At 44.9% G+C, this 72,089-nt stretch overlaps 1 long non-coding RNA gene across 2 annotated transcripts; it reads left to right on the top strand.

Annotated features, from left to right (window-relative positions):
* The first annotated feature begins 31,866 nt into the window (after window positions 1-31,866).
* Window positions 31,867-69,937, top strand: LOC122546882 (uncharacterized). Of its 2 annotated transcripts, none has more exons than XR_015753781.1 (4): window positions 31,867-31,979; window positions 42,953-43,092; window positions 65,491-65,609; window positions 69,617-69,937. It is a non-coding gene; the product is annotated as an uncharacterized LOC122546882 (long non-coding RNA). The 2 variants fall into 2 exon arrangements; XR_015753782.1 differs by lacking the exons at window positions 31,867-31,979; window positions 42,953-43,092 and adding exons at window positions 48,983-49,158; window positions 51,187-51,322.
* Window positions 69,938-72,089: the final 2,152 nt, after the last annotated feature.

Here is a 72,089-nt window from a genome sequence, read left to right as displayed (position 1 = left end):
TGGAAAAGCGCAGCAGGTCAGCCAGCATCCAATGAGCAGGAGAATCGACGTTTCGGGCATGAGCCCTTCTTCAGGAATTCCTGAAGAAGGGCTCATGCCCGAAACGTCGATTCTCCTGCTCCTTGGATGCTGCCTGACCTGCTGTGCTTTTCCAGCAACACATTTTCAGCTCTGATCTCCAGCATCTGCAGTCCTCACTTTCTCCCATTCTAGGTTAAACCCTTCCCTTGTAGCAGGAGCGAGCCTCCCTGTGAGGATATTGGTTCGTCTCTAGTTCAGGTTACCCCTGCTCCAGAAGAGGTCCCAATGATTCAAGATCCTGAATCTCTCCCCCTGTACCAGCTCTTCAGCCATGCATTCATCTATGCTATCTTTCAATTCCTTGTCTCACAAACACATGGTACTAGTGGTAATGCAGCGATTACTACCCTCAAGGTCCTACCTTTCAGTCGTTCTCTACTTCCTTTGCTTACTCCTCAGGAGCTCATCCCTCTTTCTACACGTGTCGTAGGTAGCAATGTGCACCATGACCTCTGGCCTCCCATTCTCCCAATTCAGAATTTCCTGCAAATACTCAGAGATATCCTTGACTCAGGTATCAGGGAGACGACACCCCATCCTGGAGCCTTGCACGCAGCCACAGTAACACCTGGCTAAGCCCCCAACTAGTGGGTCTCTTCCTATTTTCGCTCCCTTGGAGTATGTCCAACCTTATTCTACAGCAGAATCAGTTATAGAGTCCTCCAGCACGGAGACAGGCCCTAGGGGCCAGACTGATCCCTGGCAACCATAATGTCCATCCATGGCAACCCCATTTCCCACCCAGTGCCCCATATCCTTCTAATCCTTTCCTATCCATGTATTTGTCCAAATGCTTTTTAAATGTTGTTAATGTACCTGCCTCAGCCAATTCCACTGACAGCTCATTCCGTATGAGAATCAGCATCCGTGTAAAAAAGTTGCTGTTAACGTTGCCTTTTATTCTTTCCCCTTTAACCTTAAACTGATGCCCTCTAGTCCTCGATTCTTCAACCCTGGGAAAAAGACTGAATGCAATCACCCTATCCATGCCTCTCATGATCATATACATTTCTATAAGATCTCCCTTATGCCTCCTATGCTCTGAAGAAAAAATGTTCCAGCTTATCCAACCTCTCCCGATAACTCAGGCCATTGCGTTGTGGTGCTATAGACCTGGCTACCGCTGTGCTACTGCCCTGAGAAGCTATCCCCAACAATGCACCAGCTCTCTCTCCTTAAACATCCCGCAACCAACCCCATCTTTGTCCCCTGTATGCTCCTCAGTGGGTCCTGCTGTTACTCCAACCCAACCACGCGGACACACCTACCTGATGGAACCTGGATGTTTGGACAGGACAAGATCATGGGTGTAATTAAACGCAATGAATGAAAATCTGAAATTACATTTGGACTGAATGTAATGTAGAGCAGTGTGAAATGGAGGTGGATGACTTACGTGACTTGCTGTAAAGGTACTGACAGTAGAAACTGAGGTGATCATGAGTATATGGAGGTACAATGTGGGAGACAAGCTGGGACTGTGTTGGAGTAGCCATGATGAGAGGGAACAAATGCTGGATGGGGAGTTTCAGCAGCTGACGGACTAACACTGAGGTGAGCCATCAGAAACTGAGCAAGTAACCATCATCGAATAGGACAGAGAAACTGATCCATCAGCCTGAAACTGACTGACCACGTGGCTGTCTGTGACTCCAACACAAGTGAATGGAAACATTGCTCAGAGCCTGTTTCTGTAACATTCAACACAACCAGGAAATGGAAAGTGAATAATTAGCTGAAAACAAGGCTCTATTAGAGTCAAAATCATTCAATGTTCAGTCACTGAATATTATAACCTGCAGAAAGGAATCTCCCAGAATCACAGCAGAAGGAGAAAACAAGCTTGGTAGAGACAAAATGAAACTACCGCCTGCATCAAAACAGCTCAGAACAAAGAGGCTGAATTCTCAACCAACTGACAAACAATACAGATACTTTGAGAGTTACAGATCGAGTTCAGAATTATTCAGGAAACAGACTTACCAGATACACTGGTCGGTGGTGTGTGCCAAAAATCCATGAAATAGCTTTGTGATGTGCCGTTTTGTTCGTTGAGAAATTATTTTTTGTTTTCGCCAAGAAGAGCACATGTGTAGTTCACTGATCACGAGATTTACAGACAAAGGAAACCTGATCAAGGACTCACAGGTCAATTACACTGTTAGTGACAGCCCATCGCACACAACAATAGCCTGCTACACAGAGAACAGAACAGATTCTAGTTTAACAGAGACACTCTCACAATGAATATCTGCTGCTTTAATAAAAATGTTACCTGTTTGAAGAAAAGGAACATATTACCAATACAGCGATACTTTTATACTGCCCAATATAACTGTGGAGTTTTTAACCAATTCAGTGATCACTGTTTCTATGTATTTTGAAGCTATTTTGAGCAGTGTATGTATCGTGGGTCGGTGTGGACTTGCTGGGTCAGGGGCCTGTTTCCACACTGGAGGGATTCTATTCAATACAATTGTCAACCTGTCCCACAGCAGGATGGTTAAGGCCTGAGGGGAGTCTGTACCGCGAGGGGCAGTGTCCCACAGCAGGATGGGTAAGGCCCGAGGGGAGTCTGTACCAGGCAGGGTCTGTGTCCCACAGCAGGATGGGTAAGGCCCGAGGGGACTCTGTACCGGGCAGGGACTGTGTGCCACACCAAGATGGTTAAGGCCCGAGGGGAGTCTGTACCTCGAGGATCTGTGTCCCACAGCAGGATGGGTAAGACCCAAGGGGAGTCTGTACTGGGGAGGGGTTGTGTCCCACTGCAGGGTGGGGAAGGCCTGAGGGGAGTCTATACCAGGGAGTGGCTGCATCCCACAGCAGGATGGATAAGGCCCGAGGGGGGTATGTACCGGGAAATGGTCGTGTCACACAGCAGGATGGGCAAGACCTTGGACAAGTCTGGACCCGGGATTGACCCGGGATGGATAACGTCTGAGGGAAATCTGTACAGGTGAGGCGTTGTGTCCCACATTAGGGTGGGTGAGGCCGAACGGAAATCTGTACGGGGAGAATGTGTGTCCCACAGAATGATGGGTAAGGATCGAGGGGAGTCTGTACTGGGGAGGTGTTGTGTCCCACAGCAGGATAGGTAAATCCCCAGGGGAGATTGCACCAGGAAGGGGTTGCATCCCACAGCAGGATGAGTAAGACCCGAGGGAACTCTGTACCCATGTGGTTGCGTCTCTCAGCAGGATGGGTAAGGCCCGAAGGTCTTCTGTACCGGGGAAGGTCTGTGTCCCACAGCAGGATGGGGAAGGCCTGAGGTGAGTCTGTACAGGAGAGGGGTTGTGTCCCACAGCAGGACAGGTAAGGGCAGAGGAGAGTTGTATCGTGGAGGGGTTGTGTACCAAGCAGGATGGTTAAGGCCCGAGGGCAGACTGCACCAGGGAGGGGTTGTGTCCCACAGCAGGATGGTTAAGGCCAGTCGAGAGTCTGTACCAGGGAGGATTTGTGCCACACAGCAGGAAGGGCGAGGCCCGAGGGTACTCTGTACCGGGGAGGGGTTGTGCCTCATAGCAGGAAGGGTGAGGCCCGAGAGTACTCTGTACCGGGGAGGGTATGCGACCCAAAGCAGGACACGTAAGGCTCAAGGGTAGACTGTACCGGGGCGGGGTTGTGTCCCACAGCCAGATGGTTAAGGCCCAAGGGAGTCTGTACCGCGGAGGGGATGTGTCCCACAGCAGGATGGGTAAGGCCCGAGGGGAGTCTGTACCAGGGAGGGGTTGGGTCCCACAGCAGAATGAGTAAGGCCCAAGGGGAGTCTGCAACGGGGTGGGGTTGTGTCCCACAGCAGGATCGGTAAGGCCCAAGGGGAGTCTGTTCCTGGGGGGGTTGTGTCCGACAGCAGGATTGGGAAGGCCCGAGGGGAGACTGTATCGGGGATGGGTCGTGTCCCACTGCAGGATGGTTAAGCACAGATGGTAATCTGTACAGGGGCGGGTATGCGCCCAAAAGCAAGATGGGTAAGGCCTGAGGACAGTCTGGGTATGGACTGTGTCCCACAGCAGGTTGGGTAAGGCCAGAGGGAAAACTGTATCCAAGTGGGGTTATGTCCAACAGCAGGGTGGGTAAGGCTCAAGCTTAGACTTTACCGGGGAGGAGTTCAGTCCCACAGCAGGATGGGAAAAGCCTAAGGGGAGTCTTTATCAGGGAAGGGGTGTGTCCTACAGCAGATTGGGTAAGGCCCAAGGAAAGTTCGGGGAAGGGGTGGTGTCCCCCAGCAGGATGGGTAAGGCCTGAGTGGAGTCTGTACCAGGGAGGGATTGTGTCCCAGAGCAGGATGGGTGAGGCCGGAAGGGAGACTGTATCTGTGAGGGGTTGTGTCCCACAGCAGGATGGGTAAGGCCCGAGGGGAGATTATACTGGAGAGGCATTGTGTCCCACAGCAGGATGGGGAAGGCCGGAGGGAGTCTGTAACCTGGTGGTTGTGTCCCACAGCAGGATGGGTAAGGCCTGAAGGTCTTCTGTACCGGGGAAAGTCTGTGTCCCACAGCAGATGGTTACGGCCTGAGGGGAGTCTGTACATGAGAGTGTTTGTGTCCCACAGTAGATGGTTACGGCCTGAGGGGAGTCTGTACATGAGAGTGTTTGTGTCCCACAGTAGGATGGTAAGGCCTAAGGGGAGTCTGTATCTGCGGAGGGAATGTCTCCCACAGCAGGATGGGTAAGGCAAGAGGGGCGTCTGTATCTGTGAGGGGTTGTGTCCCACAGCATGATGGGTAAGGCCAGAGGGGAGACTGTACGGGGAGGGGTAGTGTCCCACAGCATGATGGGTAAGGCCAGAGGGGAATCTGTACCCATATGGTTGTGTCTCACAGCAGGATGGGTAAGGCCCGAAGGTCTTCTGTACCGGGGAGGGTCTGCGTCCCACAGCAGATGGTTATAGCCTGAGGGGAGTCTGTATCTGCGAGGGGTTGTGTCCCACAGCAGGATGGGTAAGGCCTGAGGGGAGTCTGTACCACGGAGGGTTGCGTCCCTCAGCAGGATGGGTAAGACCCGAAGGGAAACTGTACCGGGGAGAAGTTCAGTCCCACAGCAGGATGGGTAAAGCCTAAGGGGAGTCTGTATCAGGAAGGGGTTGTGTCCCACAGCATGATGGGAAAGGCCAGAGGGGAATCTGTACCCATATGGTTGTGTCTCACAGCAGGATGGGTAAGGTCCGAAGATCTTCTCTACCGGGGAGGGTCTACGTCCCACTGCAGGATGAGTAAGGCCTGAGGGGGGTTTGTACATGGGGAGGGGTTGTGTCCCAAGCAGGATGGGTAAGGTACCGAGGGGAGCCTGTATTGGGGATGGGCTATGTCCCACTGCAGGAAGGTTAAGGCCAGATGGTAGTCTGTACCGGGGGAGGTATGCGTCCCAAAGCAAGATGGTTAAGGCCCGAGGACAGTCTGTACTGGGGATGGAATGTATCCCACAGCAGGTTGGGTAAGGCCAGAGGGAAATCTGCACCCAAGTGGGGTTGTGTCCAACAGCAGGGTGGGTCAGGCTCAAGATAAGACTTTACCGGGGAGGAGTTCAGTCCCACAGCAGGATGGATAAAGCCTAAGGGAGGTCTGTATCAGGGAGGGGTTGTGTCCCATGGCAGAATGGGTAAGGCCCGAGGGGACGCTGTACCGGGGAATGGTTGTGTCCCAAAGCAGGATGGGTAAGGCTGGAGTGGAATGTGTACCGGCGAGGGGTTGTGTCCCACAGCATGTTTGGTATGACCTGAGGAGAGTCTGTGCCAGAGAGGGTCTGTGTCCCAAAACACGATGGTAAGGCCCCAGGGGAGCCTTACCGGGGAGGGATTCGGTCCCACAGCAGGATGGGAAAGGCCCGTCAAGAGTCTGTACCAAAGTGGGGTTCTGTCTCACAGCAGGATGGGTAAGGCCCAAGAGGAGTCTGTATCGGGTAGGGGCTGTGTCCAACAGGAGGATGGGTTGGACAGAGGGGAGTCTATACCCAAGTCGGGTTTTATCTCTCAGCAGGATGTGTGAGGCCCGAGGGTAGTCTGTACTGGAGAAGGGATGTGTCCCACAGCAGGATGGGTAAGGCTCAAGGGTAGACTTGTATCGGAGAGGCGTTCGGTCCTACAGCAAGACGGGTAAGGCCCTGAGGACTGTCTGTATCGGGGAGAGGTTGTGTCCCAAGCAGGATGGGTAAGGCCCGAGGGGAGATTGCACCAGGGAGAGGTTGGGTCCCACAGCAGGATGGGTAAGGCCCGTTGAGTGTCTGTACCGGGGAGGGGTTGTGTCCCACAACAGGATGGGTAGAGCACGAGGAGAGCCCAACCCGTGGAGGAGTTGTGTCCCACAGCAGGATGTGTCAGGCCCGAGGAGAGTCTGTACTGGGGAGGGATTGTGTCCCACAGCAGGATGTTTAGAAAAAATCACCGGGTGCATTCATGTCTTTAGTGAAGTAATCTAAGGTGGGTCTATCCTCCGATTGTCCGAGATCCCGATAGCCCCGCCCTCCTGCACATTGACCTTCTCAAGATGGCGGCCCTGAGGCCCGCGCTCCCTCTTCCCTCAAACAAATGGCGGCCGTGACCCTGAGCCGCTTTCCCGACAGAGACCACCATCTCCTTATCAGGGCCTGGAGGGTCTTTTTCGGGTTTTTTCACCTGTATCGGCGTCTTGTGAATTCTCTCCGCTCCTTTCTCCCAGTGAGTCTCCCACACGCCGCTCTCTGAAGCCGATCGTAGCCGCACCCGGAGAAAGCTGCTCCACGTCTCGCCCTGTCTTGGTTAATGTGACTCTGCGCATGCCCTTCATAGAAACCAAACTGCGCGTGCGTCGGATGTTATCAGTGAGTTTATAGAGAATATTCATACCTGCATAGAATCACGGGAGAAATATTAGACATTAGCAATTGCTCTGTCGAGTTACAGGCATTGAGATGGTTCATATACAAATAGATTTCTCGGTCCATCTTAACCATACCGGCCAGGTAAGTAAATTACCAATCGTTCTGAGAGTTTGAAAAGAAGTTTGTTACTCGAGTTGTGTAAATCGATTGGAAATATGTACATTGTCAGATTTACATCTTAACTATGTTGTCAGATTTACATCTTAACGATTTCTTTAAAACCTCACATTGTTTTATGAGAGGAGTTTAATGATCCACTATGTCGTGAGAATGATCAATCCTGCAAAACAGTTTACTTTCTGACCAATCCTGAAGCGTTCACTCCCGAGAATGCATTGGTCCCGCTCCTCACTCACTCTGGTTGGAGGACCGGATGCTGCTCTGTCCTCCATTTCCGCCGCTTCCTCCCAATTGCAGTGTTGATTGAGGCGCGACTCAGCAGCTAAGCAACAGAAACATTAAGGGAGAAGGGAAATTGGAGTCGATGCCTTGTGATGCGGTGAAAATATCCCCAATCTTGGATCGAGAGGCCTGGTTTCAATTCACAGATGGTGCAGGTGTGTGTAAAAACAACTTTGAACAGGTTCATGAGGGAAAACAAGGGAAGTCAGGAACCGAGTAAAAACAATAGAAACGCACACAATGTGGTGGGGCTCTCAATGCTCAGATGATTTTGGTCTTTACCAAGTGTTTCAGGGACCCAATACAGTCTGTTCCACTTTTCCTTGTGTACAGCCATATACCACGATTGTAAGATAAAATGTTGCGGTGGGATATAAAGGTGCTTTTCTGGAACTCCCTCAGTTTTGGAGGTGAAAATAGGTGAGAAGGAGTAGGGTTTTGTATGGAGCTACCTGTTCCCCTCTTATTGCAGCATCTTATTATTGCCCTGACTCTACCTCGTACATGTTTGGTAGAGATCAGTGACATTTCATAAGCCCACAATACAAGATCCGTAACTCTGTTTAAGACAGCAGAAATCTCTTTTAGCACTATAGTCATGACATGCATGGATCTGTTGCAGTGCTTTAAAGTCCATGAGGCAGCCATACTCTTTATGATAGACAAACTGAGTTTGGAGCCTCCTCTGTCCTTAAGACTTTATGCACTGCTTGCGCTCTTCCATTTCCCCTTTGCACGTTCCCTTTCCAACCCACCCCTCCTGCATCACTCCACAGTTGGAGCTGTCAAGAGCAGAAGTCTGTGGAATAGCCTCCCTAAACTTCTCTATCCTCCTTTTAAGATGTATTTTAAAATCATTCTCTTTAATCAACATTTTGATCATCCATGAAGCACTTTAGGAGATTGCCATTGTGAAAGTTCCATACAATGCAAGTAGTTGTTGTTATTGCCGTACAGGAATGATGCAGTCGAAATTCTAACAAGAAAGTCACTGATAGGCGTAGTGTATAGGCCACCAAATAGGCATAGGTAATAAACAAATTCATAACTAATGCCTGTACAAATGGTACAGCTATTTGGGTGATTTTAATCTACATGTAGATTGGTCAAACCAGGTCAAACCTGACCTGCTGCGCTTTTCGAGCAACACATTTTCAGCTCTGATCTCCAGCATCTGCAATCCTCACTTTTTCCTTGGATGCTGCCTGACCTGCTGCGCTTTTACAGCAACACATTTTCAGCTCAAACCAAATCAGTCAAGGTTGCCTTGAGGAGTTCATTAAGTGTATTCATGATAGTTTTCTTGAACAGTATGAAATGGAACTGACAAGGGAGCAAGCTATCCAAGACCTGGCCCTGAACAATGAGGCAGGAATAATCAATGACTTCAGAATTAGGGATCCCCTGGGAAGAAGCGACCACCGTATGGTTGAATTAGAATACATATGGAGAGTGTGAAGATAAAATCTAATAACTGGGTCCTGTGCTTGAACACTGGGAACTACAATAGAATGAGAGAGAATCTGGATAAAGTAGACTGGAAACAAAAATTCTATGGTGGGAAGTTGATGAGCAGTGGAAGATTTTCAAAGACATTTTACAAAAGTCTATTCCAGTGAAAAGGAAGAACTGTATGAAAAGGCATACTCGGCAATTGGTATCTGAGGAAAGTGATCAAATTAAACCATAAGACCATAAGACATAGGAGTGGAAGTAAGGCCATTCGGCCCATAGAGTCCACTCCGCCATTTAATCATGGCTGATGGGCATTTCAACTCCACTTACCCGCATTCTCCCCGTCGCCCTTAATTCCTTGTGACATCAAGAATTTATCAATCTCTGCCTTGAAGACATTTAGTGTCCCAGCCTCCACTGCACTCCGTGGCAATTAATTCCACAGGCCCACCACTCTCTGGCTGAAGAAATGTTTCTGCATTTCTGTTCTGAATTGATCCATTCTAATTCCAAGGCTGTGCCCACCTGTCCTAGTCTCCTCGCCTAACGGAAACAATTTCCTAGAGTCCACCTTTTCCAAGCCATGTATTATCTTGTAAGTTTCTGTTAGATCTCCTCTTAACCTTCTAAACGCCAATGAATACAATCCCAGGATCCTCAGCCATTCCTCGTATGTTAGACCTACTATTCCAGAGATCATCCGTGGGAATATCCGCTGGACACGCTCCAGTGTAGGCATGGGGGCCAAAACTGGACACAGTATTCCAAATGGGCCTAATCAGAGCTTTTTAAAGTCTCAGTAGCACATCGCTGCTTTTATATTCCAACCTTCTTGAGATAAATGACAACATCGCATTTGCTTTCTTAATCACGGTTTCAACCTGCATGTTTACCTTCAGAGAATCCTCGACTAGCACTCCTAGATCCCTTTGTATTTTGGTTTTATTAATTTTCTCACTGTTGAGAAAGTAGTCCATGCTTGTATTCTTTTTTCCAAAGTGCAAGACCTCGCGTTTGCACACATTGAGTTCCATCAGCCATTTCCTGGACCCCTCTCCCAAACTGTCTAGATCCTTCTGCAGCCTTCCCACTTCCTCAGTACTACCTGCCTGTCCACCTAACTTCGTATCATCAGCAAACTTCGTTAGAATGCCCCCAGTCCCTTCATCAAGATCATTCGTATATAATGTGACTATGCAGGTAACCATGCCTGGGATCCAATCAACAACAAGTCCAGCAGTAACTTTAGTGCAATTGCTGAATGGGCAGACTGTTTAAGTCCAAGGAGTTATCCAAGCAGCTCAGTCCTCAGTCATACAGTCCCCTCAATTTCAGACTGTTCAGATTTCTACTATACTTGAAAATGAGGACTCCTAGGAATCTGTGGATAGCATGACTGACTCTCAGAAATGTAGAGAAATTCTACCGAGACGGCCTTCATACAGGAAAATCCTGAATGAACTTTCTGCAGATCCCCCCAGTGTGCCAAGAAATCGATGAGGAGAAATCAGAAGAAGAATCTGTCTCAACCATTACTACAATGACAATGTAGACACCCATCTATCAGACGAGCAGCGGACAATACATTGCTATTACACAGGGGGGAGCAATTCAGTTGGCCAACAATGGTACGGATGGAGTGCAAGGACTCCAGACACGAACAATGACCAACGCAGCTACAGCCAAGGTGGTAGCAGCCATTATACAGTATGCACAGAGCCCTGATGGACAGCAAATCTTCGTGCCGGGCAGAATTTGGATAGAAATTGTCCCATTGTACAGACACAGCATGGGTTCATGAAGGGCAGGTCATGCTTGACCAATCTTTTGGAATTCTAGAAAACATTTCAAGCAAGGTGAACAACGAGGAGCCAGTGGATGTGGTGTAGCTGGATTTCAAAAAAAAAACATCATCAAGGTGCTGTGCAAGAGGCTGTTGCATAATATAAGGGTGCATGGTGTAAGGGGTAGAAGATTGGTTGACTAATAGAAAGCAAAGTGTGGGGATAAATAAGTATTATTCTGGCTGGCAATCATTAACAAGTAGTGTGCCTCAGGGATCGGTGTTGGGACTGCAATTATTTACAATTGATACAGATGATTTGGAGTTGGAACCAAATGTAGGGTGTCAAAGTTTGCATGTGACACTAAGATAATTAGCGGAACAAAATGAGTGAAGGACTGTGAAACTTTCCAGTGGAACATAGATACATTGAGTGAGTGGGTAATGGTCTGTCAAATGAAATAGAATGTTTGTAAATATAAAGTTTATACTCTTTGGTTGTAGTAACATTTTAAAAAAATACTTGAATGTTATAAAGTTGCATCATTTGCTCTTCAGAGGGACCTGAGCATCCTTCTGCATGAAGGTTGGTCACCAGGTACAACAATCAATTCAGAAAACAAAAGGAATTTTGTCCTTCATTCCTGAAGGGATTGTGTTTAAAAGCAGAGGTTATTTTCCAGCTGTATTTGGGTGCTGGTGAGGGCACACCTGGAGGACTGCATGTAGTTTTTATCTCCTTCGTTGAGAAAGGATGTACTGGCACGAAAGGGGGGTGCCGAGGATGTTAACTAGGTTGACTTCGGAGTTGAGGGGGTTGGCTTAAGAGAGACTGATTAGATTGGGATTATAATCATTGGAATTCAGAAGAATGGAAACATAAAAAATAATGAATGGAATGGATAAAATAGAAGTAGAGAGATGTTTCCATGAGCAGGTGAAGATAGGACAAGAGGGCATCACCGCAAGACTAGAGGCAGCACATTTAAGACGGAATTGAGAAGGAACTTCTTGACCTCTATGGAATTCATTGCCCAGGGAAGTAGTTGATACTAGTTCAGTAAACGTTTTTAAAGCTAGGTTAGATTTTTAAAACAAGTAATTAATTAATAGACATGGTGAGAACGTGGGTAAATGGTTCTGTGTCCACGAAATGATCAGCCATGATCTTACTGAATGGCAGAGCATGCTCGAAGGGCAGGACGGCCTTCTCCTGTTCCTAGTTCTTCTTCTGTTATACATCCCTCCCTCATTCGTGACTTGGAGGTGTTGATGTTGGATTGGGATGGATAAAATTAAAATTCACACAACACTAGGCTATTGGTCAACAGGATTATTTGGAAGCACTAGGTTTGCTGCTACTTCATCAGGTGGTTTTGAGATGCTGTTGTGTCATTTTTAACTCTTGTAACTCATGAACAGCAACAAAAGCCACGAAACAATCCGCATGCTCCAGCCAACAATGGGCTCGGGGTGATTGATGTCAGCGGCGGACCAATGGAAAGGCAGGGACAGAGCTGGAGGACCTGGCGTGGCAGTTGGTCCTCCGACCACTCAGGGTGACTAGACTATACCACGTGATCATCCTCGTGGTCGTTTCGGGAAGTGTGGACGGAGAGCTGTTGGTAAAGATAGAAATAAACAGCAGGAAGCGGGAGGGAAATGCTGTCGGTATGGGTTGAGAAGGTTTATAGACATTTAGTGCACATCGGAAAATACAAATTTGAAACTTTTTTGCAGTAAACGGGAAAATGCCTCATCCAGCGATTGACTCGAGTAAGCACCACCATCTTTATTCGGGGAAACAATTCACTGGACACGTGCAGCCGCCAGCTTTGTAGGGGGCAAAGTTCAGCGGGACGCATGTGCAGCCTTCTCTGGTAGAGAGTCATAGGGCAGGATTTACACAGAGCATATTCACACCAAGAGAAAAGGATTTTTTTTCTGGATTTGTTTTGTCATTCATTTAAATGATTTGGATGTGAATAGTTGCGGTACAGTTAGTAAGTTTGCAGGTGACACCAAAATTGGAGGTATTGTGGACAGTGACAAAGGTTGTCTCAGAGTACAATGGGATATTGATCGGATGGAACAATGGGCTGGGGAGTGGCAGATAGGGTTTAACTTAGATAAATGTGAGGTGCTGCATTTTAGAAAAGCAAATCAGAGCAGGACTCACACACTGAATTGTAAGATCTTGGAAAATCTTGCTGAACAAAGAGACCTTGGAATGTAGGTTCATATTTCCTTGAAAATAGAGTCGCTGGTAGATACGACAGTGAAGAAGGCATTTGGTATGCTTCCCTTTATTGGTCAGAACATTGAATAAAGGAGCTGGACAGGACATTGGTTAGGTCACTTTTGGAATATTGTGTGCAGTTCTGGTCTCCCTCCTATCAGAAGGAGGCACTGAAACTTGAAAGGTTTGAGAATTGATTTTCAAGGATGTGACCAGGGTTGGAGGATTTGAGTTGCAGGGAGAGGCATAATAGGCCGGGGTCATTTTCCCTGGAGTGTCATAGGCTGAGGTGTGATGTTATAGAGGTTTATAAAATTGTGAGGGACATGGATAGCGTAAGTAGACAAGGGTTGGTGGAGCCCAGAACTAGAAGATATAGGTTTAGAGTTGGAGTGGGGGAATTCAAAAGGAGCCTAAAGGACAACTAAAATTGTAACATTTCAAAGGCATTTGAATAGGAAGGGTTCAGAGTGATGTTGGCCAAGTGCTGGCAAATGGGAATAGATTAGGTTAGAATATCTGGTTGGCATAGATGGGTTGGACCGAAGAGTCTGTTTCTATGCTAGACATCTCTGATTGTGGGATCATAAAAGTGAATATTGCTCTGATTCATCTCTGGGCTCCTTGATGTCCACTTGTTTGTTGTCTAGCTTTCTCGGTCTATCGTGTATATTTTTGCTATGTGTAGTATTTTACTATTACGTTCACAGACCTTTTTGTAAATGAATTTTCCACTGCTGCCTGACTCCTGACCGTATGCTGCTCCATTATCAGGTTATTTTTTCCACAATATCTTTGACAGTCAAGAGTTCTTTTTTCCAATAAGTGAGTGGATTTTCCTTCCATTTCTGACAGTCAAATTCTGCACCATTTTCATTCCCTATAAATCATATTGCACTCCCTGAAACATGATGTGTACTTCTCCTTCCACAGACACCAGTGATCAAGGCCAAAGCTCTGTTGCCTGTTGAGAAGGTGATGTTTGACTTCCTTGTACTGCTGCAGTTGTATGGTGAAGGTGCTCCCACAACGTGGTTGGGTAGGAGACAATACAGATTATTCACTCAGCGATAGTGAAGAGTAGAAGATATCTGTACAATTCAACACATTTTTAATGTCACAAAAATATTGAGAACTTTTGACGTAAGGCCACAGCTGGAGAATATTATGCCCGGTGACCAAACCTTTGCGAAATAAGCAATTTTTCAGGAATGACTTAAAGGAAGAAAGCAGATATTAGAGGGTTGGAATTCCAGACCCTGTTGCCTTGGAATCTGTAGAAACAGTCACACTGCTGAACTCAAAAATAAACATATCATTGGGAGTCTAAACTAAAATGAGTCTAAACTAAAATGAGTTATTGTGATGTGAAAGGGTGTCTGGTGCATGGAGATAGGAATGATTACAGCCAGGAATTAAGTCAAGGGTGTGAAAGTAAATTGCTGTTGCTTATAAATGGGAGCCTTTTGATGGATCAGCAAGCTCTAGTACAAGTGAGCACTTGGGCGGTACAGTTTTCAATATTCTGGATATTATAGGGAGGGTGATTGTGGGATGTTGGCCAGGAGTGGGTTTAGATAATGAAATCTAGAGTTAACAAAATGAATGAATGAATGAGAGTTTCAGTAAATGAGCTGAGACTGTGGTGAGGTCAGGTGATATCACTGAAGTCGAAATAATGGTCTTGGAGTGGGATTGGGCTATCACCCTCACCTCACCTCTGGAATTCAGCTGTTTGTCAGTTTGTGAATCAAGTCTGTAACAAGATCAGGAGCTGAGTGGCCCTGGCAGAACCCAAACTGGGTATCACAGAAGGTTATTGCTGAGCAGCTGCGTGACAACACTGTTGGTGACACCTTCCATCACTTCACTGCTGAGCGAGTGTCGACTGATGGAGGGAAATTGGATGGGTTGGCTCTGTCCTGAGTTTTTGTGTTGAACATCCCTGGGAAATGTTCCACAATGTCAGTAGGTGCCAGTGCTGGAGCAGTACTTGTCTTGGTGGGCAGCAATTTCTGGAGCAGAGCCATCAGTATTATTGCCACAATGTTGGTAGGGCTGACAGCCTTTACACGACTTCTCCATTTCTTGATCTGATTTGAAATACGTTTTGAACCAATTTGATTCACATCTGTGATGTCAGGGACCAATGTAGAAGGCTCATCCACGTGGCACTGCTGGCAGAAGATTGCTGCAAATGCTGTTGTCTTGTCTGTTAGCATGGACGTGTGAGACCCCTCCTTCAGTAAGGGTGGGGATATCTGTGATGCTTCCTGCAGTGAGTTGTTGAATTGCCCATCACCATTCCTAACTAGGTGTGGCAGAACTGCAGAGCTCCGATCTGATCCATTGGTTGTTGGATCACATAGTTCTATTTGGTGTTGCTTGCACTGTTTGGCGTGCAGGTTGGCTAGCTTCACCAGGTTAGCACCACATTTTTATGTATGCTTGGTATTGCTCCTGGCATGCCCTGTGGAACTCTCCATTGAACTAGGGTTGATCCCCTGGCTTGATGTTAATGGTTGAGTGGGGGTTATACCAGGCCATGAGATTTCAGATTGGGCTGGAGTACAGTTCTGCTGCTGTTGTTGGCCCACAGTGAGGCGGAAGTTGCAGGGTCAAGAGGGCTGATTGTGTTGTATTTTCCAGTGCATTGGTAGATGTAATGTGGTCCATCAAGTTTCATTCCTTTGTTGAGACTGTGCAGTGATTAATACAATGAGTGATTTGGTGGGAGTGTTGAGTGTTGTCAGGAATGCAACTTTTAAAATAAGGTTTTGTGATTTACACATGAAAGAAATGAAACTATCATGGTATTCAAACAGATGAAAGACTCAACAGACAATCAAGGTATTTTTCAATGGAAATTTTCAGTTACATCACACTATAAATTTTTGCTATACATTCTGTGCCTTAGAACTGTGCTCTCCACAATCACCTGATGAAGGAGCGGGGCTTCGATAGCTAGTGTACTTCCAATTACACCTGGTGGACTATAACCTGGTGTTGTGTGATTCTTAGAACATTACAGCACTACTAACAGGGCTGCATGTAAACAGGTTCAGTCCAGTTAATCAATACATTCGGAAGGATTTCCTCCAAGTTTGATGACACAATATTAGTCAAAACCGTCAACTTCAACCTGCAATGTTGTTATTAACAAAAACTTCAGGCTGACACAAAGCTCCCCACCCCACTGCAATGTGGTAACTGGGCCCGGCCCAGGAATTGGAACTGGGACATTTGTGGACTGTGATCTCAAAGGAAGCGAGCAAACACAATTCTGACAGATTAGTCCTCAAAGATGAGTAGCAGGTTTGAGACCAGGCAGGTGGTATGCCATCTTGCACTTAGCTTAATTGCATTTCTTATTTACAGTCGTGTTTTGCAAAGTATAAAGAACTGTGTTTTTTTCATGGTTGGGGAGTTTTATCCTCGTTGATCACAGTTGCTGCCTCTCGCTCCTCAAGTCAAATCATAGGATGTATAATAAAACAATAAACTGCAGGTGCTGGAGATCTAAACCCCAGAAACAAAGTGCTGGAGAAACTTAGCAGTTCTGAGGGCATCGGTGAAGAGAAAAAATGTTACATTTCAACTTCACTGACTCTTCATCTGAAAGGACAAAAGGTCATGATACTTTGAACTTACAATGTTTTATTCCCCTCAGAGATGCTGCTGGACCTGCGGTTCTCCAACATTGTGCTTTTTATATTGAACTTTATTTACAAAACAGATTGGAAAATACTAATCTGCAAAAGTGACAAGTTCATTGTAAACCTGAGCATAGTGTCTACACTTGAGTTACAGAAGCATGCCTCAGTTTAAAAACAAGATTTAGCTCAAAATAACATTCCATCTGAAAATTAACCGAGTTACACCAGTAATAAAGCTCATCCACCCAATGAGGCACTTCAGAACAACATCCTGCAGTGTTGCACATAGCCACCTTTATCAAAGAATGATCACGTCACAAAATTGAAGGCCAAGAGCATGTCTCTTTAAAGGAGCTGAAGTCAAACTCAATTTTTGGAAGGATTTTTATTAAACCTGATTGAACATTTAAATCTCAGAGCATAATCTTTGCTTTTTTTAAACAAAGTTTGTGGGAAAGATCCAAATGTCAAACAAACATCACACTTTCCATTCACTTCTACAAATTGTTTGTAAAATCATGTCACGTTAAAGAACTGGACAATAAATGTCATTGTATGCAATAAGAGTGAAGCCTGTGACAGCAGATTTAGCTTTGGAGGGCAGTGTGTGCGCTTCTAAATTCTGGGAGCACTTTGGGAGACTGCTCCCAGATGGTGATAGTGAGCATATCTGGAATGCACCGTTTAGATTTAGGAATCCTTGGGAGACAATCTGTGGTTTCAGTAGTACTTGGCTTGTGTTGGTGTACAGTAAGCAATTTAAAAAGTTACTTATGCATTGTTACTGACTACCCGAATGGTATTTAAATCTGCCAGGTTGCCTTCAATAGTGTGAATGCATCTATTGTAAATATTTGGAATATTCCAGAACTGCCCAGTGCTTGGCAAATTCAGGGGGGACAAAAAAATCACATTTGAGTAATTTGAAATTAAGAATCCAAGTGGACTTAACCACTGAAGTATTCAATTCAAATAGTTAAATGGAGTGCTCACATTTAAAATACCTGTTATCCATAGGAATGGATGGACTGACAGAATTGGGACCAAATTCCTAGCTGGGGCATGTGAAATGTGCTTTGATAAAGTCACCTGCATTTACCAACAATAATTTGGCAAGCTCGGAAATTTAAAAAACAATACGAGCTTCATTGCTGCTCCAGTCGGGTCCCAAGCTCTGTGAAAAAAATAACAATGTTCAGGTTTATTGCATACACTCTGAAACACATGTTCCTTCTCCAGATCCTGCAAGTTTCCCCAATGAGCATAGTCCATCCAAATGATGTTGCTAACTTTGGCCAACTCATTTCTTTCCGAGCCTCCATAACCTGAAGAGTGACCAGAAGCAATTACTCCACATATGTGGTAACATTACCGACGAGAATTTTTTCCTTCAGAATTGACTTCCATATATTCAGTGCCCAGAACAGATAAAAAGCTTGTTACCTTTTATAGAGCAATGATTCAATGGAAGTAAAACGCTAACCTTTTCTTGCTTAATAATCAAGCTGCCTAAATTGTAAAAATGAACACTTCTTAATAGTTCACTAGATCATAACGAAATATTTTGTGCAAAACAAATCACATGAGACATAGTTATTCAGATAACAAAATAAGTTTGTTCATTGAAGAACCCAGAGGAAAGGTCATGAAACAATGTGAGTTTGATATACCTCAATCATCATTTCAAGTGCATTCTCTGCATAAATTCTCCTTGAAGTATTTAACGTCTTGAATAATTGAGAGAATGAAGTCACAGTTGTACAACACAAAATCAGACCCTTCAGTCCAACTTGCCCATGCTGATCAGATATCCAAAATTAATCTAGTTCTATTTGCCAGCATTTGTTCCATATCCATCTTAACCTCTTTCTACTGATTATCAGTTTATTTTTCTTTATCAGCACTTGAAATACTGACATTTTTTTTCTCCCCACATTGGTTAAAGAAATCATTCATTCAAGTTAGTTTTGTAATCTTTCACAAAGAAACAAGTGAGAACAACATATAGCTGAGTGCAAAACAAAATACTGCAGCTGCGCGATATCTGGGAACACGCTAAAGGTGAGGCACTGATATTGCACAAGTTTGTCAGCACGGTTTCAATTACTGACAATAATGTAGTAATGTCTTAGCCTTCACATTGTTAAGGTAAATGTGAGATATCTGAATTTCATGAATTGGTTCCTATTGCACTTTGATCAACAAAAAATATTCTTGGTTTAATCTACTCAAAGGAGAAAGTGACGACCAAAGAAGCTGGACATCAGAGTCGAAAAGTGTCATGCTGGAAAAGCACAGCAAGTCAGACAGCATCCGAGAAGCAGGAGAGTTAATGTTTCGAGCATAAGCCCTTCATCAGGAAACACAGGCTTCAGAAAAATAACTGGCATAGACTTATGCCAATACATACGTAGAAAGGTCAGAACATGTTACCAGCAGATTAGAGACTAATTTCAGATTTGGTACCATTCAGTGCAACATTTCAGTATGATATTTATATATGTACCTAAAAGAGAAGTTGTCTAAAATTACAAGCTCTAGAATGATTATAGAATTAAACCTGGAAATAAAGCTGGTGAACAAGAATGGCAAAGTAAAGTCCCATCACTATCGCCTTGGGCAGTGTCAAGTAAGAATTTGAGAGCAGAGTTGCCACTTTGGTGTAATCTTCAGTCTGGCCAAATTGCAGCAAAAAGCTGTTCAATTTTATCTGCAAATTAATGAATGCAAAATACTCCTTGCACAATAATGAGGCAGCATTTTGGGATGTCATTTTTAAAATATATTATTTTCAAAGTTACTCACAATTAAGAGTGATCATTCGGTGCTGTCTGCATAACACAGTATGAAAAGGAATTAACAGAAAAAAAAACATTATAACCCAAATTCAGAGTCACAAATTCATTGATTATTGCATGGGTCCAGCATTTATAAGTAATCTATTTTTAAAAATAAATACAGATACATTTACTAACTATATTGGAGTACAATCAGGTTTCTTACTGAACAGTGACAGGATTGGACAGAGTCCGCATGGATTTAAGAGAGGGGAATCATACTTAGCAAACCTACTGAAAGAACCTACAGAGTCGAATATTAAAGTAAGAAATTGCGGGACATTTAGAAAAGTTTATCATGAAACATGGTAGAATGGGGTTTGTGAAAGCGAAACTATATTTGACAAATTTGCGACAGTTCATTGAGGAGATAACAGGCAGGGCTGATAAAGGGTAATCCAATGATGTTCTGTGTTTGGATTTTAAAAATGCAAATGATAAGGTGCTACATAAAAGTTAATTGCACAATTTAGGAGCTCATGGTATCGGGGTAATGTATTAGCATGGATTGGGGATTGGTTAAGCACACTGGCTGTTGCTGAGTCCTCACTTGCAGTGCTGTATACAATGATAGCTCCCATATTTAATAAAGGATAAACCACATCGGAGACCATTCAAAAAAGATTCATTTAGCTGCTTCGAGGACGAAAGGGTTGACCTATCAAGAATAGATAAGCAGGGGTGATCTTACGGAAACAAGATTCTGAGGAGCTTGAAAGGGTAGATGTTGACTAGATCTAGCACTAGTGAAGTCTCAAACCTGGGGACGTTACATAAGGGAACATTCATTTTAGAAAAAGTAAAGATTTTTTTTTCTCAGTGAATGGCTAGAATTTTCTCGCCCAAACAATTGTGAAAGTAAAATGTGGGAGGGGAATGGTTGGGTTACTCTTCGGAGGGTTGTTCTGGCTTGTTGGGCTGAAGGGCCTGTTTCCACACATTAGGGTATCTATGATTCTATCTCAAATTATTTTAAAAGAGTGCAGATAGATTTTTGAAATATTGAGCAGTTGAAGGCGATGTGGATCAAGCATAAAAGAGGTGTTGAAGCCTGGGTTGGCCCAGCCATGATCTGATAGAATGGGGGAAAAAGCTGAACGGAATGAATGCCCTACTCCTGCTCCGATTCCTTGAGGCTCCATTTCATTTTTTTTTGTTTCCAAAGAAGAACGTGATACAATGTGCTAAAGATCTCAGATGTTGTGAAAAAGTGGTGTTTATGTACTGATTCAGGTGGCATTGATTCATCAATCACAGCTATACAGTCATGAGTAGGAAGGCAATTCCCTCCATGAATAAAGGAAACCTACTGCAGAGCTCACACAAAGGGAATTCTTACCCTCAGCAAACTCTCCCATCACATTACCCAACATATCAGCTAAAGCAGGACACACTGCGCATGCTCTAGCCAACAAAGGAACCCCTAGGTGATTGATGTCAGCACCGGACCAATGAAAGGACGGTGGGCGGCGTTGGAGGACCTAACGGGCGGTTGGTCCTCCAACCAATCAAAGTGAATGAAGGGCGGAGCTAAACTAAACCATGTGATCATCCTCGCGCGCGGCGCAGAGTTGCTGGAATGAAGGCTCGGGAAGTTATGGAGAGAAAGGATACGGTAAGGAAAGAAATAAACGGGGAACTGGAGAAAAACTGTGTTGCTATGAGCGGAGAGGTTTCACAAACAAATTGTGCACGTCGGAAAACACAAATTTGAACGTCCCAGTCCCGTGTTTGCAGTGAATGAGGAATGGCCTCAGCGTGGCTGCAGGCCTGAGTGAGAGCCGCCATCTTTATTCGGGACTACGATTCACTGGACATGTGCACCGCCGCCATCTTTGTAGGGGGCAAGGTGCAGCCAGGCGCATGTGCAGACTTTCTCCAGTTTAGAGTTATTGGGATCATAGCAGCCAATACTGCTCTGATTCACCTCTGGGCTCCCTCATGACCACTTTGTCAATATCTAGCTTCCTCAGTCTCGAACCATGGGTGTATTTTTGGTCTGTTTACGACTGTATTGTTACTTTTATAGACCCTTTGTAAATTAGTTTTTCACTGCGGCCCAGCCCCTGACCATGTGCTGCTCTATTATCAGATTATTTTCTAAAATATTTTTGACAGTCAAGAATTCTTTTTTCCAATAAGCAAGTGTATTTTCCTTCCATTTCTGACTATCAAATTCTGCACCATTTTCATTCCCTGTAATGCATTTTGCATTCCCTGAAACATCAACTGTGTTTCTCCTTCCACAGATACCAGTAATTAATGCCAAAGCCCTGATGTCTGTGGAGAGGATGATGTTTGACTTTCTTGTACAGCTGCAGTTTGTGTGGTGAAGGTGCTCTCACAGTGTGGTTGGGTAAGTGGCATGAGAGGTTATTTTCAAATCATCACTGTTGCTGAATGAATAATGTCCAAATCAACAACAGTTCGTATTTTTATTATCATGCTTATAATTTCACAAAAATACTATTGAGAACTTTAGACATAAGGCCAGAGATGGAGATATTAGGTCAGGTGACCAAAAGCATTGCCAAAAAGCAGGTTTTGAGGGATGTCTTAAAGATGGAAAGCAGACCTGTGAGGTTTTGGCTGCGAATTTCAGATCATGCTGCTTCAGCAAATGCAGAAATAGCCACACAGGTGAAATAATGAATTAACAAATGGTTGGGAGTCTCGAAGAAAATGGGTTGTCAAGGTCTCAAAGTGTGTGTGGTGCAGGGAGCTAGGGATTATCACATTCTGGATCAGTGGTGCTGGAAGAGCACAGCAATTCAGGCAGCATCCGAGGAGCTTCGAAATCGACGTTTCGGGCAAAAGCCCTTCATCAGGAATAAAGGCAGAGAGCCTGAAGCGTGGAGAGATAAGCTAGAGGAGGGTGGGGGTGGGGATAGAGTAGCATAGAGTACAATAGGTCAGTGGGGGACGAGATGAAGGTGATAGGTCAGGGAGGAGAGGGTGGGGTGGATAGGTGGAAAAGGAGCTGGGCAGGTCGGACAAGTAAGCAAATGTGGCTGTAGTAGCGGGTTTGTTTCAGGACGTGGTTGAAGAGCTTCAGGGCAGAGGAAATGATCTGGGAGTTGCAGTGGGAGAGAGACTCCCTGAGATTCTTGTAGAGAGAGGAGGAAAACTTCTTCAAGGCAGGCATCCTTTAGAGGATTCGCAGTAGGGATAATACCTTAGGGATTATCACAGCCAGGAATTAAATCAAGTGTGAGAATTTTAAATTTAGGGATATTGGCCAGGTGCTGGCAGGTGAGACTAGATTGGGTTGGGGTATCTGGTCGGCATGGATGGGTTGAACCGAAGGGTCTGTTTACTTGCTGTACATCTCTATGGCTGTATGCTGTTGATTCTAATTAGGAGCCTTTTGATGAATCAACAAGCAGCGATTAAGACTTTCTTGAGATTACAAGGAGGTTGAATGTTGGAAGCTGGCCCTGAGTGTGTTTGGAAAACGAAGTCTGGAGATAACACACGATGGATGAGAGTTTCAGTATATGAGCTGAGAGGAGGGTGGAATCAGCTCGAATTAGTGGTCTTGGAGTGGGACTGAGCTGTCACTCTCACCTCACCTCTGGGATTCAACTGGTTGCCAGATTGTGAATCAGGGCGGTACCACAATTGGGACCCGAGTTGCCATGGTGGAGCCTAAAATGAGTGTCGCTCAGCTGGCTGTTGCTGAGCACCTGCTGCTTGGTAGCCGTGTAGATGACATTTTCCATCACTTTACTGCTGATCGAGTGTGGAATGAGAGAGGGAAATTGCCTGGGTTGGATTGCCCGGTGTTGTTGTGTTGAACATCCCTGGGCAATGTTCCACATTGTTGGTAGATGCCAGTGCTGGAGCGGTACGTGGCTTGGTGGGTGGCAAGTTCTGGAGCACAAGCCATCAGTATTATTGCCAGAATGTTAGCAGGGCCCATAGCCTTTGCACTACTTTACCATTTCTTGATGTTATTCAAACTGAATCGATCTGGCTTAAAACTCACATCTGTGATGTTAGAAACCATTGGAGAAGGCTGAGATGGATCATCCCACTTTGCACTTCTGGCTGAAGATTGCTGAAGATGCTGTCATCTTATCTGGTGCATGGATGTGTGAGGCCCCTCCATCAGTAAGGGTGGGGATATCTGTGATGCTTCCTCCAGTGAGTTGTTTAATTGTCCATCACCATTCACAACTGGGTGTGGCAGAACTGCAGAGTTCCGATCTGATCCATTGGATGTAGGATCACTTAGCTCTGTTGCTTACTGCTGATGCTGTTTGATATGCAAGTAGTTCCGTTTGATAGCTTCACCAGGTTGGCACTTCAGTTTTAAGTCTGCCTGGTGCTGCTCATGGCATGCCCTCCTTTCCTGTCCATTGTGATGGGTGAGACCGGGATTTACAAACCCATGAGATTACAGATTGTGCTGGAGTACAGTTCTACTGCTGTTGATGTCCCACAGTGCCTCAGAGATATCCAGTTTGAGATCCTACATCTGTTCAAAGTCTGTCCCCATTAGAACGGTGATAGTGTCACTCAACACAATGGAGGTTTTTCTCAACTTTAAGCCAAGACTTTGTCTCCAAAGGAAATGTGTGATGGTCGCTCTTACTGATACTGTCATGGACAGATGTATCTGCAGCTGGTCAATTCATAACAATGAGATCAAGTATGTTTTTCCCTCTTGTTGGTTCCCTCACCACCCGGTGCAGACTCAGTTGAGCAGCTATGTCCTTTAGGACCTGGCCAGTTCAGTCAGTAATTCTGTTGCAGAACTAGTCTCGATTGTGGACCTTGAAATCCTGTACCCAAGAGTACGTTTGACACCATTTTATTGCCTGAGTGCTTCCTCCAAATGTTGTTCAACATGAAGGAGAAGTGATTCATCAGCCAGTACAGTATATGGTAATCAGCAGGAGCCATGAGACATCCTGGTCTCCGGAGTCAATGCTGTGTACTCCTAGGGCAAATCCTCCCTGTCTGTACACCACTGTGCCACCACCTCTGCCTGGTCTGTCCTGCCGGTGGGACAGGACATATCCAGAGATTTCAGGAGAAAGGGAACACTGCAGATGCTGGAGATCAGAGTCAAGAGTCTGGTGCTGGAAAAGCACAGCAGGTCAGGCTGATGAAGGGCTTAGGCTCCAAACGTCGATTCTCCTGCTCCTCGGATGCTGCCTGACTGTTGTGCTTTTCCAGCACCACATTCTCGATATCTAGATATGGTGATGGTGGTGTCCGGTCATTGTTTGTAAGGGATGATTCCGTGAATATGACTATGTCAGGCCGTTCCTTGACAAGTCTGTGAGACACCTGTCCACATTTTGGCACCAAAAACCATATGTTAGTGAGGAGGACGTTGCACCATCGAGAGCGCTGATTCTGTGGTTGTAATTTCTGGTGCCTTCTTAGATGCCACATGGTCCATCCAGTTTAATTCCTGTGTTGAGACTTTGCAGTGATTAGTACAGTGAGTAGCTGGCTGGGCCGCTGACAGGTTGGCAGGATTTTTTTCGCCATTGACAATGGTTTCATGGAGATCAGGAGATTCCTAATACGTTATTTTTTCTCTTGAATTCAGATTCCACCATCTGCCAAGATGGGATTCGAACCAGGACTTCAGTCATTTGTTTTAATATTCTGGATAAAAGCTGAATACATCAGGTTTGTTCACTCATTTTAAATATCACTAACCCTGGTTTTGTTTCTTTGTGAAACACTGTCCATCATCCTGTCTCCTCCATCCTCCCCTCCAACAATGAGTGAGGAGCACATGGAGTTTCTCTGTCACTGAGACTGAGATAATCCGATCTGCTGTTTCTCTCCCTCCCACTAGCCCACTGAGCCAAACTGCCTCAGGTGATGTTCCTGGTTTTTGTCCTAAACCTGCATCTTTCTCCATCTCTTGTCAAGCCTTATCAGAGCTTAACTTGACCCTTTACTCTAATCTCACTAAACTCACTTTCCAACACTCTTTCCTCCGTTGCCGCCTCATCACCCCCCCCCCCCCTCGCCAATTCATAGATATTGTTCCTTGTTCTGTTTGTTGGTCTTTTCTGATTATGTCCTTCTCTCCCATTCTGTGAAAAACTAATATTTGACCTCACCGTTGTTGGAAAATCCTGCTCCATCTCCACTCTCCATTTCCTTTCTGAATTCCTTGCATTTGGTGTCCCTCAACGATCTATCCTTGGTCTCTCCTCTATCTCACGTACATAGTGCCAGGAGGTGATATCGTCCAAAAACACTGTGATAGGTTTGACATGTACACTGACGATGCCCAGCTTTCCCTCCCCATCATCCATCTCCATTACTCCACTGTTACTCAGTTATCAAACTGCTTATCACATTCCCACTACTCGATTAGCTGCAATTTCCTCCAATGAAACATTGTCACGGTTAAACCCATTGCCTTACCTTTACCTTTCTGCTGAGCCCCTCCCTCTCACTGGGAACGCTCTGAGACAGAACTACATTCTTCACAATATTGCTGTTATATCTGACCCCAAGATGACCTTCTGATCAGACATCCACACAATCACAACACCAGGAATTCCAGTCTCTTAAACGTTGCTTTTCTCCACCTCACCCCAGCTCCATTGCCACTGAAACCCGTTACCCGTGTCTGTGTCGCCTTAACCTTGAATCCAAAACAGAACCCTTGATTCCGTGACACAGAATCTGGTTTCAATCTCCCCTCTCAGTATTTACACTCAGACACATCCTCTCTGTATTTATCCTGTCAAACCCCTAAAGAATCCCATCTGTCTCAATGAGATCACCTCTCTTTCTCCAAACTCCAGTGAGTAGAGTCCCAACCTTTTCAGCCCTTATTTAAAAGATAATGCCTCCAAACCAGGGATCATCTCATTGAATCTTCCCTGAAATGCCTCCAATAATGTGACACATTTCCTTATCTAAAGGGACCAAAACTGTTCTCATTACTGCAGATATGGTGGTCTCACCAGCACTTCCACACGTTACTCAAAGGTATATATTCCAAACTCTAATACTAAAAACGTTTGAAACAAAACATTCCATTCCCCTTCCTGATTCCCTGTTGTAACTGTGTTGTAGCTTTCTGTGTTTCCTGAACAATTAACCCTGGTCCCTTTGTTGTGCAGCTTTCTACAGTTTCCACCATTTAAATAGTACTTTGTTCTTTTATTATCTCCTCCAAACTGAGCAACTTCCCACTTTTCCAAGTTATGCCCTATCTGGCAACTTGTTGCCCCCTTCTCCTGTGCATCTCTCTCTTTTCATAATCCTCCTAGACATTTTTACAGTTATGCCTTTTCTAGGAGATATCCCCCCTTCCCATTCTTCCAAACATTTACTGGGAGCACTGGGCAGTGGGAAGCAGGCAGAGTTGCTATCTTTTTAGGGATACGCTTTGGAGTGATTGAGAGGATCTTCCTACCCATTGGTCAGGATGGAGACAACTTGCTCATCCTTAGGCATTAGCCTTTCACACCCATGTCTTATTGATGAGGCAGAGCGGCAGCACGGAATGAAAGAAAAGAAAGTCATTCTTGTTCCCCATATCTCACTGACGCTTGGATCATTTTCTCCAATGTGTCAAAGAACTGCTGTGTTCAGTCACATGAGATCTCAAGTTGGAATCTCCTAGAAACCCACAGATTTCCCCCTTAGTTGACTGCTGATGTCATCAAGGGTAATATGTACAGTCATCCTGGGCCACGAGGAGGGGATGGTGTGGGTTTCTAACTTGAACTGGTAGTGACAGATTTTATAAACTTGTATTACAGGATATTACAGGTGGACATTCAGATGGTAATCTCAGTAAATATTCTGCTAAACTCTGATTGAATTACTCAGTATATCAGGACCTGGATATTCGCATTGTGTGAGTGAGTATTGTGTTCCAGATCAATCCCATTTGCTGCTTAAAAATTCTCCTTTGAATCATCGCATTCTCGCAAAAGGTCTCCCCAAACCTTCAATGTGTCATGTAATCCCTTTATGGTGACCTGATGAGTGTAAGGTTTATTATTCGAATGTGTAATTTTTGTATAAGGATGTCTCAGAGAGGGAGCTGAATATTCTTAAAGGGGAGAATAACCATTTTGAGGGGAGGCCGTTGTTTATTGGTATCAATGACATAGGAATAGAAGAGTTCACATTATTGGATCATTGGAATCTCTTGTGGGGTAGAATTGACCTCCATCAGAAGGATGGATTGTACCTGCACTGGAAGGGAACAGTTGCTCGTGCTATTCAGGAGGCATTAAACCAGTGAAGGAATGTGGGTAAACCCAGAGAGAGAGAGTGAGGAAGAGCTAGGTCTGATGCTGGTACAGTTCAGACGTCAAACAGTCAAGGCAGACAAGGGCAAGGCACAGAATGAGCAGTTACACTGCATTTATTTCAATGCAGGAGGCCCGGTAGGTCGGGCAGAGGAGCTCAGGATATGGTTTTGAACATGGCACTGGGATATTATAGCAATTGCAGAGGCATGACTCTGGGATGGATAGGACCAGCAGCTTAATGTTCCAGTGTATAGATGCTACAGCAAAGATAGAAAGGGGGCAACAGAGCAGGGGGAAGAGGTATTTTTGATTAGGGATAACATTACAGCTGGGCTTCAAGAGGGTATTCCTGGGAGTACATCCAGGCAGGTGATACAGGTGGAACTGAGAAATAAGAAAGGGATGATCTCCTTATTGGGATGATACTATTGACCCCCCCCCCCCTTTCCCAATAGTCAGCAGGGAGTTGAGAAGCAAATTTACTAAGAGATGACTTCTCTGTAAGAATAGTATGGTTATGTACAATACTTGACCTTTTTTATTCATTCACAGGATGAGGGTGTCACTGGCTGGGCCCAAAGGGCAGTAAAGAGTCAACCACATTGCTGTGGGTCTGGAGTTACATATAGGCCAAACCAGGTAAGGATGGCAGATTCCTTCCCTGAAGGATATTAGTGAATCTGATGAGATTTGTTTTCGCAATAATCAACAATGGATTCATGGTCTTTAATAGATTCTTACTTCCAAATTTTTATTGAATTCATATCCACTCTCTGCCGTGATGGTATCCAAACCCTGGGCCCCAGAATGTTATCTGGGTGTCTGGATTATCCATCTAGTGATAATCTCACGAGGTCATTTGGCAGGATGAGTGACTGAGGTATCCGTGGGGCAGCACATCAGCACCAAAGATCCCATGGTCTCTGCGGAAGATAGAAAGGGCTGGGGAGGGAGATATATCCCTGGTGGTGGGGTCTGACTGTCGGTAGCGGACATAGCAGAGGTTACTGGAGATTAGTGGGTGGCAGGTGAGGACCGGGGGAATATATTCTTATTGTGGTTGGAGGGGTGGGGGGAAGGCGGAGGTACAGGAAGTGGAGGATATGCGTTGGAGTGCATTGTTGATCAAGTGGGAGGGAAATCTGGTCCTTGAAAGAGGAAACCTTTCTGGGATGTCCTGGAGTGGAATTGCTTCTGCCTGGAGCAGATATGACAAAGGCAGAGGAATTGGGAGTACAGGATCACGTTTTTACAGGAATATACTCGAGGGTAATCAGGAGAGCAAAAAGGGGACTTGAAATATCTCTAGGAAATAGTTTTTAAGGAGAATCCAAAGAGATTCTACAAATACATTAAGGATAAAATAATAACCAGACGGAGAATAGGAATTCTTAAAGATCAGCAAGGCCATCTATGGAACAACAGGAGGTGGGAGAAATACTATGCTATTCTATTCGAGAGAGTTTGGAGAAATAAATAGTGATCACTTGAAAAGTGTCTAGATTACAGAGGAGGAAGTAGTGGATGTCCTAAACAGTAGCAAGGTTGATAAATCCCTGGGACCTGATCAGGTGTATCCCAGAAATTTGTGGAAAGCTCGGAAGGTGATGGCAGTGCCCGTCCCTGAGGTATTTATATCATTGTTTGTGACAGGTGAGGTGCTGGAAGATGGGTGCCATTATTTAAAAAAGGTGGTAAGGAAATGCCCGGGAACAAGAGAACAGTCCACCTCACGTCAGTGGTAGGTAAGTTGTTGGAAGGGATTCTGAGGGACAGGATTTACATGTATTTGGAAAGACGAGGATTGATTAGGGATAGTTAACATGGCTTTGTGTGTGGGAAATTGATTAATTTTTATTTGAAGATGTGACAAAGATGATTGATGAAGGCAGACTGTGGACGTTGTCTATATGGACACTGAACGATGTTCCACAAAGCAGACTGGTTAGCAAGGTTAGATAACAACATGAAATGGCGGGAGAACGAGCCATTTGGATACAAAATTGGCTTGAAGGTAGGAGGCAGAGGGTGGTGTTGGAGGGTTGCTTTGCGGACTGGAGGCCTGTGAACAGCATTGTCCTGCAGGAATGGATATTGGGTCCTTAAATAAATGACTTGGATGTGAATATGAGATATGGTCAGTGGGTTTACAGAAGACACCAAAATTGGAGGTGTAGTGGACAATAAAGAAGTGGACAATTTCAGAATGCAACAGTATCTTGACCAGATGGGCCATTGGAGCGAGGAATGGCAGACTGGGTTCAATTTAGACAAATGTAAGCTGTTGGATTTTGGAAAGACAAATCAGAGCAGGACTTGTACACTTAATGGTAAAGTCCTTGGGAATGTTGCTGAACATAGAGACCATGGAGTGCAGGTTCATTGTTCCTTGAAAGTAGACTCGCAGGTAGGCAGACGAGTGAAGGTGGTGTTTGGTATGCTTATATTTATTGGCCAATGCATTGAGTACAGAAGCTGGGACGTCAAATTGTGTGGTTGGACAGGACATTGATTAAGCCATTTCAGGAATTCTGTTTGAAGTTCGAAATTCCCTGTTCTGGAAAGGATGTTGTGAATCTTGAAAGAGTTCAGACAAGATTTACAAAGACTTTACTAGGGTTGGAGGATTTGGACTACAGGGAGAGACTGAATAGGCCAGGGTTAATTTCCCTGGAGAGTCAAACACTGAGAGGTGACTTCATGGAGATTTATAAAATCATGAAGGGCATGGATAAGGTGAACAGCCAGGGTCCTTTCACCCCAGTTAGGTGGGATCAAAATAAGATCACATGGGCTTAAGTTGAGAGGGCAAAGATTAAAAACGGATTTAAGGGGCAAAGTTTTCAAGCTGTGTGTGGTGTATGTGTGGAATGAGCTGCCAGATGAAATAGTGGAAGCTGATACAATTACAACACTTGAAAGGCATCCGATTGGGTACATGAATAGGAAGAGTTTCCAATGATACGGACCAATAGCTGGCAAATGGGGCTCCATTTGTTAAGGATTCCTATTTGGCATGGACAAATTGGACCAAAGGTCTGTTTCTGTGCTGTACATCTCTATGACACTAATAAATGAAAATAAGATGTGTTTCTCTTTTGTGGAGAGCTAGCAGAAGCACAGATAATTGTCCTTGGAGCTGAGAAGGTTAAGCAGTGATTTTGACCAGATGCAAATTTGTTTTTAGGATATCTAATCTGCAGAGAGAGTGGAAATGTTAACAATGTCACAATTTTATTAACTATTTTCAGGTAATTGGCAAATAATGTGAACATTATTTTATTCTGTAAGTTCTGAGTATCTGGAAGAGTCTGAATGGCAGCTAGACACAGACTCAGCAGTTATTCACAAACAGATTTGGAATTTTACTTTTTAAAGGAAGATTTGGGGGGCTATGGGCAAATGGGAAGGGAATTGGGACAGATTTGCAGCATCTCCAGAGGGAGAGGGTACAGCCCAAATGGGCTGAATAGCCCCAGCCCCTGTGCTCTGTGATACTGCCCCATTGACTGTGAATGTTGTAGCTCATCCCAGGGCAGAGAGAGGCAGGATCCCACCACTCGCCTACAGAGGGCGGTACTGGAGGACCAGGCCATACCAGTTTGTCTTCCAACCAATCAGAGTGAATGAGGGTATCCTCAAGGCTGGAACTAAAGAAACGCACATATCGCAGAGATTTGAGAAACTGGAGGACATGAGATGGGGACCGTTCTGTGGCTGGAGAGGAATTATATAAATAAGAAAGAGTTGTGAGGCTGGATGAGGTGGCAGTGATCGGGAGAGTTGAGGATGGAGGAATTTAGAGTTAGTGAGGATTAGAGTCATAATGTTATACAGCAAGGAAGCAGGCCCTGTGGTCCAACCAGTCTATGCCAACCATAATTCCAAACTGAACGAATTGTACCTGCCTCCGCTTAGTCCACATCCATCCAAATATTTCCTAATTATGTACTAATCTGAATGTCTTTTAAATATTGTAATTGTACTCACAGCTACCACTTCCTCTGGAAGTTCATTTCGCACATATATTTTTTTAAAACCCTAATGTCTTTTCTCACATCTTTCTCGTTTCTTCTCAAAATGAATGCACCCGAGATTTGAACCCCCCTCTCCCTCGTCCATTCACCTTATCTACACTCTTTCTGATTTTATAAACGGCTAATAAGGTCACCCCTCAACCTCCTGCACTCCAGTGAAAAAATTCCCAGCCTGTCCAGCCTCTCCTTAGAACACAATCCCTCCATTCATGGCAACATGCAGGTAAATCTCTCCTGAACCAGCTCCAATTTAATAATATCCTTCCTATAACAGCACAACCAGAACTGGACAGAGTATTCCAGAAGAGGCCTTTCCAACGACCTGTACATCCTCAACATAACGTCCCAACTCCTGTACTCAAAGGTCTGAACAATGAAGGTAAGTGTGCTAAGCACCTTAACCACCCTGTCTACATGTGACGCAAACTTCAAAGACGTGAACCCCTGGTCTCTTTGTTCCCATACCACTACTCAAGGCCGTACTTTTATTGAGTGTAAGTACTACCCTTGTTTGTATTGTCAGGATGTTATATTTTATTCCAATCCAAAAAAAATTTGAGTATAAAGGCAGTAGGAGTATAATTAAGAGGGAAATCAGGAGGCAAAAAAGGGATGTGAGATAGCTTTGGAAAATAGGGTTAAGGATAATCCAAAGGGCTTTTGTAAATACATGAGGAGCAAAAGGCTAACGAGGGAGAAAATAGAGACCCTCAAAGATCAGCAAGGCAGCCATTGTGTGGAGCTGCAGGCGATGGGCGAGATAGGAAACAAGTATTTTGCATTAGTGTTTACTGTGAAGAAGTACATGGGAGATATAGAATGTGGGGAAATAAATGGTGACATCTTGGAAAATGTCCATATTACAGAGGAGGAGAAGGTGCTCAATGAGTGGCAAATGAGCTGGTGCAGGGGAAAAGGATTCACATTTTGTGGATCGTTGTGATCTCCTCTGGAGTAGAGTTGACCTGCATAAGAAGGATGGATTGTACCTGAATTGGAAGGTGTCTAATGTCTAGACAGGGAGACTTGCTGGTGATACTCGAGAGGCATTAAACCAGTGAGGGAGTGGGTGTAAACCCAAGAAGATAGTGAGGAAAGAGATATGTCTGAGGCTGGTACAGTTCAGAAGTCAAATAGTCAAGGCAGGCAAGGACAAGGCACAGAATGAGGTCTGACTGAGTAGTTGAACTGCATTTACTTCAATAGAAGAGGCCTGACAGGGAAGGCAGAGGAGCTCAGGGTATGGTTTTGAACATGGCACTGGGATATTATAGCAATTACAGAGGCTTCACTCAGGGATGGATAGAACTGGCAGCTTAATGTTCCAGGGTATAGATGCTGTAGGAAGAATAGAAAGGGGGACAAGAGAGGAGGGGGAGTGGCATTTTTGATTCGGGATAGCATTATGTTTTTGCTTAGGGAGGATATTCCTGGGAATACGCCCAGTGAAGTTATTTAGATGGAACTGGGAAATAAGAAAGGGATAATCACCTTATTGGGGTTTTCTGCATGGATTTCGTCCGGGTGCTCTGGTTTCCACCCACAGTCCAAAGATGTGTAGTTTGAGTGGATTATCCAGGCTGAATTGCCCACAGTGTTCAGGGATGTGTAGGTTGGGTGGATTATCCAGACTGAATTTCCCACAGTGTTCAGGGATCTGCAGGTTGGGTGGATTATCCAGACTGAATTGACCACAGTGTTCAGGGATGTCTAGGTTGGGTGGATTATCCAGGCTGAATTGCCCACAGTATTCAGGGATGTATAGGTTGGGTGGATTATCCAGACTGAATTGCCCATAATGTTCAGGGATGTGTAGGTTGGCTGGCCCTGGGAAATGCAATGTTATAGGAGGAGGTTAGGAGGCTTTCCAGATCAGTATTAATATGATGGGCTGAATGACCTGCTTCCATACTGTTGGGAGTCTCTGATAATTCTATTAGTTTTAAAATAGTTACAGAAAATAATATACCAGATCTAAACGTTAAGGTTCTGAATTGGACAAAGACCAATTTTGATGGCACAAGGCAAGAACTTTCATCTGGCCCCTCAAGCCTGCTCTGTCATTCAATAAGGTCAGGCCTAAGCTTCTCATGGCCTCAGCTCCACTTTCCTGATTTCTCACCATAACTCTTAATTCCTTTCCTGTTCACAAATCTACATTTTGCCTTAAAGGCATTCAAGTTGATAACGTCAAATGCTGCACTCGGCAGGGAATTCCACAGATTCCACAGATTCCTTTAGCTGAAGAAGCGTCTCTTGAGCTCAGTTCCAAATCTGCTCCCCCTTATTTTGAGGTAATGCTCTGTAGTTTGACCCACCCACAGTGGAAATAGCCTCCCTGCTTCTGTCTTATCTACTCCCTTCATGATTTTATTGTTTCCTATCCAACCTCCCATTCTTCTAAATTACAATGACTATAGAACCAGTTTTCTCAATCTCTCCACATGCACCAATCCTCTCAACTCCTGATTCAAACTAGTGAACCTCCTCTGTACTCCCTCCACTGCCAATACATCCTTCCTGAAGTAAGGAGACCAAACCTGTACACAGTACTCCAGGTGTGGCCTCACCAGCACCCTGTACAGCTGCAGCATCACCATCCCTCTAGCAAGGAAGGACAATATTGCCTTCACTGCCTTAATTACCTGCTGCACCTGCAAACCAACTTCCTGTGATTCATGCACAAGGACACCCAGCTCCCTCTGTACAGCAGCATGGTGCACATTTTCACCATTTCATCATCCAGTTTGCTGTTAGTCCGACCAAAATGGATGACCTCACAGATCCCAACATTGAACTCCATCTGCCAGATCCTTACCCACTCACTTAACCTATCTGTATCCCTGTGCAGACTGACAGTGGCCTCTGCAGTCATTGCTTTACCTCATCTTTGTATCAAATGTGAACTCTGACACTGTACACTTGGTCCTCAACTCCAAAACATTTGTGTAAATTGCAAACAGTTGCAGTGCCAACACTAATCCAAACTCACATTTATCCCCATTCTTTATTTTTTGTTGGTTAACTGATCCTGTATCAATGATAATTACCCACAATGCCATGCATCTTTACCTTATACAGCAGCCTTTTGTGTGGCAACTTATCGAATGCCTACTGGAAATCCAGATACACCACATCCACCGAGTCCCCCTTGTCCAACGCACTCGTCGTATCAAGCAATTCTAGTAAACGCGTTAAACGTGACCTGCTGTTCATGAATCCATGCTGTGTCTGCTCAATGAGACAGTTTCTACCCAGATATCTCACCAGTACTTCCTTGAGAGGTTCAAGCATTTTCTCCACTACTGAAGTTAAGCTAACGGATCCTTTTTGAAAAATAGTGGCACCACATTCGCAGCTTCTAGTCTGTCAAAACCAGACATCCAACAAATTTTAGTGAATTATCACGAGGTCTATTTGTTATTCTCTTCCCCCCCCCCTCCCCCCCCCCAAGTGCTGGCAAATGGGAATAGATTAGGTTTGGATACCTGGTTTCCCCCATGGATGAGTTATACCGAAGGGTCTGTGTCGGTGCTATTCATCTCTATGACTGTGGGATCATAACAGCTTACACTGTTCTGCTTCATCTCTGGGCTTCCTCATGACCACTTGTCAATATCTAGCTTCCTCAATCGAGAACAATAGGTGTATTATTGGTCTGTTTAGTATATTTTACTATTACTTTTACAGACATTTTTGTAAGTTAATTTTTCAGCCCCAGCCCCTGACCATGTGCTGCGTATTCATTTTTTTCTGGAAAATCTTTGACAGTCAAGAATTCTTTTTTCCAATAAGCAAGTGCATTTTCCTTCCATTTCTAACAATCAAATTCTGCACCATTTACATTCCCTGTAATCCGTTTTGCACTCCCTGAAACATCAACTGTGTTTCTCCTTCCACAGAACCAATGATTAATGCCAAAGCCCTGTTGCCTGGGGAGAGGGTGATGTTTGATTTGTACAGCTGCAGTTTGTGTGGTGAAGGTGCTCCCACGATGAGGTTGGTTAAGAGACATTACAGATTATTCATTCAGCAACAGTGATGATTTGAAGGTAATGTCCAAATCAAGAACAGTTTGTAGTTTTATTATCCTGCTTATACTTTCACAAAAATATTATTGGGAACTTTAGACATAAGGCCAGAGAAGGATGATATTAGGTCAGGTGACCAAAAGCATTGCAAAATGAGCAGGTTTTGAGGAATGTTTTAAAGGGGGAAAGCAGACCTGTGAGATTTTAGCTGCGAATTTCAGACCTTGTTGCTTTGGCAACTGTAAAAGCAGCCACACAGGTGAAGTAATGAATTAGCAGGTCATTGAGACTCTTGAACAGAATGGGTTGTCGAGGTCTCAAAGGGTGTGAGATGCAGCGAGCTAGGGATGATCACAACCAGGAATTAAATCAAGGGTGAGAGTTTTAAACTGAGGGATGTGGCAGGTGAGACTACATTTTGTTGGGATATCTGGTCGGCATGGCGGGTTGGATTGAAGGATCTGTTTCCATGCTGTACATCTCTGTGGCTCTATGTTGTTGATTATGAATAGGAGCCTTTTGATGGATCAACACGTTTTGGTACGAGGGAGCACTTGGGCAGCAGAGATTTAGTTTTTCTTGAGATTACAGTGAGGTTGAATGTGGGAAACTGGCCAGGAGTATGAAGTCTGGAGATAACACAAGATGGATGAAAGTGTATGAGCTGAGACAAGGGTGGAATCAGCTAGAGTAAGTGGTCTTGTAGTGGGACTGCGCAGTCACCCTTACCTCACCTCTGGGATTCAGCTGGTTGTCAGGTGGTGAATCAGGGCGGTAACACAATCGGGAGCTGAGTTGCCATGGTGGAGCCTAAAGTGGGTGTCACTCAGCTGGCTGTTGCTGAGCAGCTGCTGCTTGGTAGCCCAGATAATGACATTTTCCATCACTTTACTGCTGATCGAGTATGGAATGAGAGAGGGAAATTGCCTGGGTTGGATTGCCCTGTGTTTTTGTGTTGAACATCCCTGGGCAATGTTCCACATTGTCGGTAGATGCCAGTGCTGGAGTGGTACTTGGCTTGGTGGGTGGCAAGTTCTGGAGCACAAGCCATCAGTATTATTGCCAGAATATTGGCAGGGCCTGTAGCCTTTGCACTACTTAACCATTTCTTGATGCTAATCAAACTCAACCGAATTGGCTTAAAACTCACATCTGTGATGTTAGAAACCACTGGAGAAGGCTAAGATGGATCATCCCACTTTTCACTTCTGTCTGAAGATTGCTGCAAATGCTGTCATCTTGTCTGGTGCATAGGTGTGCAAGGCCCCTCCATCAGTAAGGGTGGGGATATCTGTGATGTTTCCTCTAGTGAGTTGTTTAATTATCCATCACCGTTCACAACTGGGTGTGGCAGATCTGCAGAGCTCCGATCTGTTCCATTGGATGTAGGATCACTTAGCTCTGTTGCTTGCTGCTGATGCTGTTTGATATGCAGGTAGTTCTGTTTGATAGCTTCACCAGGTTGGCACTTCAGTTTTAAGTCTGCCTGGTGCTGCTCATGGTATGCCCTCCTTTACTGTCCATTGTGGTGGGTGAGAGCAGGATTTACAAACCCATGAGATTACAGATTGTGCTGGAGTACAGTTCTGCTGCTGTTGATATCCCACAGTGCCTCAGATACCCAGTTTGAGATCCTACATCTCTTCGAAGTCTGTCCCATTTAGAACGGTGTTAGTGTCACTGAACACGATGGAGGTTTTTCTCAACTTTAAGGCAAGACTTTGTCTCCAAAAGGAATGTGTGATGGTCGCTGTCATGGCCAGATGTATCTGCAGCTGGTCAATTCATAACAATGAGATCAAGTATGTTTTACACTCTTGTTGGTTCCCTCACCACCCGCTGCAGACTCAGTTGAGCAGCTCTGTCCTTTAGGACCTGACCAGCTCAGTCAGTAATTCTGTTGCAGAGCTAGTCTCGATTGTGAACATTGAAATCCTGTACCCAGAGTAAGTTTGACACCATTTTATTGCCTGAGTGCTTCCTCCAAATGTTGTTCAACATGAAGGAGAAGTGATCCATCAGCCGTGGGAGGACGGGACGTGGTAATCAGCAGGAGCCATGAGACTTCCTGGTCTCCGGAGCCAATGCTGAGTACTCCCAGGGCAAATCCTCCCTGTCTGTACACCACTGTGTCACCACCTCTGCCTGGTCTGTTCTGCCGGTGGGACAGGACATATCCTGAGATTTCAGGAGAAAGTGAATACTGCAGATGCTGGAGATCAGAGTCAAGAATTTGGTGCTGGAAAAGCACAGCAGGTCAGGCTGATGAAGGGCTGAATCTCGAAACGTCGATTCTCCTTCTCCTCGGATGCTGCCTGACCTATTGTGCTCTTCCATCACCACAATCTCAATATCTTGGGATGGTGATGATGCTGTCTGGTCATTGTCTGTAAAGGTTGATTTCATAAATATGAATATGTAAGGCTGTTCCTTGATTGGTCTGTGAGACAGCTCTGCAGACTTTGGCACCAAAATCCAGATGTTAGTCTGGAGGACGTTGCACCATCGAGAGGCTGATTCTGTGGTTGTATTTTCTGGTGCCTTCTTAAATGCCGAGTGGTCCATCCAGTTTCATTCCTTTGCTGAGACTTTGCTGTGATTAATACAGTGAGTAGCTTGCTGGGCCACTGTCAGGTTGGCAGGACTTTTTCTGCTATTGACAATGATTCCATGGAGATCAGGAGATTCCTATTTCCAGTTATTTTTTCTTGAATTCAGATTCCACCAACTGACAAGATGGGATTCGAACCAGGACTTCAGTCGTTTGTTTTAATATTTTGGATAAAATTTAAATACATTAGGTTTGTTCACTCACTTTAAATATCACTTACCCAGGTTTTGTTTCTTTGTGAAACACTGTCCATCATCCTGTCTCCTCCATCCACAAGAGTTTGGAGCGCATGGAGTTTCTCTGTTACTAAGACTGAGACAATCCGATCTGCTGCTTCCCTCCATGGAATGCAGGGAGACAAAGCCATTACAAAACTGCCTTGAAGAAAGGAGACAGAGGATGATGGCGAGTTGCTTTGCGGACTGAAGGCCTGTGAGCAGCAATGTGCTGCAAGGATGGATATTGGGCCCTTAAATAAATGACTTGGATGTGAATATGAGGTATGGTCAGTAGGTTTACAGAAGACACCAAAATTGGAGGTGTAATGGACAGTGAAGGAGGTTAGTTCAGAATACAATAGGATCTGGATCAGATGGGCCATTGGAGGAAGGAATGGCAAACGGAGTTCAATTTAGATAAATGCGAGCTGTTGTATTTTGGAAAGGCAAATCAGGGCAGAACTTGTACACTTAATGGTAAAATCCTGGGGAACGTTGCTGAACAAAGGGACCTTTGAGTGCAGGTTCCTGGTTCCTTGAAAGTGTAGGCACAAGTAGGCGGGGTAGTGAATGCAGCATTTAGTACGCACCCTGTTATTAGTCAATGCATTGAATGCAGCTGTTGTAACGTCATATTGTAGCTGTACAGGGCACTGATTACAGCTCTTCTGGAATTCTGTTTTCAGTTCCAATCTTCCTGTTCTTGGAATAATGTTGAGAAACTTGAAAGCGTTCAGAAAATATTTGCAAGGACTTTGCCAGGATTGGATGGTTTGAGCTATTGGGAAAGGCTGAATAGGCGGGGACTATTTTCCCTGGAGAGTTGCAGGCTGAGAGGTGATCTTACATAATCATGAAGGGCATGGATAAGGTGAGCAGTCAGGGACTTTCTCCCAAGTTCGGTGGGTCCAGAACTAGAGGGTACAGACTTAAGGTGAGAGGGAAAAGATTTAAAAGGGATCTAAGGGGCATCTTATTCATGTTGAGGGCATTACAAGTATGGAATGAACTGCCAGAGGAAGGGGTGGAGGCTAGTACAATTGCAGCATTTAAAAGGCATCTGATTGGGTACATGAAGAGGAAGACTTTAGAGGGATAAGGGTGAACCGCTGGCAAATGGGACTCCATTAACACTCTCCGTTATTGGTCAATGCATTGAATACAGAAGCTGGGACGTCATACTGTGGCTGAACAGGACGTTGATTAAGCCACTTCGGGAATTCTGTTTTCAGTTTGAATTTCCCTGTTCTGGCAAGGATGTTGTGAAACGTGAAATGGTTCGGACAAGATTTACAAAAACGTTGCCAGGATTGGAGGATTTGGGCTACAGGGAGAGGCCGAATAGGCTGGGGTTAATTTCCCTGGAGAGTCCAATACTGAGAGGTGACTTAATGGAGATTTATAAATTCACAAGGGGCGTGGATAAGGTGAGCAGCCGGGGTTCTTTTTCCTCAGGTTAGGTGGGTCCAAAACTAGAGCACATGGTTAAGAGGGCAACGATTTAAAAGGAATCTAAGGGCAATGTTTTCAAGCGAGTGTGGTGTGTGTATGGAATGAGCTGCCAGATGAAGTAGTGGAGGCTGACAAAATCAAAACATTTAAAAGGCATCCGATTGGGTACGTGAACAGTAAGGGTTTGATGGATACAGGCCAATAGCTGGAAAATGGGACTCCAGTAGTTTAGGATTCCTAGTTGGCATGGATGAATTGGACCGAAGTTCTGTTTCTGTGCTGTACATGTCTATGACATTAATAAACTAAGATGTGTTCCTCTTTTGTGGAGAGCAAGCTGAAGCACAGATAATTGTCCTTGGAGCTAAGAAGGTGAAGCAGTGATTTTTGGCCTGGTGCAGATTTGGTTCCAAGATATTGAATTTGCGGAGAGAGAGGAATTGTTAACACTGTCACAACGTTTAGTAACTACTTTCAAGTAATTGGCAAATAATACAAAGTGAAAATGTGAATATTATTGTACTCAGTAAGTTCTGAGCATCTGGAACAGTCTGAACGACACAGATTCAGTAGGTATTCTGAAACAGACTTGGAATTTTAATTTTTATGGAAAGATTTGGGTGGATGTGGGCAAATAGGAGGGGAATTGGGACAGGTTTGCAGCATCTCCAGAGGGAGAGAGTATAGCCCCATTGGGCTGAATAGCCCCCAGGCCCTGTGCTCTGTGATACTGCCCCATTCACTGTGAATGGTGAAGCTCATCCCAGGGCAGAGAGAGGGATGAGCCCTCCACTCTCATCACAATGGGGCCCGGCTGATTGACCGCAGTTCCAGACCAATGGGAGGAGAGTCTGTGTGGTCCTACAGCCAATGAGATTGAATGAGGGGTGTGGCCAGCAAGATGACACATGTCCATGAGCTGTGCAGGTGTAGTGTCACTGTTTGGGGTTGGGAGAGACAGCAGAGACTGGGACAGAGGCTGTTGGACCTGAATTACAAACCCCCAGTAAATTAAAGCCAAAAGAACTGCGGAAGATGTAAATCAGAAACCACAACCAGGAGGTTCTGGAAAAACTCAGCAGGTCTGGCAGCATCTGTGAAGAGCAATCAGAGTTAATATTTCAGATCCGGTGTCCCTTCCTCCGAACTGATACTGAGAGGAAAAAATATTGGTTTATATGCAGAAGGTAGGGTTTAGGGGAGGATGTAAGGAGTAAAGGAAAGGTGGGGATAGAGCGAGAAGAAGGGTTGGATAAAGGAGTCGATAACGATCTGGCTGGGGGAGGGCGACTAGCTGTTAATGGAGACTGTTAGTGGCTAACCTTAGGTAGTGTGTAATGACAGGCTGTGAGAACAAGGCCTGGTGTGTGGGGTCGGGGACTAGGACATGGGATTGCTAAACTATGGTTAGTCAGTAACTGTCTCTGTTGTAAGCTGTTCCCAACAGACATCACTCTATGATCAGAGCTGCAGATGGGCGGCATGGTGGCACAGTGGTTAGCCCTGCTGCCTCACAGTGCCAGAGACCCGGGTTCTATTCCCGCCTCAGGCAACTGTCTGTGTGGAGTTTGCACATTCTCCCCGTATCTGCGTGGGTTCTCTCCCACAGTCCAAAAATGTGCGGGTTAGGTGAATTGGCCATGCTAAATTGCCGTAGTGTTAGATGTAGGGGAATGGGTCTGTGTGGGTTGCTCTTTAGACGCTTTGTCTAAGTAATCTAATCTAAAAAAACCTCTTCAATATCCTTCCTAACCCCCTCTGAACTCCTCAATTATGTATCTTAAAGTTGTTCTCTTTAATCAACATTTCCAGCATTTGTGAAACACTTTAGGAGAATTGTCAGTGTGAAAGGCTCCATACAATGCAGGAAGTTGTTGTTAATGTTTGACATTGGGAGAAACAGGAATGAACCCTCTCTCTTATACCTGATGAACAGCAGCAAAAGCAGGACGCACTGAGCATGCTCCAGCCCACAATGGGCCTCTGGTGATTGATCTCAGCGCAGGACCAAAAAGATGATGGGGATGGGTCTGGAGGACCAGGCAGTGCCAGTTTGTCCTCCAACCAATCTGAGTGAATGAGGGGCGTGGCTATACTCAACCACGTGATAAGCCTCACTGGCAGTACAGTGCTGTTGGGACCAAGCAATTGGAAATGTGTGAAGGTGCAGGGCACGGTTAAGGAAAGACCTATTGACCAGGAAGGGAAGGAAATTTTAATGGAATGGGCTGAGACATTTTACAGAACTTAGTGCACATAGGAAAACACAAATTTGAAAATCCCAGGCCCGTGTTTGTGGCAAACCAGAAAATGGTGAAAGGTGTGCGTGATTACCGCCATCTTTATTGGGGGCAATGATCCACAGGATACGTGTGTGGCTGTCGACTTTGTGAGGGGCAAGCTGCAGGGGGACGCATGCACAGCCTTCCCTGGCAGGAAGTGATAGGGCAGGATTTACAGTGTCAGAGTCAGGATGTTTTCAATGTCAGAGTATGATGCTGGAAAAGCAAAGCAGGTCAGGCAGCAGCCGATCAGTGGGAAGGAAGATGGACATGTAGGCCAGTGCTGAGTTGGAAGGCTGGATCTGGGATAAGGTGGGGGGAGTGGAAATGAGGAAACTGGTGAAATCCACATTGACCCCATGTGGTTGGAGGATCTGAACACAGAAGATGAGGCGTTCTTCGTCCAGGCATCAGATGCCTGGCATTTGGCGGTGGAGGCAGCCCAGGACCTGCATGTCCTTGGTGGAGCAGCAAGGGGAGTTACAGTATTTGGACACAGGGTGTTTGGCTTGTTTAGTGTTTTACAGTTCGTACACAGAGCTTTTGTAAGTTAATTTTCCTCTGCTGCCCAACCCCTGGCAATGTGCTGCTCTCTAAATGGACTAAATTTTCCACAGTATCTTTGCCAGTGAATAATTCTTTTTTTCAACAAGTGCATGTTCCTTCCATTTCTGACCATCAAATTCTGTAACATTTTCATTCCCTGTAATGCATTTAGCACTCCCTGAAATATCAACTATGTGTTTCTCTCTCCACAGACGCCAGTGATTAATGCTAAAGCCCCATTGCCTGTGGAGAGGGTGATGTTTGACTTCCTTGTACAGATGCAGTTCGTGTGGTGAAGATGCTCCCACAATGTTACAGATTATTCACTCAGCAACAGTGAAGAGCTGACAATGTGTGTGCAAATCAATAACAGTTTGTATTTTTATCATTTTTATAATTTCACAGAAATTGAGAATTTCTGACATAAGGCCACAGATGGGGATATTAGGTCAGGTGATCAAAAGTACTGCCAAATAAGCAGGTTTTCAGGAATACCTTAAAGGTGAAAGCAGGTCTGAGAGGGTCAGGATGCGAATTCCAGACTGTGTTGCCTTGACCATGTCGAAACAGCCAGACCGGTGAAGCAATGAATAAATGCATCTTTGGGAGTCTGAAAGAAAATGAGTTGTCGAGGTCTCACAGGTTGTGTGGTGCAGGGAGACAGGGATGTTCACAGCCAGGATTTACATCAAGGGAGAGAATTTTAAATTGTTGCTTGTAAATCGGAGCCTTTTGATGAATCAACAAGTTTTGGTACAAGTGAGCACTTGGGCAGTAGGGTTTTAGATATTCTTGAGATTATATGTAAGTTGAATGTGGGAGGCTGGCCAGGAGTGTGTTTGGATAACGAAGTCTGGAGATAACACAAGGATGGATGAATATTTCAGTAAATGCGCCAAGACTAGGGTGGAGTTTGGTGATGTCACTGATGGAGAAATAGCAGTTTTGGAGTCTGGCTCCTCCTCATCACTCCCCCTCACCAATTCACAAATATTGTTCCTTGCTCTGTCTGAATTTTCTGGTTATGTCCTTCTCTCCAATTCTGCTAAGAACGAATATTTGACCTCAAGGTTGTTGGAAAATCCTGCTCCATCTCCACTCTCCTTTTCCTTTCTGAATTCCTCATATGTGGTGTCCATCCAGGATCTATCTTTGTTCCCTCCTGTATCTCACCTATATACTGCCAGGAGGTGACATCGTATTGGTTTCACATGTACACTGACAATGCCCAGCTCTCTCTCCCCATCATCCCTCTCCATTGCTCCACTGTTACTCATTCATCAAACTGCTTACCACATGCCTACAACTCAATTGGCTGCAATTTCCTCCAATGAAGCATTGCAATGATTAAACCTATTTCAGTTGCTATTACAAATTCCTTTCCCTTACTGCTGAGCCCCTCCCTCTCACTGGTAAATGCCTGAGGCAGAACTACACTCTTCACAATATTGCTCTCACATTCTGACCCCAAGATGATCTTCTGAACAGACATCTACACAATCACAAACACCAGGAATTCCAATCTCTAAAATGTTGCTTTTCTCCACCTCACCCCAGCTCCATTGCTACTGAAACCCCTTACCCATGTCTGTGTTGCATTAAAGTTGACGAATCTAAAACAGGACCCTTGATTCTGCAACTGACCCAGAATCTGGTTCTAGGTTCCCTCATGATGGGACACATCCTCTCAGTATTTACCCTGTCATACTCCTTAATAAGCCGCTATGTTTCAATAAGATCCCCTCTCATTCTCCGCCAAATCCAGTGAGTCGAGTCCCAACTTCTTCAGCCTTTTCTTAAAAGAGAGTCCCTGCAAACCAGGGATCATCCCAGTCAATCTTCTCTGAATGCCTCCGATGAAGTGATATATTTCCTTAAATAGAGGGACCAAAACTTCTCTCATTACTCCATATGTGGTCTCACTCGCAGTTTATAAAATGGCTCTCAGGTATCTACTCCAAACTCTTATACTGCAAATCCCTTCAAACAAGGAACAACGTTTCATCTCCCTTCCTGATGACCTGTTGTAACTGTGTGCTAGCTTTCTGTGTTTCCTGCACAATTACCCCTGGTCCCTTTGTGGTGCAGCTTTCTACAGTTTCCACCATTTAAATAGTCCTCTGTTCTTTTATTATCCCCTCCAAAATGAACAACTTCACATTATCCCAAGATATGTTCCATTTGCCAATTTGTTGTCCACTTCTCCAACGAATCCCTCTCTGTAAACAGTTAATAATCCTTTTGGAAGTTTACCGGGCAGTGGGAAGCATGCTGAGTTGCTGTCTTTTCAGAAAGACTCTTTGGAGTGACTCGGAGGATCTTGCTGCCCATTGGTCAGAATGGAGACAACTTGCCCATCAAGCTGCATGAGCCTTTTACTCCCCATGTCTTATTGATGAGGCACAGCAGCAGCATGGAAGGAAAGAAAAGGAAGCAAATCCTGCTCTCCGCATCTCACTGACTCTTGGAACATGAGGATAACGAAGCTGGAGGGACTCTGTCCCATGTGCCAAAGGTCTGCCCTGTTCAGTCACATGAAGTCCCAAGTTGGAAACTCAGAAACCCACATAGATTTCCCCTTGAACTGACTGCTGGTCTCCACAAGGGGTGATTTGCACAGTCATCCTGGACCAGGAGGAGGGGATGGTGTGAGTTTCTAACCTAACCTGACCTGACAGTGACGGATTTTATAAACTTGTATTAGAGGATACTACAGGTGGATATTCAGATGGGAATCTCAGTAACTGTAACGCCAAACTCTGATTGAATTACTCCATTCATCAGGACCTGGATATTTGCACTGTGTGTGAGTATTTTGTTCCAGCTCAATTCCATTTTCTGCATAAAAATTCTCCTTTGAATCAAACCATCCTGTCAATAGATCTCCCCAAAATCTTCAATATGTGTCCAGTAATCATTTTATGATGAGTTGATGAGTGTACGGTTTAACATCCAAATGTATATGTTTTGTCGACACTTATCTCTCAGATCCCCTCAATTACCTTTCCTACAAGGGGAACAATCTGTTTTCCCAAACCCCTGATTCCCCAATGTCTGTTGTCTATAAGGCACACATCAGGATTGTGTTGGAACATTCTCCACTTGCCTGCATCAGTGCAACCCTCAACGATATTAAAGAAAGGGAACATCTTCCAGGACAAAGCACTGTGCCTGAGTGGTGTCCCAACCACCACTTTCAGCATTCCCTCTCCCCACCCCCGACGCACAGTGGCATCACTGTGTAAACGGTAAAGGCAGCATTGTCCTACCAGACCAGAGGGCTGCTCTCTTATTAGAGAGAGATGTCTGGTGGTGGTTTAACCTGAAGGTTACCACAGCCCAGGCAAGGAGAGAAGTTGGAAGGAGAGTCCATCTTTGTAGATGGATGTTCTTGATATGTATTAACAATACCCATGTCCCTGCAACTAAAATCCCCCATTCCTTGAACCATCCTGGGAACTTCCTTGTGCACCCTCTCAGGGGACTCTGCCATCCTTCCCAATGTGTGAGCGATCTCTGGTTTGCACAGACCCAGCTGCTCTGTGTTCCTGTGGGTGATGTCGTCATCGAGCAACAGTTGCACTAAACCTCACTGTCTGTGAGGGTGGGAGACACAGAAATCCAGAAAACATTTGAGATGTATTTAGTGTGTACTTGCGATGCCATGATATATGACACTTTCCCACAAGTACTGGAAAATAGATGAGGATAATTCGGTGGTAGTTTTTTTTTTCTCACATACCCGATGGACCATCAAAGCCTTTTTCTGTTCTGTAGACCGCTGAGATGTTTATTATAGGGATATGACAGGCTCCATTGGACATCAGGTCAGAAAAGGTGATATGAGAATAGATGACACGTGATTGGTCGATGTTTTTGGGAGGAAAGTGAGACGCAGAGGTTTAAGTGGAAATTCAGAAGCTCAGCGCAGGAATTGGAAAGGGCCATCATCATGTGAGAAATAAACATTGGACATCCTGAAAGCTGGAAATAAAGAAAGGCACATATAGCAGAGCTTTGAGAGACTGGAGGGGATTAGATATGGGGAGGATAATGAAGCTGGAGGAGATGCAAGTTGGAAAGGATTGTGAGGATGGTGGATTTTACAGAGATAGAGATATTTGTGATAGAGATTTTTGGATTTTGAGGCTGGAGAGGAATTATAGAGATGAGGAGGGTTTGTAAGGCTGGGTGAGGTGGCACTGGTAGGGAGAGATCCAAGCATAGAGGAATTTACAGAGGTAACGCGTCATAAAGTTATACAGCATCGACACAGACCCTGTGGTCCAACCGGTCCGTGTCGACCATAAATTTGAACTGAACTAATCGCATCTGCCTCCACTTGGTCCAAGTCCATCCTAGCATTCCCTATAGATATTTGTCCAAATGTTTTTTTCCTATTAGAGTTCCATACCCCTACCCTTTTGCTCTACATTTACCCCTGACTAATTCACTCAACTCAATCATTCCTGAACACTATGGGCAATTGAGCGCAACCAAATCACCTACCCTGTACATCTGTGGATTGTGGAAGGAAACCGGAGCACCTGGAGGAACCCACGGTGAAATGGGGAGGAATATGCAAACTCCACATGGACAGTCACCCAATACAGGAATTGAGCCTGTGTCCCTGGCGCTGAGAGGTAGCAGTACGAACCGTTGAGCCACTGTGCCACCCTGAAATTGTAATTGTATTCACAGCTGCCACGTCCTCTGCAAGTTTATTCCACATGTGAACCACTCTCTGTGCAAAAACAAAAAATAAAATCCAGAACTTCTTTTTAAAGCCTTCCTTTTCTTACGTTAAAAAGTATGTCCCCAATCTTGAATCACGCCCCCTCCTGGAAAGGGCACCTGCTGTTCACATTACTGAAACTCTTTAGGATTTTACAAACCTCTCATAAGGTCACCCCTCAGCCTCCTGTGCTCCAGTGAAAAAGGACCCAGCCTATCCAGACTCTGCTTATAATGCAATCCCTTCATTCCCATCACCATCCTGGTAAATCTCTTCTGAATCTGCTCCGATTTAATAATATCCTTCCTATAACGGCACAACCAGAACTGGGCACAGTATTCCAGAAGAGACCTCACCAACATCGTGTACAACCTCAACATAACGTCCCAACTCCTATATTCAAAGATCTGAGCAATGAAGGCAAATATGCTAAACCCCTTCTGAACCACACTGTCTGCATGTGACACATACTTCAAAGACCTGAACCCCTAGGGGTCTTTGTTCCATATCACTATCCGAGACCCAACTTTTAATCAGTGTAAGTCCTGCCCTCGTTTGTTTTACCAAGATGTAATATTTTGCATATTCCAATCCAAACAATCACAAACATCCTTCGACTATAAAGGCAAGAGGAGTATACTTAAGACTAAAATCAGTAAGGCAAAAAGGGGACAGGACTCCGCTTTGGCAAATAGGGTAAGGAATAGGGAAAGGGTTTTTAGAAATACATTAAGAGCAAGTGGGTCACTAGAGAGAGAACAGGCCACCTCAAAGATCAGCAAGGCAGCCTATGTGTGGAGACGCAGGAGATGGGGTTGTTGGGGGACACTAAACGAGTGGCATCAGTGTTTACTGTGGAGAAGGACACATTTGTGGGAGTTGTCAAGATTAGAGATCGTGAGGGTCATGAGATGGGAGGAGATTGGAGGATGTTACAGAGATTGAGATGTTTGATGCAAGAGATAGTGATGGTCCTGAGGCTAGAGATGATTTCTAGAGATAAGGAAGAGTTTAGTCTGGATGAGGTGACAGTGATCTGGGGAATTGTGAGGACCGAGGAATTCACAGTGATAGCGAGAGTTAGTCATAATGTTATACAGCACAGTAACAGACCCTATGGTTAAAACAGTCCGTGTCGACCATAATTCCCAACTCATCTAATCGCACCTTCCTCCGCTTTTTGGTCCACATTTATCCAAATATTTCCTATTTATGTACTTGTCTAAATGTCTTTTAAACATTCTAATTGTATTCATAGCTGCCTCTTTTTCTGGGAGTTCACTTCACACATGTAAAACTAAAAACAAATCCCCAATTTATTTTTTAAACCTTTCTCATCTATTTTCGAATTGTATGCACCCAGGTCTTGAAGCCCCCCTCTCCCCCACCCTTCACCTTATCTACACGCTTCATGGTTTTATAAACCTCTAAGGTCATCCCTCAACCTCCTATGCTCGAGTGAAAAAGCATCCCAGCCTATCCAGCTTCTCCTTGTGACACAATCCCTCCATTCATGGTAACATCCCGTTTGGTCTCTTCCGAATCCGCTCCAATTTAATAATATCCTTCCTATAACAGCACAACAAGAACTGGACACAGTATTCCAGAAGAGGCCTCCCCAACATCCTGTACAGCCTCAACCTAAATTCCCAACTCCGGTACTCAGAGGTCTGAGCAATGAAGGTAAGGGTGCTAACCACCTCCTTTACCACCCTGTCTACATGTGACACAGACTAAGAAGACCTGAACCCCTCGGTCTCTTTGTTCCATATCACTACTCAAAGACTAACTTTGATTAGTGTAAGTCCTGCCCTCGTTTGTTTTATCAAGATGCAATATTTTGCATCAGTATTTACTGTGGAGAAGGACACGGGAAATGTAGAATGTGGGGAAATAAATGGTGACATCTTGAAAATGTCCATACTACAGAGTACCTGATATCTGGAAACGCATAAAGGTAGATCAATCCCCAGGCTTTGATCAGGTGTACCCTAAAATTCTGTAGGAAGTGAGGGAAGTGATTTCTGGGCCTCTTGCTGAGATTTTTGTATTATTGATAGTCACAGCTGAGGTGCCAGAAGACTGCGGGTTGGTTAATATGGCGCTACTATTTAATGAAGGCGGTTTGGACAAGCCCGGGAACTACAGATGCTGTGCTAGATTAGGTGTTGGAGGGAGCCCTGAGCGACAGGAGTTGCGTGTATTTGGAAAAGCACGGACTGATGAGGGATAGTCAGCATAACGTTCTCCATGGGAAATCATGTGTCACGTACTTGATCTGGTTTTTAAGAAGTAACAAAGAAGATTGATGAGAGCGGAGCAGTAGATGTGATCTATATGGACTTCAGTAAGGCGTTCGACAAGGTTTCCATGGGAGACTGGTTAGCAAGGTTAGATCTCACGGAAGTAGCCATTTGGATATAGAACTGGCTCAAAGGCAGAAGACAGAGGGTGGTGATGATGGATGATTATTTTTCAGACTGGAGGCCTGTGACTAGTGGAGTGCCACAAGGATCGGTGCTGGGTCCACTACTTCTCATCATTTATATAAATGAATTGGATGTGAACACAGGAGGTATAGTTAGTAAGTTTGTAGATGGCACCAAAATTGGAGGTGTAGTGGACCATAAAGAAGGTTACTTCAGATTTCAATGAGATTTTGTTCAGATGGGCAAATGGGCTGAGGAGTGGCAGATGGAGTTAAATTCAGATAAGTGCGAGGTGCTGCATTTTGGAAAAGCAAAGCTTAGAAGGACTGATACTCATCATGGTCACGTCCTGGGGAGTGTTGCTGCACAAAGAGACCTTGCTGTGCAGGTTCATAGCTCCTTGAAAGTAGAGGTAGATAGGATAGTGAAGGTGTTTGGTATGATTTCCTTGATTGGTCAGGGTATTGAGTAAGAGAGTTGGGAGGTCATGTTGCGGTTGTTCAGGACATTGGTTTGGCCACTCTTGCAATATTGTGCGCAATTCTGTTCTCCACCAATCAGAAGGATGTTGTGTAACTTGAAAAGTTCACAAAAGATTTATAAGGATATTGCAAGGGTTGGAGAGTTTGAGATATAGGGAGAGGCTGTATAGGCTGGGGCTGTTTTCCCTGGAGTGTCAGAGGCTGAGGCGTGATCTCAGAGATTTATAAAATCATGAGCATGGATCGGATAGATAGATAAGGTATTTTCACTGGAATGGGGGAGTCTAGAATGAGAGGGCATCGATTTAGCACGCAAGGGGAAAGATATAAAAGGGACCGAAGTGGCCACTTTTTCAGGCGACGGTGGTGCGTTTATGGAATGAGCTGCCAAAGGGAGTTGTGAAGGCTGCTACAATTGCAACATTTATTAGGCATCTGGATGGGTATATGAATAGCAAGGGTTTACAGGGATATCGACCAAGTGCTGGCAAATGGGACGAGATTAGTTTCTGATATCTGGTCGGCATCGACGAGTTTGACTGAAGGGTCTGTTTCCGTGCTGTATGTCTGTGACCCACAGCCGGGGATCAGCTCAGTAGGTTTCAGTCTCTTAAAAGGTAAATATTACTCTGTTTTTCTTTTTAAAATCCGCGACATTCAGTAGGGTGAGTGTTTACTAGTTTAAATGCCTCTGTTATGATCTTTTGGTTGAATGTTTTAAATATAAAATACAGGTACTAATGTATTCAAGAGTAGTCTTTTGTAAAGCTGTAAGACTCTGCCTTTTTCTGGGTCTACAGATTAAGGTGCAGAGATGGCCATTCGTACAGTGATGTGCACTTCCTGGAGGAGAGTAGGGAGAGTTTGAATGATCCTGATGATAGCCTGCAGGAAGTGAAGCAAATCCTCTTGGATCACATGGAGCGGTGCTTAATGGTAATAAAGAATTTACAAGAGTCAGGTGGTTGATAGGTGGCAGTTTCAGGCCGGAAAACTGCAGATACAGTCAGGTGGATGGGTTACCTCTTGGAAAGTAGGAGAGGGAGATAGGTAGAGCAGGAGTCTCCTGTGGCTATCCCCATCTGAAACAAGTATACTATTTTGGAAAATGTAGGTGTTCATAGACTCTCAGGGGAATGTTGCACTGACAGCCAAGTTACTGCTACTGAGACTGGCTCTACTCTAATGAGAGGTATATCAGACACCAAACGCTCGATGATAAGGGATTCTCTAGTCGGGCACAGACTGCTGGTTCTGCAGCTGACAGTGAGACATCAGAATGGGGTGGTACCTCCCTGGTCCCAGTGTCAAGGATGTTTCGGACAGGTAACGAAATATTCTCAAAGGGAAGAATGACCAGTGGGAGGTCATTGTACATTAGTACCAATGACATAGGAAGGGGAAAAGATGAAGTCCTGATGAGAGAATATAGCAAATTAGCCTGGAATATAAAAAAAAGTAAGTCCTCGGTCATAATATCTACATTACTCCCGATGCTACATGCTAATGAGAGTAGGAATAGCAGGATGGAGGAGATGAATGATTGGCTAAGGAGCTGGTGTAGGGCAGAATGATTCACATCTTTTGATCATTGTGATCTCCTCTGGAGTAGAGTGGACCTGCATAAGAAGGATGGATTGTACCTGAATTGGAAAGTGTCTAATATCCAGGCAGGGAGATTTGCTTGTGTTACTCAGGAGGCATTAATCCAGTGAGGGGGTAAACCCAAAGAGATAGTGAGAAAAGAGGTATGTCTGAGGCTGGTACAGTTCAGAAGTCAAACAGTTAAGGCAGGCAAGGGCAAGGCAAAGAACCAGGTAGAACTGACAAGTTACACTGCATTTATTTTAATGCAAGAGGCCTGACAGGGAAGTAGATGGGCTCAGGGAATGGTTTTGAACATGGGACTATGATATCATAAGTATTACAGAAACGTTGCTCAGGGATGAGTCGGACTGGCAGCTTAATATCGATGCAAGAGGAAGGATAGAAAGGGGGACATGAGAGGAGGTGGAGTGGCCTTTTTGTTTAGGAATAGCATTACAGTTGTGCTTAGGGACGATATTCCTGGGAGTCTGTCCAGTGAAGTTATTTTGGTGGAACTGGGAAATAAGAAAGGGATGATCACCTTGTTGTTATTATCTGCGTTGCTTTCGTCTGTTTGCTCTGGTTTCCTCCCACTATCTAAAGATATGCAGGTTGTGTGGATATTCCAGGCTGAATTGCCCACAATTTTCAGGGATGTGCACACTATGGGAAATGCAGCATTACAGTGGTAAGGTAGGAGTCTCTGAGGGTCAATGTGGTTGTGATGGGCTGAATGGCTACTTCCACGCTGTCAGGATTCTCTGATAATTCTACTAGTTTTAAAATAGTTACAGAAAATAATAGACCAGATCTAAACGGTGTTCGAAATTGGACAAAGGCGAATTTTGACAGTACAAGGCGAGAACCTTCAATATTCCTTTGCTATTCCTAGGGAAAGGGACGGCCGGAAAGTGGGAACATACGAACATAAGGAAGAGGAGCAGGAGTAGGCTACCTGGCCCCTCAAGCCTGCTCTGTCATTCAATAAGGCCATGGCTGATCTTTTCATGGCCTCCGCTCCACTTTCTTGATCTCTCACCATAACCTTAATTCCTTTCCTGTTCACAAATCTACCTTTTGACCTAAAGATAGTCAAGTCGATAATCGAAACTGCTGCACTCAGCAGCAAATTCCACAGATTCACAGAGTTAGCTGAAGAAGTCCATCCTGAACTCAGTCCAAAATCTGATACCCCCTTATTTTGATGCTCTGCTCCCTTGTTTGATCCATCCCCAGCGGAAATCACCTCCCTGCTTCTATCTTATCTACTCCATTCATAATTTTATTTTTTTTCCTATCCAACCTCCCATACTTCGAAATTCCAATGAGCATACTACCAGTTTCCTCAATCTCTCCGCAAAAGCCAACCCTCTGAAATCCTGACTGAAACTAGTGACTCTCCTCTGTACTCCCTCCAGTGCCAGTACATCCTTGCTAATGTAAGGGGACCAAACCTGTACACGGTACTCCAGGTGTGACCTCACCAGTACTCTGTATAGCTGCAGCATAGCCATCCTCAAGCAATGAAGGACAATATTCCCTTCACTGCCTTATTTACCTGCTGTACCTGCAAACCAACTTCCTGTGATTCATGCACAAGGACACCCAGCTCCCTCTGTACAGCAGAATGCTGCAAGTTTTCACCTTTTCATCATCAGTTTGCTGTTAGTCTGACCAAAATGGATGACTTCACATTTCCCAACGTTGTCCTCCATCTGCCAGATCCTTACCCACTCACTTAACCTATCTGTATCCCTGTGCAGACTTACAGTGGTCTCTACAGACATTGCTCTACCACTCATCTTAGTGAGGTCTACCTTTCATGAATCGATGCTGTGTCTGCTCAATGAGATCATTTCTATCCACAAAGCTCACTATTTCTTCCTTAAGAGATTGGGCATTTTCCCCACCAAAGAAGTTATGCTAACGGGTCCATTTTAAACTATTCGCAACACATTTGTAGCTTGCCAATCTGTCAGAACTGTCCCAGAGTCCAGCAAATTTTAGTGAATTATCATGAGTGCATTTGCTATTTACCCTCTGCCATCTGTTAACGTCCCCTGGGATGCATTCCATCTCGGCCAGGCGACCCATCTATCTTTAGGCTGTTATCTTTCCCAACACTACCTCTTTACTGAGAATGATTGCTTCTCTGTCCTCATCTGCCATTGCGTCCATAGGCCTGCGACAACGAAAGTACACAGACAGTATGTTCCTGTTAAGGCCTTAACAGGTAGTGTAGGGAATGCTGCCTGTCGAGAGAAATTGAGGGTCTCGTCAAGAAAATGAAGGAGGGATATGGCAGGTGCAGACATCTGTGTTTGTGTAAATTCCTGGAGGAGTATAGGGGCAGTAGGAAATCAGGAGAGCAAAAACGGGACATGAGAGAGCTTTGGGAAATAGGTTCCCGGAGAATCCAGAGATTCCAGAAATACACTAAGGATAAATGAGTAACCAGGCAGAGAACAGGGACTCTCAAAGATCAAGGAAAAGCTCCTGTTTGTCCTAGATAAGTGTATACCTGTCAGGCGGGAGCTATGGTTTACAAAGGAAATGGAACCTCTCTTCAAAAGGAAGAAGGCGGCTAATGTTAGGATAAGATGTGAAGGCTCAGTTAGAGCACTCGAGGGTTACAAGGTAGCCAGGAAAGTCCTAAAGAAAGAGTTCAGAAGTGCCAGGAGGAGACATGAGAAATTGTTGGCGGATAGGATCAGGGTAAACCCTAAGGCTTTTTATAGGTACTTAAGGAATAAAAGAATGATGAATAAGATTAGGGCCAACCAAGGATAGTAGTGGGACATTGTGTGTGGAGTCAGAGGATATTGGGGAAGCACTAAATTAATATTTTTCAACATTATTAACTTTAGAAAACGACAATGTTGTTGACAGTACTGAGATACAGGCTATTAGACTAGGTGGGATTGAGGTTCATAAGGAAGAGGTATGAGAAATCTTGCAGAGTGTGAATATGGATAAAACCCATCCGGCCCAGTGGACTTATCCTAAGATCCTCTGGAAAGCCAAGGAGGAGATTGCCGAGCCTTTGGCATTGATCTTTAAATCATCATTGTCTACAGGAATAGTGCCAGAAGACTGGAGGATAGCAAATGTGGTTCCCCTGCTCAAGAAGGGGAGTAGAGACAACCCTGGTAATTCTAGACCAGGGAGCCTTATTCAATTGTTGGTAAAGTGTTGGAAAAGGTTACAAGAAATAGGATCCAGAAAAGAATAATTTGATTAGGGATAGTCAGCACCGTTTTGTGAAGGGTAGGTCGTACCTCACAAATCTTATTGAGTTATTTGAGAAGGTGACCAAACAGATAGATGAGAGTAAACCGGTTGATGTGGTGTATGTGGATTTCAGCAAGCCGTTCGATAAGGTTCCCCACAGTAGACTATTGTATAAAATGCAGAAGGATGGGATTGTGGGAGATAAAGCAGTTTGTATCAGTAATTGGCTTGCTGAAAGCTGACAGTGGTGATTGATGGGAAATGTTAATCCTGGAGTCTAGTTACCAGTAGTGTACCGCAAGGGTCGGTGTTGGGTCCACTGCTGTTCGTCATTTTCATAAACTACCTGGATGAGGGCGTAGAAGGGTGGGTTAGTAAATTTGCAGACAACACTAAGGTCGGTGGAGTTGTGGATAGTGACGAAGGATGTTGTACGTTACAGAGAGACTTAGATAAGCTGCAGAACTGGGCTGAGAGGAGGCAAATGGAGTTTAATGCGGACAAGTGTGAGGTGATTCACTTTGGTCGGAGTAACTGGAATGCAAAGTACTGGGCTAATGGTAAGATTCTTGTTATCAGATGAGCAGAGAGATCTCAGTGTCCAGGTACACAGATCTTTGAAAGTTGCCACCCAGGTTGACAGGTTTGTTTGGAAGGCATACAGTGTTTTAGCTTTTCTTAATAGAGGGATCGAGTTCCGGAACCATGAGGTTATGCTACAGCTGTACAAAACTCTAGTGAGGCTGCACTTGGAGTATTGTGTACAGTTGCCTTCCCCACATGAGAAGGAGGATGTGGAAGCTTTGAAAGGGTGCAGAGGAGATTTACTAGGATGTTGCCTGGTATGGAGGGAAGGTCTTATGAGGAAAGGCTGAGGGACTTGAGGCTGTTTTCGTTAGAGAGAAGAAGGTTGATACGTTACATAATAGAGACATACAAGATAACCAGAGGTTTAGGTAGGGTAGACAGGGAGAGCCTTTTTCCAAGAATGGTGACGGCGAGCACGAGGAGGCATAGCTTTAAATTGAGGGGCGATAGATATAGGACAGATGTCAGAGGTAGTTTCTTTACTCCGAGTCGTAAGGGTATGGAATGCTGTGCCTGCAACGGTAGTAGATTCACCAACTTTAAGTACATTTAAGTCGTTATTGGACAAGCATATGGAAGTACATGGAATAGTGTAGGTTAAATGGGCTTCAGATTGGTATGACAGGTCGGCGCAACATCGAGGGCCGAAGAGCCTGTACTGTGCTTTTATGTTCTATGAGCAATATGCTGTAAGGATCGTTGCTGGGTCCACTGCTTTTCATCATTTATGTAAATGTTTTCCATGTGAATATAAGAGGTATGGTCAGTGACTTTACATAGATACCAAAATTGGAGGTGCAGTGGACAGGGAAGAAGGTTACCTCAGATTACAATGGGACTTCAAACAAATGGACTGAGGAGTGGCGGATGGAGTTTAATTCAGAAAAATGTGAGGTGCTCCATTTTGGAAAATCAAATCAGGGCAGGACTTATACACTTAATGGGAAGCTCCTGGGGAGTGTTGCTGAACAAAGAGATCTTTGAGTGCAGGTTCATAGTTCCTTGAAAGTGGAATCATAGATAGGCAGGGTGGTGAAGAAGGTGTTTAGTATCCTTGCCTTTACTGGTTAGTGGATTGAGTACAGGAGTTGTGACGGCAATTTGTAGCTGTTCAGCACATTGATTCAGTCACTTCTGGAATTCTGCTTTCAGTCCTGGTTTCCCCGCTATCGGAATGATATTTTGAAACTTGAAAGGGTTCAGAAAAGATGTGCAAAGATGTTACTAGGGTTGAGGGTTTCAGCTATATAGGGATAGGCTGGGGCTGTTTTCCCTGGAGCATCGGATGCTGAGAGGTGTCCCTCACAGTTGTATCAACCACTGAGGTCATGAATAGGGTGAACAACCAGGGTCTTATTCCCAGGTTAGGTGAGTCCAAATCTATGGGGCACATACTTTTAAGGAGTGAGGAAAACAATTTATAAGGGATCTGAGGGGCATTGTTTTCAAGCTGAACGTGGTATGTGTATGTCATGAGCTGCCAGAGAAAGTGTGGTGGCTGGTACAATTGCAACATTTAAAAGGCATCTGATTTGGGTAAATTATTAGGAAAGGTTTAGAAAGTTATGGGCCAAATGCTGTGAAATGGGACGAGATTAATTTAGAATATCTGGTCGGCATGGACTAGTTGGACCGAATGGTTGGTTTCTGTGCTGTACATCTCGATAACACTGAAACATTAAAATTAAGATAAGTTTCTCTATGTGGGGAGTTAGCAGAAGGTCAGATAATTTTCCTTGGAGCTCAGAAGGTTAAGCAGTGATTTCAACCAGGAGCAGATTTCTTTCCAGGATATTTAATTTAGAGGGAGAAATTATTAACGTCACAATTTTTAGTAACTACTTTCAAGTAATTGGCAAATAATGCAGGTTAAAAATGTGAACATTACTTTATTCCGTAAGTTCTAAGCATCTGGATCAGTTTGACCGACAGCTGGATGCAGATTCAGTAATTATTGTCAAAACAAATTTGCAATTTAGCTTCTTTTAAGGAAGGATTTGGAGGACTACAGGCAAATGGGAGGTGAGTTGGGACAGACTGGCACCATCTCCAGAGGGAGAGAGTATAGCCCCAATGGGCTGAATAGCCCCCCGTCCCTCTACTCTGTGATACTGCCCCCTTTCACTGAATGTTGAAAGTCATGCCAGTGCAGAGCCATAGATTAGATTAGATTACTTTACAGTGTGGAAACAGGCCCTTCGGCCCAACAAGTCCACACCGACCCGCTGAAGCGCAAACCACCCATACCCCTACATTTACCCCTTACCTAACACTACGGACAATTTAGCATGGCCAATTTACCTAACCTGCACGTCTTTGGACTGTGGGAGGAAACCGGAGCACCCGGAGGAAACCCACGCAGTCACGGGGAGAATGTGCAAACTCCACACAGTCAGTCGCCTGAGGCGTACAGCATGAAAACAACCCCTTTGGTCAAACTAGTCCATGCTGACCAGATATCCTAACCTAACCTCGTCCCATTTGCCAACACTTCGCACACATCCCAATACACCCTTCCAATACATATACCAATCCAGATGCTAAATGGTCTAATTGTACCAACCTCCACCACTTCCCCTGACAGAAGATTCCATACATGCACCACCTGTGAAAAAACTTGACCCTCTGATCCCTTTCAAATCTTTCCCCGCTCACCTTAAACCTATGCCCTCTAGTTCTGGATTCCCCCACCCCAGGGAAAAGACCTTGCCTATTTATCCTACCCGTGTCCCTCATGATTTTATAAACCTCTATAAGGTCACCCTTCAGCCTCCAATACTCCTGGGAGGAGCATACTACTCGTGTCATAATGGGACCCAGGTGATTGACGGCAGATTCAGACCAACAGGAGAGTTGGTATGATCCTCCATCCAATGGGAGTGAATGAGGGGTGGGTCCAGTGGGCCAACACGTGACTATGAACTGTGCAGGTGCAGTATCACTGTGGTGGGGATGCACTCAGTGAGTGTGAAGGGAGTGAGAGAGACGCAGAGACTGGGAGAGAAGTGGAGTTTGTATGGACTGGGAGTGCTTATAAACACATGGTTTTAGGCTGCTAGACCTGAATTAGAAATTTCTGGTAAATAAGAACCAAAAGAACTGCAGATGATGTAAATCTCACACAACAACCAAAAGGTACTGGTAAATCTCAGCAGGTCTGGCAGCATCTGTGAAGAGAAATCAGAGTTAACGTTTTGGATCCACTGAGCCATCCTCAGAACTGATGTTACTGAAAAGAAATGTCGGTTTATAGGCAGAAGGTAGGAGTTAAGGAGTAAATGATAGGTCGTGATAGAGTCCAAAGAAAGAAATGGGAGCAGTTGGACAAAGGAGTGGATAACGATCTGGCTGGGGGAGGGCGAATAGCTGTTTATGGCCACTGTTAGTGGCTAAATATAGGTAGTGTGTAATGGCAGGCTATTTGATAACCCGTGTGTGGATTCAGAGGCGAGGGCGCTAGGACATTGGAGAGTTCAGGACCTAAAATTATTGAATTTGATACTGGGGCTAGAGAGGTGCAGGGTCCCCAAGTAGAAGTTGAGGTGTTGTTCTTCCAGCTTGCGTTAACACGTGGCACTGCAAAAGCACAGCAGGTCAGGTAGCACCCCAGAAGCAGGAGAATCGACGTTTTGGGCATATTCCTTTCATCAGGAATGCTGGGATTGGGGGGGTGGGCGGTAGTAAGAGGGCTGAGAGTTAATAAGAGGGATGTGTGGGGTTGGTGGGAAGGGAGCTAGGAAGGCAATAGGTAGATATAGGTGAAGGGTAATGGAGAGAGGGTGGAGTGGATAATTGGAAAGGAAGATGAACAGGTGGGACAGTTCAAGAGGATTGTGTCTAGTTGGAGGGTTGGATCTGGGATAAGGCAGGGGAGGGGAGATGAGGAAACCTTGATTCTGTGGTTAAAGTGTCCCAATGTGGAAGATGAGGTTTTCTTCTTCCAGGCGTCGGCTGGCTGGGATTTGGTGGTGGAGGTGGCCCAGGACTTACATGTCCTTGGCGGAGTGGGTGGGTAAGTTGAAGTGGTCAGCCACACGATGGTGGGGTTGGTTGGTGCATGTGTCCCAGAAATGTTCACTGACACATTCTGCAAGTTGGTGTCCTGACTCCGCAGTGGAGAGGAGACCACACCGAAAGCAAAGGCCATAATCGGTGAGGTGTTTGGATGTGCGGGAAAATCTCTGCTGGATGTGGAAGGGTCCTTTGGAGGCGAGGGGGAGGTGTGGGCACAGGTTTTATACCTTTTGCATTGACATGTGAAGGTGCTGGGAGTGGAGTGTGGGTTTGATGGGAGAATGGATCTGACGAGGAATTCACAGGGAATGGTCTCTGGAATGCTGAAAGGAATGGAGGTGTGATAACTGGTGGAGATACACTGGAGAGTATTGTTGACCACATGGGAGGGGAAATTGCAGAAATTACGGGGCGTTTTGGTATGTTCTGGAGTGTTCTGCCAGCTTGCATCAAGCTTCACTGGAACACTGCAGTAAGCATGAGACAGAGATGTTGGCCAGGGAACCGACTCATGTGTTACAGTGACAGGCAACTGGAAGCTCAGGGTCTGTTTTGCAGCAGAACGTAGATCATCAGCTGCCATTTCCAGCACTTCCACTGAGATTCTGCCAGACACAGGTTCCTGTCCCCACCATTAACAGCTATGCACCCTCCCAGCCAGATTATTATCCAATCCTTTGTCTTTCCAAAGGTTCCTGTCTCTCTTTGGGCTCTGTCCCCACCTATTATTTACTCTTTAAACCCTATCTCCTGCAGTCCAAAGATATGCAGGTTAGGTGAATTGGCCCAGCTAAATTTCCCGTAGTGCTCAGGGATGTATAGGTTAGGTGCATTCGTCAGGAGAAATGTAGAATAATAGGGTCGGGGAATGGGTTTGGTTGAGAAACTCTTCAGAGGGTGGGTGTGACTTGTTGGGCAGAATGGCCTGTTAGCACACTGTAGAGATTCTAATTTTCCCAGCTGCCTCGGTTTTGAGGAAGGGTCACTGGACCTAGAATGACCCTTGGTGTGTGCAGGAGGAGGAAACGGGAAAGGGGAGTTGGATCCAGTTTAGATTGGGAGGTACAAAGTTAAAAATCACACAACACCAGGTTATAGTCCAACAGGTTTAATTGGAAGCACACTAGCTTTTGGAGCGACGCTCTTTCAGGTGATAGTGGAGGGCTCAATCGTAACGCAGAATTTATAGCAAACATTTACAGTGTGATGTAACTCAAAATATACATTGAAAAATTGATTGTCTGTTAACCAGCATCTCCAAATCATATACTGGGAGGGTTTAATTACACCCTGTACTGGTAGTTAGGCCTGAATTAGAAACTCTTGGTCCCACGTTTACAGCAAATGGGAAAATGGCTGTGGCCCTCAGACGGTGATAGGTCCTGGGTTATGGCCGCCATATTTATTTGGGGCAAGGTACAGCGAGGCACATGGACATGTCCTCTTCCTGGGTGGGGGCGGGGTGATTTGAAGAGGAGCATTTACACACCAAACACATACCAAGAGAAGTGTTTGCCTTCACTATTCATCTTGCATTGACTGTGAGTTTGTTTTTTGAATTCATTTTATAGGATATTAATTGAGAATAATTGAGACAGGGATCTCAAAAGCAATTTTCTATCGTCAGAAAGATGTTCAAATTAGTGGTTGGATCACCCTTGGGGTTTGTGCTCTATTCTGGGCCCTCCAGCTGAGGAAGGAGATATTGCCCTGAGAGGAAGCACAGATTTATCCAAATTACACCTTGTCTCTTTGTAGGAACTGTCAGATTTGGTCCTAGTTACCCACTTCATGATGTTAACCTGTAAACTCCTTATTTTCAATTCACTGGAAACTTCTCATTAAAATTCCTTATGGACTCAAATTCCAGCACCATTTCAGGTGGAATGTTCCAGATTCTGACAACTGCCTGTTCATTCAGAAACTGCTGAAGTCTGTGTTGACTCTGGTGTTACAAAGGGCTGAATTGAAAGATGAGATGCAGTTCCTGAACTCCCATTGAGATACACTGGAACACTGCAGGAGGCATAGGGCACTGTCGGTATGAACAGATAATAAAAATGACAGGGTGCACTGTGAGGGCTGCTTGGCTCAATGAAAGGGTTTCAGAGTTGGGTGTAAACAGACGGAGGGGAGACAGGGAGAAGGTGAAGCTCAGCATCAGTTTTAGTTCAGGCCATTCAGAAATTCACATGGTCCCAATGGGAACAGCCAGTTTTTTTAACAGTTTTTAAAAGTCTAAAATGTCAGCTTAAGTAAAGATCGGGGCTTTAGATTATAATGGAAATGTTTGAAGTGAAGAAAGGTTTCTAGCTCATTTAAATTCTCTTAATGAGAGTAACTAGCTGAAACTAGAGAGACATTGTTACAGGAGCCCTCAGACCTGTGCTCCTCTTGTACAATGTGGGAAATAAGGGATGCTTCCAGTCTCCCTGACGGCTATGTGTGCAGGAAGTGTGTCCATCAGCAGCTACTGGGAAACTGCTTTTCAGACATGGAGCTGAGAGTGGACTCACTGTGGAGCAATACTGAGAATGTTATGGACAGCACGTTTAGTGAGTTCGTCATACTGCAGGTGAGGGTTACACAGGCAGAAAGGGAATGGGTGACCATCAGATCAAGTAAAAGGCTCAGGAAGGCAGTGCAGGACTCCCCAGTGATCAATCCCCTTCTCAAACAGATACTGTGCACCGCTTGAGATTCTATAAGGGGGGAACAGTTGGGGGGACTCTCAGGGGAAATCAGCAACAGCCAGGTTCATGCAACCACAGATAGCTCCACTGTACAGAACTGGAGGAAGGAGAATGACAGAGCTGTAGTGACAGGGGATCAAGTAGTCAGGGTCAGAGACAGGCACATCTGTGGCCACAGCCATGAATCCAGGACAGTGGAATTGAACCCAGGTCCATTTATTGATAAGTGCACAGACCAATAAAGGTCAGCGTCCCAAATGCAACCTTCAGCACTTAACCACCCTGAAGCTGCACTTTCCAGGGACTGTGCACTTGTTCTGCACCCTTCAGAGGGATTGAACGGGATGGGGAGAAAACAGGAACAGGTTTGTGTTGTAGATCTACAAAATAACGGTCATCCTCCCCTCTCGGTCTCTCCCCTCTGTCTCCCACCCCCCATTGTGCCTCCTCCTCACCACAGGGAAAAGACCTTGTGTATTTACCCTATCCATGCCCCTACTGATTTTATACACCTCTATAAGGTCACCCATCAGCATCTGACACTCCAGGGAAAATAGTGTATTTATCCTCTCCCTGTAGCTCAAATCCTCTAACCCTGGAAACATGCTTGTAATACTTTTCTGGCCAGTTTCAACTTTCACAATCTTGTTTTGATCGGAAGGAGACCAGAATTGCACGCAATATTACAAGTGTGGCCTAAGCCACAATATGTACAGCCGCAATATGACCTCCCAACTCCTATACTCAGTGCTCTGACCAATAAAGGAAAGCATACTAATCACCTTCTTCACTATCCTATCTACCTGCGATTCTGCTTTCAAGGAGCTATGAACCTGCACTCCAAGGTCTCTTTGCTCAGCAGCACTCCTGATGACTTTACCATGAAGTGTATACACCCTGCTAATATTTGCTTTCCCAAAATGCAGCACCTCACATTTATCTAAATTAAACTCCATCTGTCAGTCCTCAGCACATTCAACCATCTGATCAAGATCCCGTTGTAATCTGAGGTAATCCTCTTCACTGTCCACTACACCTCCAATTTTGGTGTCATCTTACTAACAATACTTCCTATATTCACATCCAAATCATTTATATAAATTATGAAAATTAGTGGATCCAGCACTGATACTTTGTGACACCCCACTGGTCATAGGTCTCCAATCAGAAAAGCAACCTTCCACCACCACGCTCTGACTTCTACCTTTGAGCCAGTTTTGTATCCAAATGGCTAGTTCTCTCTGTATTCCTTGAGACCTAACCTTGCTAACAGGTCTCCCATGGAGAACCTTGTCGAACCCCTTACTGAAGTCCATGTAGATCATTTCCACTGCTTTGCCCTCATCAATCCTCTTTGTTACTTCAAAAAAATTGACTCAAGTTCATGAGACGTGATTTCTCATACCCAAAGCCATTATTAATATTCAGGACTTAACTCTGTACATTGGGATCTGTGTCACCCACTTATGAGTGTTAATATTCTGTATAAAGTTCACGTACACCAGGTTTGTGTTGGTGACTGTGTATTGAGTCATGTTAATATAACCCACACAGGTAAGTTCCATTTGAAAGGCAGTCCCTATATCCCGAACCCCGCTCCCATCTGCTCTGTTTCCATCCCCACCATAGACAGTATGTGGAAGGAGCTCATGGAGTTTCCATGTGAGAGAGATTGAGAAAATCTTCCCTTCTTTCCACTAGCCCACCAGAAATTGGTGGTAGTGTCCTTACCTCTGAACCAGGAGGATCGGACTCAGAGTTGAGTAACACCATCTTTGAAAAGGCTGATTGGAAAACATGCCCAAGCCGCCAGGCCATACTGTCTCCCAACTGTCCCTGCCTGAGCCTCAACAGAGCTTCCTGTAGTTTCTGTCCTGTCAGACTCTCTCATTGCTCACTTTGTCCAGGGTCCCCTCCCACTGCTGCACTGCTCCTGTCCCTCACTGACCTGTCCATCCCCCAGTGTCCTCCACATTTATTCATTGTTTACAATCTCTAGTCCTCCCCTCTCCACCCTATTGGGCAGCAGCTGCTGTCAATCACCCAGCTCCGTGTGTGACCTGGAGCATGTGCTGTAGGAGGGGAGACCAGTGCACGGGCGCAGTGCTGGCCAATTGTTGGTGTATGTGCAGGGCTAGTCAGGGCCAGGAGGGAGGCTGTGCGTGTGTGGGATTAATCTGTCATTCGCAGTTTCCTCCCTCTGGGAATAGGACACAGGGAAATGGCCCCTGTCCCTGATTTCGTGACAAGTGATCGGTTATCAGTGGGGGGAGCATTTTGCAGAAAGTTATCAGAACTCGTGTGAAGATTCAGGAATGTTATGGAAAGGAACACAGATGGGCCTGCAATTAAAGTTCTAATTTGGTTCATCTTAGTCCAATCAAATATGTCTTGGCCAGTGTGTGCAGGATGGTTCTCATCAGAGGGTCCGTGTGGGGGAAATAAATAAAATGTTCCAGATTGGGGCACAAAAATCAGTTTGGTTCTGACCAGGAAGGAAACCTGGGAGGTCGGGGAAGGATTCACCAACATCCAGGAGGCTCCGAGTCAGACTCATTGATTTGATTAGATTAGATTTCCTACAGTGTGGAAACAGGCCCTTCGGCCCAACCAGTCCAGACCAACCTTCAGAAGAGTAACCCACCCAGACCCATTTCCCTCTGACTAATGCACCTAACGCTATGGGCAATTTAGCATGGCCAATTCACCTGACCTGCGCATATTTGGATTGTGGGAGGAGACCTTTTTTTGGTTCTTAGTCTGCAGGCAGGAGCGAGGAAGCTGATTTCAAAGAGAAGAGAGTGTGTGTGAGAACTGGGTGTGGAGGAAAAGGGTGAGGAGATTGGTTTGGATTTCAGTTCACAGAAGAGAGCAATTGTGAGACTGAGATTTAAAGCTTTGGGGGAACAAAGAACCTACAATTTAATACTATCACTGTCTTATGAATTTCCATCCTGTGTTAACGGTGGTGACCTGTTTTCTCTGTTGTAGGGTTCTGAAAGGGCGGATTTGTGGATGAGAAATTCAAATTGAACTTCACGTTCCGTTTTGATAGTTACTTGATCCGTGCCGATCTGAATAGCATTTGGCCTTTTCATGTGGAAGGAAAGGTGTGTATTCTGTCCGTGGGCGAATATTTCAAATTTCAGTGTGACTGGAAACATTACTGAGACACAACCAAGTCCATGTTAGTGTGGTGACTGTGGAGAGAGAGTTCATTTGTTGTTAAAAGTCTGAAGAAACATGGCACATTTCCCAGGAACAATTTAGCTACAGATTTGTTTTGTATGAGGACAATTTTTTAATTTACCATGCAACCAGAAAAACACAAGGATACCTGCAGCATGAAAAATGCGATGAAAGCAGGATTGTCGTAAAGGAGTTAATTATTGATCATGGCTTGTAATCCATTGACGTTGTCACGTCGGTTCCAGTGCCGTGGGGAAACACTGGAAATGTGATGAGTGCAGTGTAGGTTTCAGTTATTAAACTGGAAAAAGTGCATAAGAAATTTACAAGATTTTTTGCCAGGACTCAGGGGTCTGAATTATAGGGAGAGGTTGGACAAGCGAGGATTCTTTTTTGTTTAGAGCAGTGGAAACAGAGGGTGATCTTTTCTGGAAGTATATAAGACCATGAGAGGCTTGGATAAGGTGATTGCACTCCGTCTCTTTCCCAGGGAATCAAGGAGTGGAGGGCATCAGTTTAAGGTCGGAGGAGAAATTATGAAAGGGAACCTGAGGGTCAACAGTTCTACACAGAGGGTGGTATGAAGATATGGAATGAGGTGCCAGTGGAAGTGGTTGAGGTGGGTACATTAACAACATGTAAAAAACATTTGGACAAATACATGGACAGCAAAGGGTCAGAAGCAGATGGGCCAAGTGCAGGGAAATGGGGTTAGTGTGGATGGACATTCTGGTCGGCATGGGCCAGTTTGGGCCAAAGGGCCTGTCTCTGCTGTAGGATTCTGACTCCAAGTATATTTACTATTTCTCCCGCTATCTCTGCTAGCACCCTGGGATGTATTCCATCAGGGCAAAGAGACTTGTCCACCTTTTAGCTCCATTAGCTTGCCCAGCTCTAACGCTTTCGTGATGATGGTTTGTTTCTTGGTCCTCACCTTCCTCAGTTTCCTTATCAATTACTGGCATGTTCTTCATATCCTCCACTGTGAAGACTGACTGCTGTGTCCTCATATTCCTGAACCCTGCTGGATAGGAATAACTGGGCACAGAACTCTGAGAGGTCTTCTTTGAGTCTTTATTGATGAGAAACGGCAGTTACCTGGATAGTGTACATGCAGAACGCCTCCAGGCAGAATCAGGTAACTCCCCGCCTGTCCGATGTGCCGCTCCCATTCTTATACCTTTGTGGTTTGTGGTTTTGAATGGACGCTGTCTCTCAATATTATCTCCATGGCAACGGCAGTTAGAAAGTAGAGTTCAGTTCAGCACTTTGTGGTTAAACCACATACCCCTCCCCCACGCCCCTGTGGCTCAGTCAGGTATCCGACAGGCACTTCAGTTTCAGTGGGGCTGTCTGTCAGGATTCTGATGTGGAAGAACTGGTGTTGGAGCGGGGTGGGTAAAGTCAAAAAACACACATCACCAGGTTATAGCCCAACAGGTTTATTTGGAAGTACAAGCTTTTGGAGTGTGCTGTGAGTTTTAACTTGATCAGGATTATCTCTATGGTAACAGTTAAGTGCTTCAACAATTACAGAGGCCATATGTTCCCCACACAATAGGCTCCCCTCTAGCAGGGTAAACTGCTATTCTGGCCCTGGGGATAGCGACTCAATCCCATCTCGCTTTCTGTTGATCTTTAAAGTTTTTCTCATCTCCTAGTTTCTCCTTGGTCTTTGCCAATTTGTCTACTTTCAATTTCAATTTGATAGACTCCATTATTTCCTTAGCCACCCATGGCAGATTACTCCATTTCCGACAGTCCTTCCTTTTCACTGATATACACTTTTGCTGAGCAGTTTGAAAAATTCTTTGATATTCCTTCACTGTCTGTCAACTGTCCCACCCTAAAGTCTTTACTTCCAGTCTACATTAGCCAACTCCTGCCTCATCCTATTGTAGTCTCCTTTATTTAAGCACAAGATCTTGGGATTGGATTTAATCTTCCCGCTTTCCAACTGCATTCTAAATTCAACCATACATATCACAAGTCTTTTATCAGATTACGAAGTGAGGGGATGTTACCTGGGTGTTTTTGTTTTCATCGTCAGAGACCTTGGCTTTGTAATAAAGTACAGGTTAGATATCCAAAACAGAGTATTCTGGATGGTGTGAGTGTACTATACAGTCTAAAACCATACATCACTGTCTCCCCTCAGTTTACATGATTTGGAGATGCCGGTGTTGGACTGGGGTGTACAAAGTTAAAAACTCACAACACCAGGTTATAGTCCCTCAGGTTTCATTGGAAGCACACTAGATTTCGGAGCGTTGCTCCTTCGTCATGATCCAATTAAACCTGTTGGACTATAATCTGTCTGTTGTGTGATTTTTAACTCAGCTCAGTTTAAAAATGTAAAATCATTATCTCCCACATGCTTCCTCACTATCTAAGTTTGGAACGCTAATCCACCTGACTATCCTGCTTTTTCCAAATATCTCCTTTGGTGAAGGTGGTGAGTTTTGGGTTCAGCTTTCCAGTTATTACCGTAAGAAGATAAGCCCTGGACACAGTAAAGGCAATGCAGCCCTTCGAACCAGCTCCACCATTTTATACGGTGATGATTGAGCTCACATCGGTCTCAGCTGGAATTTCCCACTTGCTCCCTCTCTCACCCTTCATCTCATTGCAAATTCAACATCTGTATCTCTTCAGTAAATTTGCTCATTGTCCTGGCATTCACCGCATTTTGAATAGGGCATTCCACAGATTCACAGCACATTGAGGTAAGTGCATTCTCCTTCATGAGAATGGAATAGAATCTCTACAGTGCAGAAACAGGGTAATCACCCATGGAGTCCACACCAACCCTATGATGAGCATCCCATTCAGACTCACCCTTTCCCTGTATTTCCCATGGTTAATGGCTTAACCTGCACAGACATGGACACTGGGAATTTCGCATAACCAATCCACTTAACATGCACATCTTTGGACTGTGGGATGAAACTGGAGCACCCAGAGGAAACCCGCACAGACACGGGGAGAACGTGTGAACTCCACACAGTTGCCTAAGGCTGAATCAAATCCTTGTCCCTGACGCTGTGAGTCAGTAATACTAAGCATTGAGCCACCTCTGCTTAAAATCTGCTCCTCCTATTAACCACCCCACGCCCCAGTTGGCTGAATCTATATTCCCTACATCAGAAAATCAGGTTGTGGAAGCAGATGTCTCAGTAAAACCCAGTGACAGTCCATCTGTTCTGTGTGTCTGAATGGGGATCCGATACACAACACCCTCCAGTCCACACTATTCATTAACTTTCCAGAGACAGGGCTCCAGTGGCTTCATGGGGACTACAACTCCCACAATCCCTGAGGCAGGGACCACACATGTGTGGGGAAACCTGGCAATGTACATATACAGAATGTGGGCGGGTTTTGGAGCATGTGCTTTGGGTGAATATACTTTGCGGAACGTTTTTCACACTGTGATTGGCTGGAGGAGGAATGTATCTGCTCATAGTATTGATCTTTTGGAGGAGGGGGTCAAAGTGTCACTACTCCCATGTAGGACCACTCTCCATCCCCAATTCATTGTAATGGTGGGAATCAACTAATGGGAAACAAAGAAGGATCTGACCCATTCTCCCAGACTGAAGGTTCCTCTTCTGTTCAGGATCTGCCATCTCCCTGTCTGGTTCCTTTTGTTTCATTCTGCTGTTACATTATTGACTTGCAGCAACTGAAGGGAAAGGAAGGGTGCAGAGTCTAACCAGGGACGGGAAGTGGTGGCATGGATCTGTTTATCAGCAACTCCATGAGAATGTGGAGGGTGTACATTAGGGGGTAGCAGAATCAGAATGGTCGGAGAGAGTAAGTGGGCTGGAGGGTTACAGCTTTGAGGGAAGAAAAGGGAAAAAGATATTCCAGAGAAACAGGAATTGTCTGTTCTGAATTTCTAATCTGTACATATTCCTTTATTCAGGGTGCTAGATGGTGAAGATTGCAGACTGAAATCTCAAAATCAAGTGCAGATCATGATTAAGTTAAACAACATTTGAAGAAGCAAAGATAGAGAGTCACTCGGCCAAAATCCTGCAACACTCTCCTCCCAGCATTGTCGGTCTTCTGCACCAAATGGACTGTGAATGGTACCAGACAGCAGCTCACTACCATCTTCTCAAGGGTAACTAGAGATGGGGAACAAATGCTGGCTGAGCCAGTGATGCCCATATCCTGGAAATGGTTTATTTCTCGTGTTGCTGAAACCCAGTTGATGTTACTGCAGGATAATGAGGGACGCTGAGTGCATCCTCCAGGAGGCAGCACCATTACATTACCCCTGCCTCCACCTACACAGCAACACAGCAACGTCACTGGAACAAAAGGCAGTGAAACCAAAGGAGGACTTAGATATAGTTCTTCGAGGTAAAGTCATGAAAGGGGATTGGAGCACAGCAGGAACAGGAGACTGAGCTGGATGATCAGCTGTTTCCCATTGAATGGTGGAGCAGGATTGAAAGGCTGAATGGTCTCCTCCTGCTGCTATCTCCAAGGTATGTATATAGTCATGGATCCCGGGTAGGAAGAAGTCAGCAGGGCAGGGATTCTCCAGGAGATTGCACGTCCACATCAGTTTTTAGTGAGAGTTGGTTTGATGGATTTTATTTAACTATTGTCTTTTACATTAAAAAAACAAATTTGCAAACCTTGTGTTAAAGATTATTCCACAATAAATAAAAGTAAAAGAATTGAAACTATCTGAACATAACAGTTTTTAAAATTTCAAGTGCCCTTTAGAACAAAATCATGTCTATTCCCGGACACCATCACTTTCCAGTTACTCAGGCTCCAGGGAAATATTCCCTCCCTGTCTGAACCTTTGGTTTGATTTAACTGCTTTTCAGTTCTCGTTCTGTGAGCTGTGAAGCGTTCTTTCTCCCCCCTTTCTCCTACCCAGACGTGTTAGCACACACAGCTGAGCAACCTTCCCATCATCAAAATCATCATTGCATCATTTTGCTTTTGGTTAATCACCCGCAGTAAACCACCCGTGTAACCAATTGAATATTTATAAACAAGGCCCATGACGAGCAAAGCAAACCATTACAAGTGACAGAGTGAGAAGGGACTAAATCAAAGTAGAGTTGGGGATGAGGGGGCAGTGGTGGAGATAAAGCACTGTATCCTCTGTGGTGCCCACCTCTATCTGAAGGCATCGAGAGTATTGATACACACCACAGCATCCTTTTTCCAAGGACACCCTGCTGCGTAGCCTTTATCCTCAATCATAGAATAGAATTCAAAGTTTGTGAGAAGATTTGTAGCTCGGGTGCTGTCTTTGGGCTGTGGGAGGAAACCAGAGCACCTGGAGGGGACCACATTATCATGGGGAGAATGTGGGAACTCCACATTGACCAAGGCTGGTCTCCAACCTTGTACGTGGTTCTGTGAAGCAGCAGTGCTATGACCATAATTTAAATCAAAACAGATTATCATTGCTTATTGTCACATTGTTGTTTGTGGAGACTTACTTCCCAGAGAGACACCCTGAGGTTCAGAAAGTGGCAATATAAATTCTGTCAACACCGGCCCAATTAATGTGATTAACAACCGCAACATCAATACTCCAACAGTGTCATCATGAACAAGGTCCACTCCTGACCCTGATGAACAGTAACGTCAGAATCAGAGTCCTGCAGTGATGTGTGAACTCTATCCCACACGGAGCAGGTGGGTGACCACTTACTGGACTTTCAGTTGTCTTGAAGACTCAACAAATCCCTTGTCACACAAAGAGGTGAACACTTCATACCCAATGTGAACCCGCTGGGGTCTCAGGGAGTGGGATGAATCACTGAATCCCTTGCCACACACTGAGCATTTGAATGGCCTCTCCCCCTCTGTGGGCTCACTGGGGTCTCAGGGGGCAGGATGAATCACTGAATCCTCTCTCACACACATCCATCTGAATGGCCTCTCCCCCTGTGTGGGCTCACTGGGGTCTCAGGGGGTGGGATAAATCAATGAATTCCTTCTCATACACTGAGCATCTGAATGGCCTCTCCCCTGTGTAGGCTCACTGGGGACTCAGCAGGTGATACACTGGGAGCAAGTGAATGGCCTTTCCCCAGAATGAGCTCGCTGGTGTTTCAGCAGGTCACTGAGTGAATTCTTTCCCACACACTGAGCAGGTGAATGACCTCTCCCCGATGGGAATGCATTGATGCCACCGCAGATGGGAGATTTGAATGAATGCTTTCTCACACGTTGAGCAGGTGTAGGATTTAAATCCACTGTGCCATCTCTGGTGCCTCAGCAGATTGTAAGATCGAGTAAACCCTTTCCCGTACATGAGGCAGGTGAGCGGCCTCTCCATTGTGTGAGTGTGTCGGTGAGTGTCTACTGGGAGGGGTAGGTAATTTCCTTCCCCCAATCCTCATGTTTGCATACCCTCG

Source organism: Chiloscyllium plagiosum, unplaced genomic scaffold, assembly GCF_037043375.1.
Source record: "Chiloscyllium plagiosum isolate Xiang-an unplaced genomic scaffold, Cpla_swu_hap1 HiC_scaffold_39, whole genome shotgun sequence".
NCBI classification, from domain to species: Eukaryota; Metazoa; Chordata; class Chondrichthyes; order Orectolobiformes; family Hemiscylliidae; genus Chiloscyllium; species Chiloscyllium plagiosum.
Note: the sequence above shows the minus strand (reverse complement) of the source record. Positions and strands in the feature narration are given on the sequence as shown.